At 48.2% G+C, this 72,089-nt stretch overlaps 1 long non-coding RNA gene across 1 annotated transcript; it reads right to left on the bottom strand.

The window, feature by feature from the left end:
* Nucleotides 1-1,113: 1,113 nt before the first annotated feature.
* Nucleotides 1,114-44,267, bottom strand: LOC140385976 (uncharacterized). Its single transcript, XR_011933497.1, has 3 exons — nucleotides 44,186-44,267; nucleotides 5,802-5,896; nucleotides 1,114-1,221 (listed from the first exon to the last, which is right to left on the bottom strand). It is a non-coding gene; the product is annotated as an uncharacterized lncRNA (long non-coding RNA).
* Nucleotides 44,268-72,089: the final 27,822 nt, after the last annotated feature.

A 72,089-nucleotide genomic window follows, 5' to 3' on the forward strand; every position in this document is an offset into this window, starting at 1 on the left:
AGGAAGGTGATCTGAGGCAGACCTTGGAGAAGTCAGCAAGTCTCTGCTCCCTTGGCAAAGCACGCCTTGCTACTTGAATGCCTACCACTTTGCGTCAAGCAAAGCCAGGAGCAAATGAGATCGGTTGCTGTGTGAGTGGGAACGGATCACGTGACGGCACATCTGCAGCTTCATAATTGTGTGATTTGCAATTGAAGAATGCGAGCTCAGAATGTCGTTTGCATTAAAGTCCACTGCCAGTGGAAATTGCCAGCAAAGCTAGACATCTGTCTTACGGTTGAGTCATATGTTTTCTGAATATCGTATTGTCACTAGCATCCCCAAAACATTTTTGTGTCATCTTGCACCTGAGGTACTGGTGACAGACAACCTAAAGATGAAAATAATGCAGGCCTTATTTAAGCTCCCTCCTTGAAGCAGCAATAATTCTCCTTTTAAACAGCTGCATAATTAAAGGTCTTTGGTCTATTGTAGGGTCTGTGATCCAAAAGCAAATGTCACGATTTGGCGCAAATAAGTATTGCTTCAGATTCGGTAAAAGGCATAATTGAGCCAATCGCTAATCAACTCTACACAGATATTACAGCTTCTAAACATTAACAATTAGGTGTGAAACTGCCAATTAGGTTACTCAAATAATTCCTTCACACGGCTATTAGTTGCTATTTTGGTACCTCAGAGACAAATTTTACAGGAGGAAGTGAGATCATTAGAGCCCCCATAGCAGGAAGTTACATTACAAGTTGCAGCCAGGCAGGAAGTGACATCATCATAGGCCCTAGCAAATGCCTACAGACTGCCACTATTAATAGTGATGAAAACAAAATCATAGAACATGCCTATAAAAGTGGACATGCATTGGCAGAGATACTTGCAAGAACTCTTTTCCCATATAGTTCTATCCCACTAGCCTGGACATGGGTTCTTCTTTGGTCCATCAATTGAATATTTCACCTGGGCATTGGACACAGAGAATGTTTAGTTTCTCTGTGAGGCACTTGAGCTGTAAATTCGACCTTGCTTCTGCACTATCAAGAAGGCTAGAATGCACCATGACAGTGCAAACCATATGAAAGGACCCATTGACCAATTCTCTGTGCAAGGTAGTTGGTTTTCAGGCACCATAGTTTTCGCCCTTTCCCAGTGGGGCGACAGTACTTGAAGCATCCCACCACATGAAAGCAAGAGAATGCAGAAATCCCAACTGTTCTGGTGGTTGAACTGTAAAATAAATCAACGTAAATCAAAGCAATCGTTGAGAGCCCACTGAGGAAAGCAGAGCAAAAAGACATTTTGAAAGTGAAGTTTTGAGGAGGAGAAACAAAGTTACTTGCATTGCAATCAAGTTCGGTAAATGAAAAGTTAGATAATAATCTTTATTGTCACAAATAGGCTTACATTAACACTGAAATTAAGTTACTGTTAAAAGCCCCTAGTCGCTACACTCCAGCACCTGTTTGGGTAGACAGAGGGAGAATTCAGAATGTCCAAATTACCTAACATCACGTCTTTTGGGACTTGGGGGAGGAAACCGGAGCACCCGGAGGAAACCCACGCAGACACGGGGAGAACGTGCAGACTCCGCACAGACATTGACCCGAGCCGGGAATTGAACCTGGGATCCTGCTGCTGTGAAGCAACAGTGCTAAACACTGTGCTACCGTGCTGCCCATGGCTTAATTGCTATCTCTCTTCCCTCTGAATCTGAAGGTTTTCTGCTCAAGTCCTACTCCAGCTATTCTGAGAGTTAAAAAACAAGGTGGACACTCCAGTGCGGTATGGAGGTATTGGCAGAGGTGCCATTCTTTGGATAAGACTTTAAACCGAGGGCATGTCTGTCTGGGTGTAAAAGATCCCATGGTATTATTTTGAAGAACAGCAGGGGCGTCCTCCCTGGTGCCCTGATCAATATTTATTCTTCAATAAACATCGTAAGATCTGGTCATTATCACACATCAGCTGTTTGTGGGAGCTTACTGTGCAGAGATTGGCTGCTGTGTTACACAACAGTGACTATACTTTTAAGAAGTGCTTTCTTGGCTGTAAAGTGCTTCAAGAAGTCCACAGTCTTACAAACGCATTCTCATTGTGATGACTATTTTTTTGTGAGGCTGTATCAGATTGTACCAGAAAAATGTGCAATAGTGCACTCACTCTGCCTCCAAATGTGATATCAATGAAGAAACCGGGTGTCTTGTAGCAGAATTATATCTAAAACCTATATCGAGCACTTGACACAATTCAATGCTCTTAGTGGGAACACTTCATTGTTAAATAATGTGTTCCCCTTAATTCCTTATTATGCTTTAAATTTCCATTTGAATTATCACATTTGCTGTTTTATGTCTTATAAAAGGGGCATTCCTAAACGTCTCCACAAAATCTTGCTGACAGTCTAACAGGTACCATTGCATAATCCTTGCCACATAATTTGAAAATAGGGAAGTCTTTATTTTTTTTTGCCGGGGTATCTATTTCGAGAGCGTCATTGATTTGTGTGCACAATTAAGCACTTAAAAAAAAGGTATTTTGAAGATTCACAGATTTTCACAGTAACTTCACTGCAGTGTTAATGTAAGCCTGCTTGTGACACTAATAAAGATTATCATTATCCCAATTTCCAAAGTAGAATGGATTAGAATAATTTTAGCTTGACATACGGATGAAATGTCCAAATTAGTTTAGGTGTCTTGAATTATTCGCAATTCTAATAATGTAACTGCTTGGGAGATAGTTTCATGCTTGCTAATTATATCACTAACTGATCCACTGATTGATATTAACACATCTGTACATTGGTCCCACTCAGCCCGATCAATGTTTTGATTGAATTCATAATTCCATAGAAATTATGAGCAAAAAAAAGCTACCAGACAGAAACAAAAGCACACGCAGAGACACGCACACACACACAAAAAAATCAACATGCAAAAGGTGAAATTCTATGTTGATGGCCCCATTGTGTATAAGAAAGAAAAGGAGATCGATAAGGCACTGAAGATGGTAACAGCTGTAAGCAGTCCTTGTACTCTGGCTGTAATCCTGATGAATAATGTTGCTGTCATAACAGCAGGGATAATTTAATGCTGACACTTAGCAGCATGATGAATAGCTTGTCAGACATCAGCAGTGACAGAGTCAAGGGAAACTGCCCATGACAAGTTCTGAAATATTAATCTTCTACTAGACTGTGACTGTGCTAAGGGGATAGGGAAGGAATACTAGGTAAATCAGTTTCTTTTCTGAGAGGTTAAAACTACAGCTTCCTTCGAAAAACAGAGCAAAGCAAGTGCCTTGCGTGAAATTGCATTGGGTGAATCAATGCACACCAAAAGTTCTCAATTCTAAGTGCCCGGGCGATGCATTTTATTTCATAACGCATAAGCTTGAAGGGAACTTCTCACAATCTAGGAAAGAATCACTTATTGAGAATGCACACTCAAAATCAAGCAGCAAATAGCACTTGTTTGGAAAGCACTTATGTGCTTAAGGAATGAGGGCCGGGATTTCCGGGACCCGCCAATGTGGGCGGGGCGGAAAATGTGGCGGCCCAGCCGTTGATTTTCGACGGGAATTTCTGGTCCCCTCCAAAAATTCCAGCCAAGGATGCAAATGAGCCCAACATTCATCCAAACATCACTGGTTCAATATATCCGGGAATCCCTTTGGAATACTGGCCTCTTGAATTAAAATCCATTGCACGTTAAAACACAATTTTGATTCTCTCCCTGGATTATGAATGGCTTGATTAGGGTTTGATTCATCACTTGTTGAATATTAAGTTACTGTCCAAGAAACATAGAGAGACTGGGCAAAATCTTGTTCAATGTCACGCTGGATGTTTTCAGCATAACATCTGAGACTTTTTTTATTGGTTCACAGGATGTTGCGAGCAAGGGTCAGTATTTATTGCCCATCCCTAATCACTCATGAGAAAGGGGTGGTGAGCCCCCTTCTTGAACCGATGGAATCCATGTGGTGCAGGTACACCCACAGTGCTGTTAGGGAGGAGTTCCAGGATTTTTACCCGGTGACAGTGAAGGAACGGCGATTGAGTTCCAAGTCAGGATGGCTTGTGGCTTGGAGGAGAATTTGCAGGTAGTGGTATTCCCATATGCCTGCTGCCTTGTCCTTCTAGGTAATAGAGGTTGTCGATTTAGAAGTTGCTGTCGAAAGAGCCTGGGAGAGCTGCTGCAGTGCGTCTTGTAGATGGTACACACTGCTGCCACTGTGCGTCACTGATGGAGGGACTGAATGTTTAATGCGGTGGATGTTGTGCCAATCAATGGGCTGCTTTGTCCTGGATGGTGTCAAGCTTCTTAGTGTTGTTGGAGCTGCCCTCATCCAGATGGGTGCAGAGCATTCCATCACACTCCTCACTTGTGCCCTGTGGATTGTGGGCAGGCTTTGGGGAGTCAGGAAATGAGTTACTCGCTGCAGAATTCCGAGCCTATTCTTGTTGCCTTGACTATCCAATGATTTTTTTAAATGAATTTAGAGGGCCCAATTCATTTTTTCCAATTAAGGGGCAATTTAGCGTAGCCAATCCACCTACCCTGAACATCTTTGGGTTGTGGGGGCGAAACCCACTCAAACATGGGGGGAATGTGCAAACACCACACGGACAGTGACCCAAAGCCGGGATCGAACCTGGGACTTTGGCGCCGTGAGACAGCAGTGCTAACCACTGCGCCGTCATGTTGCCCGGGTATCCAATGTACAAAGACTTAAGTTTGCAACTTGAAAGGACCCAGTGAGGGGGAAGTTTTTGTTGCTGATTTGGCTTTCTGAAGTGCACAATTGGACAGAGCCAGGACGTGGAGTTGGTAATCCTTGCAGCTGGAGAGGAAGTTGATCAGCAGATTGATCAAACGCATTGGCCTAAACTTTCCAGAACCACCCGCCGGGGGAATCGTTGCAGGCGAGGCAGATAATTTAACGGACCAGCCACAGGTTCGTTGACCTTGTGTGTGTATTTACAGTAGGGACGTGCTGGATGGGAAAACCCTGCCCAATTTTATTTGGAGGGTTGGTATCTAAATTGATTTGCTTCGGGTAGGATGCTGACACTTTGTAACACAGTTTTAGCTGGATTTGGATAGTGAGACCAGACTTTGGAGGAGCTGGATTGGATCTCCTCAACGTCCTGCTGGTTTACCCATTGCCCAAATAAACTTGACAATCTACGATTCAATGGTGCCAGCTGCATGTTTGTCACCCTGAGGGTGATCCGAACAACAGGGGCATAACCTTAAAATTGGAGCACCGCTTTCAAGGGTGATGTCAGGAAATATTTCTCTGCACGAAAGGTAGTGGAAATCTGCAATGCTTTCCCTCTTTCCAAAGCAAAATGGTTGTTGAGGTTGGGGTTGATTTAAAATTTCAAAATTGTGCTTTTCATTAGGTAAGGCTATTAACGGTTGTGGAACCAAGGACTGAAGTTAAGATACAGATCTGTTGTAATCTAATTGTATGGAAGAAATAGCCTCAAGGGGCTGAATGGCCTCCTCCTGTTCAGACATTCCCAACCAGAAGTGGTTTGAATAATGCAGACCTCTCACAAATTCAGTGCTTTGAACAAGATTGTGATCCAAAGACAACAGAAAAATTGCAATGGTTTCATCTGCCAAATTACTTGTCCACTCTTGTTATCAGTTCCTTGGTTCCTTTTCCTCTTAGACCTATTTTGCACATTTCTTTTCAGACTAAAGCGTAGTCACCATTTCATTTTCATCTTTTTCCAGCAAAATTTAGCAGCAGATGCCGTGGAAAATATGAACATTTAGTGAATAAATAATCACCTCAGGTTTACTCTCCAGTCCGAGTGACTCGAATCTGCATTCAGAATCTTCAAGTGATTTAGTTTCTCTCCTGTTTGACATTCAGTTTTTTTTACCTAAATGTTCAGAAATAGGAAAACTGTGTAATTATATACTTTGGAATTATGTCCCCTGTTGACAAAATTATCCTGGTTAATTATAGATCCTGTCCAACAGGATTATGCGCTTAGCAAAAAAAAATAATAGGCTACATAAACTCAGACAATGACATACCTGGGCTTGCATGACTCTGTTGGTGCTTATGATCAAAAGGTACAATTAACCCTATAAGTCCAGGGTCATTGGAAACATTTTGTGTTGTTTTCTTCCTCCACTGTGCTTCTGTGCCATTCAGCTGCTCCAATATTTCTGATGGGGCTGGAGATTGATTGATTTATTGTCACATGTACAGAAGTACAGTGAAAAGAATTTTTCTGCGGCCAAGTGAAGGTATACAGTACATACACAGTAGACAAAAAGAATAATTGACAAAGTACATTGACAAATAGTGATTGGTTACATTGCGGAACAAGGGCCAAATGAAGCAAATACATGAGTAAGGCAGCAAAGGGCTTCGTGAATAGTGTTCTTACAGGGAACAGATCAGTCCGAGGGAGAGTCGTTGAGGAGTCTAGTAGCTGTGGGGAAGAAGCTGTTTCCTATGTCTGGATATGCGGGTCTTCCGACTTCTGTATCTTCTGCCTGATGGAAGGGTCTGGAAGAGGACAAAGCCTGGATGTGAGGGGTCTCTGATAATGCTGTCTGCCTTCCTGAGGCAGCGGGAGGTGTAGACTGAATCAATGGGAGGGTGGCAAGCTTATGCGATGCGTTGGGCTTAGTTCACCAGACTCTGCAGTTTCTTGCGATCTTGCGCCGAGCAGTTGCCATACCAAGCTATGATGCAGCTGGATAGGATGCTCTCTATGGCACATCTGTAGAGGTTTGTGAGAGTCAATGCAGACATGTTCACGTTCCATAGTGCAATGCCTTGGAATCCAAGAATGACCTGGGACAACTTTTCTCTTCCTGTGGGAACATATCTGACTTTGCCTTGACGTGGCAGAATTACGTTCAGAGACTGGCTGCATGAGGAATTGTCAGCGCAGACGTACGCCTCACTCATTTGTGATGCCCAATTTGTTTTCACTCAAATGGAAGTTTCACAAAAATGTCTTAAATGAATAACAGAGTCGCATACTGGGAGTTATGGTTACACATTTCATTGATACATGCTTAAAATTCTGAGAGTATCACGTCTGCGTTAAAGTATACTCTCCAAATAAAAAACATTTGTTTCTTGTGGATACACTGGAATGCTTAATAATAAATGCTCTTGTGTATATATTAGATGTTAGAGAGTTAAAAGATTAAATGTCATGATTTACAGAGTGGGAAACCAAAGTCAAATAACTATCTGCTTACTATTGATCCAAAAGTACTTACTCAGGAGTATGGGGAGAACTTCATATTAACAAGAGTAATATGGAATAACAAAGGCAATGTAAAATCCATGTATCAAATCTTAGTTGTTGAAAGAGCAACTATGTGAATTAAATCATATTACATTATAAGATTGAATTATATTAATACATGGGGGTAAACTGAATTCACAACACACCATCACACGTTAAATTCTAATCTTCCTGAGCTAATACTTTGCTCAGGATATGGTGCACTAATTAGGTGGCATGGTAGCACAGTGATTAGCACTGTTGCTTCACAGTGCCAGGGTCCCAAGTTCGATTCCCGGCTTGGGTCACTGTCGGTGCGGAGTTCTCCCCATCTTTGCGTGGGATTTCTCCAGGTGCTCCGGTTTCTTCCCACAAGTCCCGAAAGACGTGCTTGTTCGGTGAATTGGACATTCTGAATTCTCCCTCCGTGTATCCGAACTGGCGTCGGAATGTGGCGACTAGGGGCTTTTCACAGTAACTTCATTGCAGTATTAATGTAAGCCCACTTGTGACAATAAAGATTATTCTTATTATTCATTGCTATGGCTGCAGCTGCCAAATTCTTCATGGACTTCATCTATTCTCCTCTCTCAGGACAAGACGAACAAGAGGAGATTTAGCTCCTTGAGCCTGTTGCACCATATTTTACTCCTTCGTGCGATGTGGGATTCGCTGGCTGGGTCAGCATGTATTGCCCATCCCTGATAGTATTTAAGAGTCAACCACATTGCCGTGGGTCTGGAGTCACATGTAGGCCAGACTAGGTAAGGAGGGCAGATTTCCTTCCCGAAAGGACATTAGTCTCAAATTGCTTTTGACAAGGTCCCTCATGGTAGACTGGTACAAAAGGTGAAGTCACACGGGATCAGGGGTGAGTTGGCAAGGTGGATACAGAACTGGCTGGGTCATAGAAGGTAGAGAGTAGCAATGGAAGGGTGCTTTTCTAATTGGAGGGCTGTGACTAGTGGTGTTCCGCAGGTATCAGTGCTGGGACCTTTGCTGTTTGTAGTATATATAAATGATTTGGAGGAAAATGTAACTGGTCTGATTAGTAAGTTTGCAGACGACACAAAGGTTGGTGGAATTGCGGATAGCGATGAGGACTGTCAGAGGATACAGCAGAATTTAGATCGTTTGGAGACTTGGGCGGCGAGATGGCAGATGGAGTTTAATCCGGACAAATGTGAGGTAATGCATTTTGGAAGGTCTAATGCAGGTAGGGAATATACAGTGAATGGTAGAACCCTCAAGAGTATTGAAAGTCAGAGAGATCTAGGTGTACAGGTCCACAGGTCACTGAAAGGGGCAAAACAGGTGGAGAAAGTAGTCAAGAAGGCATACGGCATGCTTGCCTTCATTGGCCGGGGCATTGAGTATAAAAATTGGCAAGTCATGTTGCAGCTGTATAGAACCTTAGTTAGGCCACACTTGGAGTATAGTGTTCAATTCTGGTCGCCACACTACCAGAAGGATGTGGAGGCTTTAGAGAGGGTGCAGAAGAGATTTACCAGGATGCAGCCTGGTATGGAGGGCATTAGCTATGAGGAGCGGTTGAATAAACTCGGTTTGTTCTCACTGGAACGACGGAGGTTGAGGGGCGACCTGATAGAGATCTACAAAATTATGGGGGGCATAGACAGAGTGGATAGTCAGAGGCTTTCCCCAGGGTAGAGGGGTCAACTAGGGTGCATAGGTTTACGTTGCGAGGGCCAAGGTTTAGAGTAGATGTACGAGGCAAGTTTTTTACACAGAGGGTAGTGGGTGCCTGGAACTCGCTACCGGAGGAGGTGGTGGAAACAGGGACGATCGTGACATTTAAGGGGCATCTTGACAAATATATGAATAGGATGTGAATAGAGGGATATGGACCCAGGAAGTGTAGAAGATTGTAGTTTAGTCGGGCAGCAAGGTCGGCACGGGCTTGGAGGGCCGAAGGGCCTGTTCCCGTGCTGTACTTTTCTTTGTTCTTTGTTCTTTGTGGTGAACCAGATGGGTTTTTATAACAATCAACAAGGTTAGACTTTGTCTCTATTCCCTTCGTCCTCCCAAAACGCACCACCTCACACTTTCCAGGGTTAAATTCCATTTGCCTCTGCTCTGCCCATCTAGCCAACCCATCTACATCGTCCTGTAATCCTCACTATTTACCACACCACCAATTTCTGATTTACCATTGGCATAAAATGAAATCTCACTTTTTCTTTTTTTTTTAAATTTGAAGTGCCCAATTCACTTTTTTTTCCAATTAAGAGAGCAATTTATCATGGCCATCGACCCTGCACATCTTTGGATTGTGGGGGTGAGACTCAAACAGACACGGGAATAATGTGCAAATTCCACACGGACCCACTCATCTTTTTCAGATACTTTGGATGCAAGACATCTCACAAGGAGGAAGAGGAGGAGAAAATTCGGCAAGTGAAAGAGATGAGAAATGTAAAGGGACAAAAAAAAAATCCAAAAGTGCAGGGATAGCCGTGTATGCGCACACATTGGCCTATGCTTATCAGAGCCCCTGTTTAATAGATCGAATAAAAAGCTGATGGAGAGGACTTTATGAGTGTAATCCAATATCAAGTTCAAATGACATTCATGAAGCGCTCAGCTTGGCTTTTATAGTTATAGCATCTTCTCAGTCTCCTCAATACGATCATTGACACATTTAACTCCTTTCATGCATGTATCACTGCATGTGTGGTCTTTCTATATTTCTTATTTATAAGTGTCAATGCATCTTAGTTTATGTATCTCATTATCTTTGATTAATATGTATAATGTTGACAGATAGGGAACATAATTCATTCCCTCATCTGGAAGACTTTTGTTGCAAGAAGCTTTAAGACTGGAAACTTGAAGGAGAATTTCATTTCAGGATTCAAAGTGTGCCACAACTAGCTTCTCCTGTTAAGGTAAGCTCAAAGTGTCGACAACTGTCTCGCGTCTCCGTTTTAAAGGCTGCACGCACTGGATTTGGCTGATTTGTGCCCAAGAAAACTAACCAATCTGTCAAAAGGATCCAGAAACAGACAATAGACTCATAATAATAATGATCTTTATTATTGTCACAAGTAGGCTTACATTAACACTGCAATGAAGTTACTGTGAAAAGCCCCTAGTCGTCACATTCCGGCGCCTGTTCGGGTACACGGAGGGAGAATTCAGAATGTCCAATTCACCTAACAGGCACGTTTTTCGGGACTTGTGGGAGGAAACCGGAGCACCCGGAGGAAACCCACGCAGACACGGGGAGAACGTGTAGTCTCCACGCAGTGACCCAAGCTGGAATTGAACCTGGGACCCTGGCGCGGTGAAGCAACAGTGCTACCCTACTGTCCATATAGAGGGCCTAAGATCCATTTCAGTCAGGCACCCAGGACCAGTACAATATAGGGGCAGCACGGTAGCATTGTGGATAGCACAATTGCTTCACAGCTCCAGGGTCCCAGGTTCGATTCTGGCTTGGGTCACTGTCTGTGCGGAGTCTGCACATCCTCCCCGTGTGTGCGTGGGTTTCCTCCGGGTGCTCCGGTTTCCTCCCACAGTCCAAAGATGTGCGGGTTAGGTGGATTGGCCATGATAAATTGCCCTTAGTGTCCAAAATTGCCCTTAGTGTTGGGTGGGGTTACTGGGTTATGGGGATAGGGTGGCGGTGTTGACCTTGGGTAGGGTGCTCTTTCCGGGAGCCGGTGCAGACTCGATGGGCCGAATGGCCTCCTTCTGCACTATAAATTCTATGATAATCTATGAATATGGCCCGTAGGGCACTTTAGCCACAGATTGGCTGATTAAATGGTGACGCTGAATCAAAATTCTAGCCCGTTCTCTCATCTCCATTGAGCCAGTTTTTACCGAAAGCAAACTGACGTGGCATATGCACCCAGGTGTGTACTCATGCTAATTGAGCATGTCTGCACATCGCACACTTATGCTTGTTGTGTACATCCCAGATGTGCAAATCATGCATTTGACACAAATGGACCACATGTATCCACAAATGCCTACACTGGACATAGCTATATACTGTGGATATGTCAGCTCTGCTCAGTTGGTAGCATCAATTGTGCCTCTGGGTCAGCTGGTTGTAAGTTCAAGTCCCACTCCGTGGGCCTTGAGCAGATAAATGCCCTAGGGCTGACACATCAGTGCAGTACTGAGGGAGTGGTGCCACACTGGTGCCGGTGCCATCATTCAGATCAGGCCTTTTCTTAAATATTTGGAATATGGGCATCACTGGCTTGGCCAGCATTTACTGCCCGCCCCTACATGCCCTTGAGAAGGTGGTGGTGAGCTGCCTTCTTGAAGCGCTGCAGTCCGTGTGGTGTAGGCGCACCCATACTGCTTTTAGGGAGGGAGTTCCAAGAGATTGGCCTCGCGCCAGTGAAGGACCAAGGGCTGTCTTCTCCCTTCAGGAGATGTAAACATTTCCACGGCATTATTTTGAGGAAGAAGAAGGGGAATTATTCCCAGTGCCCTGGACAAACTTAAACCTCTAATGATGCCACTTAAAAAAGACCAAGGGCTGAATTCTTCCTTTCGCAATGCCGGCAATGAGAATCATGACTGCGTGGAGAGCGTTCGAAATGGAAGAAAAGGTATTTTGGGCCTGGTATTGATTCCGACGCCATGCTCCAGTTTCCTTGCTGCCACCGCTGTTGCTGTTTGCACCCTGTTTGCTGGGTCCATACAAAATCATCATGATGCGTTTAAATATTATTTGCGGCGTGGACACAGTATGCTCCAACCCCCCCTCCGCCCACGATGCTCCGCCCTTCTCAGGCAGAGATCTGCGGGCATGAACTGCTGCAAATATTTACAAGCGAGGACTGGGCGCCATGGCTGCTGAGAGGGAACGGCAGGTTAAAAAAAACCTCCCCAAAAGCCAAAGTCATTGTAGGGCTTGCTGTGGGGATGGCTGCCCTGCCGGGGGCAATAGCGGGAAATGACTTGCTGCCAGGTCCGTGCACTCGGGGTGTCCCGCTCGGGATTGGGATGGCCAATCCCATTGCTGTCGTATGTGATTTAAACGCACCCCATTGGTGCTGCTTGCAGGCTCCTAGCTGTTCACTCTGCTGACTGCTCACTGAATGCTCAGACTGTCTCTGGTCACCTGGGAAACCACCTGGACTGCCCCTCTGGACACCCTCATACCTCAGCTATATCATCAAGGGCATAGGCGTGGCCAAGCTCAATCAGGGGCCCACTAGGTGTTGGCACTCCGCAGAAGCCCTGCCCCAGTGCTGAGGAAGCAGGGGATTAGCAGAGCTCATCCCAACCAGAGGACACCGGCACCGTGGCCTTTGGAACCCTCCCTGGTTCTCTGTCCCTCTCAGGGAAGCACCTCACCAGTGACCCCCAACCCATCAGGATCACAAGCTATCCCCTCCTGGTGAGGCTGGCAGTGCTGATTTCCTCTGCCACCCACCCAGGTGGTGTTCAGGAGCGTGGCCTTTAGCCTGTGGCCCACCCTGAGGAAGAGGGTGTCCCTCCTCTCCTTAATGGTGTTCTAAGAAGACTTACAACACAATGTTAAAGTCCAACAGGTTTATTTGGAATCACTAGCTTTCGGAGTGTAGCTCCTTCATCAGGTACATGAAGAGGCAGGTTACACAAACACAGCATATATAGACAAAGCCAATGATGCAAGATGATATTTTGAATGCGAGTCTTTGCAGGTAATTAAGTCTTTACAGGTCCAGACAGTGCGACTGGAGAGAGGGATAATCACAGGTTAAAGAGGTGTGAATTGTCTCAAGCCAGGACAGCTGGTAGGATTTCGCAAGCCCAGGCCAGATGGTGGGGAGTGAAATTAGTGAGACATGAATCCAAGATCCCGGTTGAGGCCGTACTCATGTGTGCGGAACTTGGCTATAAGTTTCTGCTCGGCAATTCTGCGTTGTCGCGGGTCCTGAAGGCCGCCTTGGAGAACGTTTACCCGGAGATCAGAGGCTGAATGCCCTTGACTGCTGAAGTGTTCCCCGACTGGACGGGATCATTCCTGCCTGCCGATTGTCGCGTGATGTCCGTTCATCCGTTGTCGCAGCGTCTGCATGGTCTCGCCAATGTACCACGCTTCGGGCCATCCTTTCCTGCAGCGTTTGAGGTAGACAACGTTGGTCGAGTCGCACGGGTATGTATCGCGTACCTGGTGGGTGGTGTTCTCAAGTGTAATGGTGCTACCCATATCGATGATCTGGCACGTCTTACAGAGGTTGCCATGGCAGGGCTGTGTGGTGTCACGGTCGCTGTTCTCCTGACAGCTGGGTAGTTTGCTGCAAACAATGGTTTGTTTGAGGGGAAGGGGGCAGGTCGTTGACCTTTTTCCGGCACTGGAGGCCAGTCCTCCTGGTCACCCCCCCCCCCCCCCCCCCCCCCCCGAGCTGACGGCTGCCGCCACCTCATCTCAGGCAGCAGTGGCAGCCTTGTGGCTCACCCTCCGGGACACCCGGAGGAACAGGACTTCCCGCCTGGCCTCCACCGCATCCAGGGGCCTCCCTAGGTCAGCGTCCTCGAATCTTGGGGTGGGTCTCCTCGGAGCCATTGTTGCGATCTGGCTAGGGTTGGCTGAGCAAGTGCAGTTTTAGTGCTGCCCGACCTTGTTAGTGGGGAGCTGGCGAGCGCGGTCCCGGAGAATCAGCTGGCGAGCCTTCATTTGCAGCGAGAAGCCCGTGAGGCCTCATTAAGTGGACCAATTAACGTTGAATTATGTTGCCGGCCTTGCCGGGCCTGGCGCCGTGAAGCTCACGGCAGTTCCCGCTCGCTACCATACTCAGAAATTTTTCCGGGGAATCGCGTACTTAGTCTCCCAAATGGAGAATCCTGCCCAGATTATCTGCTCATTTCTTCATTGCTGTTTGCGAGAGCTTGCTCTGTGCAAATTTGCTGCCACGTTTTCTGATTACAATGATGACCACTCTCCAAAAGTGTTTCTTTGGCTGTAGAGTGTTTTGGGACATGCTGATGTTGAGAAATGCGAGTCTTTCTTTTCTTATTTTAGCAGATGTCTTCTCCGGCAGTCCCTCAGGATCGAGGATGACTTGCTTCCACTCCGGGGGGTGGGTTCTGCTGTGGCTGAATAGTCCAATCCTGGGTCCGCAGAGTCTGCCGCAGGTTTGGCACGTGGTGTTTGGTGCGGTAGGGGGAATGTTCTGGATTCTGCGCTCTCCTTCCACTGTTTACGCTTGCCCTCCACGTGCTCCACCCTGTGACGCCCGAAGTGATAGGCGCCTTCGTGGATGCTCCTTCTCCAGTTTATGCATTCTAAGTCGAGCAATTCCCATGTGTTGATGGGGATGTTGCATTTAGTTAGGGAGGCTTTCAGAGTGTTCTTGTAATGTTTCCTCTGCCCTTGTGTCAGGCATGCGGGCAATGGGCATGCGGGCAATGGGCATGCGGGCAATGTCGCCCGCCCATCACAGCTGGTCGAGTGTGACCAGTGCCTCGTTACTGGGGCTATTGCCTAAGAGAGGACACTCACGTTGGTACACCTATCCTGCCAGTGGATTTGCAGGATTTTGCAGAGGCAATGTTGGCGATATCTCTCCAGGGATTTGAGGTGTTTGCTGTACATTGTCCATGTTTCTGATGCACACAGGAGGGCGGAGTCCCTGGCTGCTCTGTGGACCATGAGCTTGGTGCTGGGTTCGAGGTCTTGATCTTTGAACACTTTGATTCTCAGACAATTAAAAGACTGCACTGCCGCATTGGAGTCGATGCTGGATTTCATCGCCAATGTTTACTTGCACTGAGAGGAGGCTCCCGAGGTATGGAAAATTATCCTCATTGTCCAGGGGCTCACCTTGGATCTTGATGGCCGGGGGGGGGGGGGGGGGGGGGGGGGGGGGCGGGTGGAGGGGGGGGGGCAGTTTTGTGTGGCAGGAGCAGGCTGGTAGAGGACCTTTGCTTTCCGGATGTTTAGTCTGAAGCCCATTATCTCATATGCCTCTGTGAATACGGTGACAATGGTTTGGATATAGATTTAGAATTATTGTCACGTGTACCGAGGTACAGTGAAAAGTATTGTTCTGCGTACAGTCCAGGCAGATCGTTCCATACATGAGAAAACATAGCGCATACGATAAATACGCAATGTAAATACATAGACATAGATATCAGGTGAAGCACACGGAGTGTAGTACTACCACAGTAGAGAAGATGTGTGAAGAGATCAGTCCAGTCCATAAGAGAGCCTCTTGGGAGTCTGGATAACAGTGGGGAAGGAGCTTGTTTTGAACCTGATAGTGCATGTTCTCAGACTGTTTTACCTCCTGCCTGATGGAAGAGGTTGGAAGAGTGAATAAGTCGGATGGGAGGAGTCTTTGATTATGCTGCCCACTTTCCCAAGGCAGCGAGAGGTGTAGACAGAGCCAATGAATGGGAGGCGGGTTCGCGTGATGAACTGGGTGGTGTTCACGACTCTCTGCAGTTTCTTACGGTCTTGGGCTGAGCAGATGCCATACCAAGCTGTGATGCAGCCAGATAGAAGGCTTTCTATAAAAGTTGATAAGAGTCAAAGTGGACATTCCAAATTTCCTTTGTTTCCTGAGGAGGTAAAGGCGCTGTTGTGCTTTCTTGGTCGTAGCGTCCATTGTGGATGGACAAGGACAGATTGTTGGTGATGTGCACGCCTAGGAATTTGAAGCTGTCAACCATCGCCACCTCAGCCCCGTTGATGCAGACAGGGACGTGTATGACATATCGCTTCCTGAGGTCAATGACCAGCTCCTTAGTTTTGCTGACATTGAGGGAGAGATTATTGTCATTGCGCCAAGCCATATGTTCTGTATCTCCCTCCTGTACTCTGACTCATCGTTGTTTGTGCTCTGACCCACGACAGTCGAGTCATCAGCAAACTTGTAGATGGAGTTGGAGCCAAATTTTGGCACACAGTCGTGTATATATAAGGAATATAGTAGGGGGCTAAGTACGCAGGTTTATGGGGTCCCCGGTATTGAGGACTATTGTGGAGAAAGTGTCGTTGTTTATCCTTGCTGATTGTGGTCTATGGGTCAGGAAGTCGAGGATCCAGTTTAGAGGGAGGAGCCAAGTCCTAGGTTTTGGAGTTTGGATATGAGTTTGGCTGGGATTATGGTGTTGAAGGCAGAGCTGTAGTCAATGAATAAGGGTCTGACGTAGGAATCCTTTTGTTGAGATGCTCCAGAGAGGAGTGTAGTTTGTAGCTTGCCGTCTGAGTGTGTGCACAGACAGGTGGCGTCTGTGTACTGCAGCCAATGATAAAGTTTGGATGGTCTTGGTTCTGGCCTGGAGGTGTCGGAGGTTGAACAGTTTGCCGCTTGTCCGCTCCAGCAGGGACCTTCAGGGTGATGGGGTGGAGTGTTGCTGTGAGGAAGATGGAGAAAAGCTTTGATGCAATATTGCAGCCCTGTTTGACCCCAGTCTGCACACGTATTGGGTCTGTGGTGGTTCCGTTGGTGAGGATGACCGCTTACATGTCATCGTTAAGAAGGCGGAGAATGGTGATGAATTTCTGCAGGCAGCCAGATTTTAGGAGGATGTTCCACAATCCCTCACAGTTGACAGAGTCAAAGGCCTTTGTGAGATCGAAGAAGGCCGTGCACAGAGGTTGATGCTGCTCCCTGCACTTCTCCTGGATTGGTTGCATGCTGAGGATCATGTCCATTGAGCCTCTTGTTGGGCGGAAGGCGCACTGAGACTCAGGGAGGAGCTCTTCAGCCACTGGGAGGAGGTGGTTGAGGAGGATTCACGCGATGACCTTTCCTGTGGCGGAGAATACGGAAATCCCTCTGTAATTTCCGCAGTTGGACCTGACTCCTTCCTTGAAGATGGCCACAATTAAGGCGTCTCAGAGATCACCCAGCATGCTCTCTTCCTTCCAGACAAGGATAATGAGATTGTGGAGTGCCTCTCCGGTGCATTTTAATACTTCTGCAGGGATTCCGTCTGCCCCAGAGGCCTTGTTGCTTTTCAGCTGTCGGGTGGCTTTTTCAACCTCACAGCGAGCTGGGGTTACGCTGAGATGGTGGCAGGTAGAGTGTTGCCGAAGTGTCAAAATCTGTGTCTTGGTTGAGAAGGTCCTCGAAGTGCTCTATCCAGTGGGCAATAACTGCCTCTCTGACTTTGATGAGCACCTCTCCGTTTTTGGCTCCCAGTGGGGAGGGTCCCAGGGTATTCGGACCATAGACGGTTTTGATTGCACTGAAGAAACCACACACATCCCAGTTGTCACTGAGTCTCCTGTGCTCTTTCCACCCACCATCTGTTCTTTCGGTTGCAAGTTCTTTGTTGCATCTCAGTCTTACCAGGTGTGTACACCTAATTATACAGACACATTGTACAGTCGGCATTGGCAAAGAATTGGATTTAATTGTTATTGTTTGAGTAAATCTGTATGCTTGGTACAAATTAGAATAGGACTGGCAAGGTGACTGGCAGACAGAACTGGCAGGAGATTGGGTGATCAGCAGAGGGGGTTCAATTGTTGAAAATGTAGAAGAAAGATGGCTCAGCCTGGTGCCTTCTGCCAAGTTCTAGTGGCATTTCCCGGCGCTGGCACGCAATGGTTTTGCTGGCTGTAATTTGCGTCTCATTAATCAACCCAAATTTGTTGTGTTTTGAAAGTCAGATTTTGCATCCAACCTAACCTCCCTAATGCAGCCTAATATTGGGATTACAATGTACAGTATTCCAACACGAACAGAATTGCATACTAATTAAACATCTTGGCAAAATACAGTTGCACCTGGAGAATTGACCAGCTCTCAATATGATAACTCTGAAGTGGCATTGGGGGGGGGGGGGTCCTCAATGTAGAAACTGCCTTTTATTTTGATGCTGTTGATTGGTGTTTTAGTTCAAGGCATGTCATGCAGAGTTTCAGGATTGGGAGATGCAGGATTTGGACCTAAGAGACCCTCTCATGCTAAGGGACCCTCTCACGACGAGGTAAATATTTACAAGTGTCTCATTAGCCAGCAGAGTGGAACCAATACGAGATGCATTGAGATGAATGTGGCCAACATGTATCCCTCAACTGGTTATTTAACTCATTGCAATTTCCGCGACCTTGCAAAGTGCAGTTGATGTTTGCTTCCGTGCAGAGAATACGCTTAGGAGGTAATTAATTGACTATGAAGTATTTTCGGACATCCTGAGGGTGTGAGAAGTGCTGTATGAAAACAAATCTTGTCTTACTTTCATGTGTTAAAGAGAAATGATTGATTCTATCCCTGGTGTGAAGGGTGAATTTGTTTGTTTTTTTCCCAGCACCATAATCCCTCACCTTGACAAACACCAACAAGCGAAAGCACGACATACCCATAACTTACTTGTCAAGAACACCAAATAAAATTACATTTCATTTGATTTTTATTAATAAAACCTGGTTGGTGACGTGACGGTGGTTTGAGGTTGCTGTTTTCCCTAAGGGACCATCTTGCTGAATGTTGCCCATTTCACCTCATCGCTTTTGAGGTCCATGAAGAAGTCAATAAAATGCACCTTTGGTTTTCGGAAGCTTGTTGTTTATTTCCCCCTGCGATTTGGTGTAACTTCCGTGCCAGTCCAGCAGACCAGATACATTGGTGTTCTGCGATGATCTTTGCCCAAAGATGGCCACTGACAGGATTTTATTTTAATTTGGCAAATACTTGAGTCCCCTGCCTTTCATAACTTGAAGGATGCATAACGCGCAACATTGTTCGTTCCTTGGAACACATATCGGTCGCAATAAAACACGAAAAGCACAAATAAACGGACGAGTGTTGCATTAATTTCCAATGCGCATAATATAGCCATTGTCGGTTGTGGCTGTCAGCTGGAATAACCAACACCAGACTCTGGCATCAGAGCTCCAATCTGTTGATCCCACTGAGAATTGACCATCAGTGAGAATTCAAAATACCTGTAATATACCTGACAAGAGGCCAAATGAAGCAAGGAAGATTATCCCTTCAAGGAGTGTGGGAGTCGGTTGGCTATCCCTAATTACCCCTGAGAAGGTGGTGGTGAGCTGCCTTCTTGAACTGCTGCAGTCCATGTTTTGCAGGTACATCCCCAGTGCTGTAAGGAAGGGCGCTCCAGTGAAAGTGAAGGAACGCCGATATATTTCCAGGTCAGGAATGTGCATGGCTCGGTGGTGATCACGTGCATCTGCTGGCCTTGCACTTTTAGATGGTAGAGGTTCTGTCAGAAGAGCTTTGGTGAGTTTGTTGCAGCGCATCTTTTAGAGGGTGCACACTGTGCTCTGGTGGGGGGGGGGGGGGGGGCGGGGGGGGGGGGAGTGAATGTTTAAGGTGATCAGTGGGGTGCCAATCAAGCTGGCCTTCTTGAGTGTTGTTTGTGTCAAGCTTCTTGAGTGTTGTTGGAGCGACCTCCAGCGGCCACAACCATCTTCCTTTGTGATGGGAAGGATCCAAACATTAACGAGCATTTCACCTGATTCCTATTAACTCCATCTGGCCCCAATATATTTTTATTCTTTTGTTAGTCAAGAAGTGATCTACCTCTGCCTTAAAAATATTAAATGGCCCTCCCTCCGGTGCTCTCTGAGGAAGAGAGTTGCAAAAATTAATGACCCTCAGAGATTTTTTTCCCCCATTCCTCTCTTAAATGGGAGACCCCTTATTTTTAAACTGTCTCCTGTACGTCTAGTCTCTCCTACAACGGAAGACATCCTCTCAACGTCCATCCTGTCAAGTCCCCTCAATATTTTATGTGTCTCAATAAGGTCGCCTCTCATTCTTCGAAACTCTGGTGGGTACAGACGTAGCCTGTTCAACCTTTCCTCATAGGAAACCTTCCCGCACCGCCCATCACGGGTATTAGTTGAGTGAACCTTCTCTGAATTGCTTTCAACACATTTATATCCTTTCTGAAACAAGGAGACCCAAACTGTACACAGCACTCCAGATATGGTCTCACCAATGTACAACTGTAGCAAAACATCTTGGGCTGGATTCTCCGCACCCTTACACCGAAATCGCGGCCGGCGCTGGGGCGGAGAATCCAGTTTGGCGCCGTAATCGGGACCGGCGCCGGTTCGCCGCTTCTCCGGGCACTGAAAAGCGGCGTCACTGGGGAGTACGCGGCGCCGCCGGGGCCATTGCCAGAGGCCCGCTCCGACATCCTCCGCCCCGGACCAGCCGAGTTCCCGAGGGCGTGGAACTAGCCTGGTATTGCCGGTTGGGAGACTCGTGTGGCGGCTGCAGACCGCAGGAACATTATGAAGCACAATTAGACACTCAGCCACATAAATCCATATTAAGGCAGATGATCAAAGGTTTGGTTAAAGTGGTGAATTATAGGGCAGCACGGTGGCGCAGTGGTTAGCACTGCTGTCTCACGGCACCGAGGACCCGGGTTCAATCCCAGTCCATATGGAGTTTGCACATTCTCCCCGTGTCTGCGTGGGTCTCACCCCCACAACCCAAAGCGATGTGCAGGGTAGGTGGATTGGCCATGTTGAATTGCCCCTTCATTGGGAGAAAAAGAATTGGGTGCACTAAATTTATTTTTAAAAAGTGGTGAATTGGATGGAGAGTCTTAAAGGAGGAAAGAGAGATGGAGAAGTTTAGGGAGGGAATTCCAGAGTTCAGGCAGCTGAAGGTACGGCCATCAATGGAACGGAGGCGGGGGAAGAGGGGTTGGGAGTAACATCAGGGATGCTCAAGCGGACAGACTTGGATGAGTGCAGAGAACTCGGACACTTGTGATGCTGACGGACATTCCAGAAATCCGGAAGGATGAAGCTGAGGCGTACTTGGAAACAAGGATGAGCATTTTAAAATGGAGGCATTGTTTGACAGTGTCTGTCGGTGAGAACAGGGCTGATGGGTGAACAGGAATTTCCACAAATAAGGACAGGGACAGCAGAGTTTTAAATTGCCATATGTTTACAGAAGGTAGAACACGGGGGCCAGCTTGGGGTATGTTAGAATAATCAAGTCTAGAGGGAGCCAAGGCATGGATGAGGGCTTCAGTAGTGGATGAGCTGAGATGAAGTGGAATTGGGTGATGTTATGGTGGTAGAAATAGGTGGTCTTAGTGATGGCACTACCCTGCAGCTCTGTATCAGTAAGTTTATATGTGGATACTTTCCTGCAAAACGCACTGAATGAAAATTTTGGATGGGAAGGCAAGTTGACTTCAATCCCTTTCTGTCTAACTGAGACCGGTCGTGGCACTCCTACAGCTAACTTGAGCTGAGAGCACCAGATCAGCACAGTCAACAACAAAGAACAAAGAACAAAGAAATGTACCGCACAGGAACAGGCCCTTCGGCCCTCCAAGCCCGTGCTGACCATGCTGCCCGACTAAACGACAATCTTCTACACTTCCTGGGTCCGTATCCCTCTATTCCCATCCTATTCATGTATTTGTCAAGATGCCCCTTAAATGTCACGATCGTCCCTGCTTCCACCACCTCCTCCGGTAGCGAGTTCCAGGCACCCACTACCCTCTGCGTAAAAAACTTGCCTTGTACATCTACTCTAAACCTTGCCCCTCTCACCTTACGCCTATGCCCCCTAGTAATTGACCCCTCTACCCTGGGGAAAAACCTCTGACTATCCACTCTGTCTATGCCTCTCATAATTTTGTCGACCTCTATCAGGTCGCCCCTAACCTCCGTCGTTCCAGTGAGAACAAACCGAGTTTATTCAACCGCTCCTCATAGCTAATGCCCTCCATACCAGGCAACATTCTGGTAAATCTCTTCTGCACCCTCTCTAAAGCCTCCACATCCTTCTGGTAGTGTGGATACCGGAATTGAACACTATACTCCAAGTGTGGCCTAACTAAGGTTCTATACAGCTGCAACATGACTTGCCAATTCTTTTACTCAATGCCCCGGCCAATGAAGGCAAGCATGCCGTATGCCTTCTTGACTACCTTCTCCACCTGTGTTGCCCCTTTCAGTGACCTGTGGACCTGTACTCCTAGATCTCTCTGACTTTCAATACTCTTGAGGGTTCTACCATTCACTGTATATTCCCTACCTGCATTAGACCTTCCAAAATGCATTACCTCACATTTGTCCGGATTAATCTCCATCTGCCATCTCTCCGCCCAAGTCTCCAAACAATCTAAATCCTGCTGTATCCTCTGACAGTCCTCATCGCTATCCGCAATTCCACCAACCTTTGTGTCGTCTGCAAACTTACTAATCAGACCAGTTATATTTTCCTCCAAATCATTTATATGTCCTACAAACAGCAAAGGTCCCAGCACTGATCCCTGCGGAACACCACTGGTCACAGCTCTCCAATTAGAAAAGCATCCTTCCATTGCTACTCTCTGCCTTCTATGACCTAGCCAGTTCTGTATCCACCTTGCCAGCTCACCCCTGATCCCGTGTGACTTCACCTTTTGTACTAGTCTACCATGAGGGACCTTGTCAAAGGCCTTACTGAAGTCCTTATAGACAACATCCACTGCCCTACCTGCATCAATCATCCTTGTGACCTCCTCGAAAAACTCTATCAAGTTAGGGAGACACGACCTCCCCTTCACAAAACTATGCTGCCTCTCACTACTACGTCCATTTGCTTCCAAATGGGAGTAGATCCTGTCTCGAAGAATTCTCTCCAGTAATTTCCCTACCACTGATATAAGGCTCACCGGCCTGTAGTTCCCTGGATTATCCTTGCTACCCTTCTTAAACAGAGGAACAGCATTGGCTATTCTCCAGTCCTCCGGGCCATCACCTGAAGACAGTGAGGATCCAAAGAAGTCTGTCAAGGCCTCAGCAATTTCCTCTCCAGCCTCCTTCAGTATTCTGGGGTAGATCCCATCAGGCCCTGGGGACTTATCTACCTTAATATTTTTTAAGACACCCAACACCTCATCTTTTTGGATCTCAATGTGACCCACGCTATCTACACACCCTTCTCCAGACTCACCATCTACCAATTCCTTCTCTTTGGTGAATACTGATGCAAAGTATTCATTTAGTTCCTCGCCCATTTCCTCTGGCTCCACACATAGATTCCCTCGCCTATCCTTCAGTGGGCCAACCCTTTCCCTGGCTACCCTCTTGCTTTTTATGTACGTGTAAAAAGCCTTGGGATTTTCCTTAACCCTATTTGCCAATGACTTTTCATGACCCCTTCTAGCCCTCCTGACTCCTTGCTTAAGTTCCTTCCTACTTTCCTTATATTCCACACAGGCTTCGTCTGTTCCCAGCCTTTTAGCCCTGACAAATGCCTCCTTTTTCTATTTGACGAGGCCTACAATATCTCTCGTTATCCAAGGTTCCCGAAAATTGCCGTATTTATCCTTCTTCCTCACAGGAACATGCCGGTCCTGTATTCCTTTCAACTGACACTTGTAAGCCTCCCACATGTCAGATGTTCATTTGCCCTCAAACATCCGCCCCCAATCTAGGTTCTTCAGCTCCCGCCTAATATTGTTATAATTAGCCTTCCCCCAATTTAGCACATTCATCCTAGGACCACTCTTATCCATTAATGGAACCTGGCATCCCATTCACTAGGCCACAAGTGGATCAGTCTGGACATGATAGAACATTCCCTATGCACCATCGAGTTCAGTGGTGTCAAATGTGGTGAACTGAGAGATGGGGGAGTTTGAAGATTAGTTCACACTGGAATCTGGGCCGGGATTCTCCTCTACCCGGTGGGGCGGGGGGTCCCGGCGGGATGGAGTGGCGTGAACCACTCCGGCATCGGGCCGCCCCAAAGGTGCGGATTATTTAGGGGCCAAGCCCTCACCTTGAGGGGCTAGCCCCGCACCGGAGTGGTTGGCGGGCCACCGACCGGCGGGAAAGGCCTTTGGCGCCACGCCAGCCGGGGCAAAGGGACTCCGCCGGCCGGCGGAAGTCCGCGCATGCGCGGGAGCGTCAGCAGCTGCTGACGTCATCCCCGCGCATGCACAGGCGGGGGGTCACTTCCACATCGGCCATCGCGGAGGCTACGGCCGAGGCGGAAGGAAAAGAGTTCCCCCACGGCACAGACCCGACCCGCCCGCGGATCGGTGGGCCCCAATCGCGGGCCAGGCCACTGTGGGCGCACCCCCTGGGGCCAGATCACCCCGCCCCCCCCCCCCCCCCCCCCCCCCAGGACCCCGGAGCCCGCCCGCGCCGCCTGCTCCTGCCGGTAAGGGAGGTGGTTTGATTCACGGCGGCGGGACGGGCATGACAGCAGCGGGACTTCGGCCCATCGCGGACCGGGGAATCACAGGGGGGGGCGGCCGGCCGGCGGGCGGCCGCCGAACGGCGCGGCGCGATTCCCGCCGCCGCCAAATTTTCGGTGCCGAGCACTCGGCGGCCCCCGGGGGCGGGGTTCACGCCGCCCCCCCGCCGATTCTCCGACCCGGCAAGGGGTCGGAGAATCCCGCCCCTGATCTTACAAGGCTAAGAGTTAAAGGCTCTGCTCGTGTGGGGCTAGCTCAGATTTGGCACTGTCTTCGCTGAAACTTGCGGTAGTGCTTTACCTGCCTGCTACAGGGTTACACATCTCAAGGCAGATGAGCATACCACGCAGAAGAACAAGGACAGCAGACGCGTGAGAACATTGCTGTCTGCAAATCCCCCTTATATTCGCACACACCGTCTTGATTTGGAAATTTATCACTGTTCCCTCATACATTGCTGTGTCATAGTCCTGGAAATCCATCCCGAGCAGCACTGTGGGTGCACCTACACCGGATGCAGCAGGTCAAGACGGCAGCCCACCATCATCATCTCAAGGGCAATTAGGGATGGGCAATAAATGCTGGCCTTGTTAGTGACTCCCACATCCCATGAACAAATAAGGAAAATATACCGTGCTAAAGATGTTTTTTTTAAAAAAGAGAGACTAATATTTCAAATGCACAAGTTCGATCTACTCTCTAAGTTCCCTGAGCCACTAAACTTTAAATTGACACTTGGCACGACTTATCATACTTCACTCATACGGTTGTTTGAATAAATATTTGTATTTTCTCTTGTGTAGCTTTATCATGCCTCAAAGGAAATTGACCTGTGTATTTCTTTCTCTCTGTTTGCTTGTCAGTAAGTAATAAGCCAGGTCTTGTGAAGTGAGGCTGCTGCTACTCTCAAAGCTGAGAGGCACAATTGTGTATTAATACATTGCATTTATTGATAGCAGGGCTCAATATTTAACTAGACAGATAACACAAACACACAATCACTTTAACGCAGCATCTGCTAAATATAATAAGGTTCCATAATGCATTTTTAACTTTCGTTAATTGCCTGAGTCATTTCATTATTATAAATATTAGGCATTTGAAACAAGGAACAGTAATTCTTTACACTCGGCGAGAGTCTTGCAGCATGGGTGCAGGCATGCTAATCTAATTATAAAAGTGGTGAAGCGTAGCGGCTGCATTTTCTCATACTTAGCATTCACAAGTCAAGTCCCAACAGATGTGCTGTGAAATTAATTTCCTCTGGTGTAACCAGAAACTCTCTGTTATGCAATTTCCATTTCACAGATGATAACCTATTATCACTTTATTCAAGGCAAATGTGTTAATAGCCACAAGGAAGATTGAATTATTCATAAATGCTCATTTCTATTCCGCACCTTACCCCGCTCTTTTCATGCATTGGGAGAGGGCTAATGTAAACATGACCAGATCCTTGTAAATTAGCTTGTAGAGGAGGCAGTTAGCATACTGCCTGGGGACTGATCCTGGATTGTACTAATGGTTGATAGCTGTAAAATACACAGAGACACATACAAACACACATGTACATACACACACACATATATATTTATATATATACACACACCTATGCACAGACACAAATCCACAAGCACATATGGACAAGCAGATGTCCACACACACACACACACACACATAGACATATTCATACACCCGCACAGACCCAGGCATGCACATATATACAGACTCCCACCCGCACCCCAAATACAGACGCACAGCAGGTCGATATGAGCCAGCACTGTGATCTTACGAAAACCCGATTAAGAATCATCGCTGTTTATACAAGTTTTCTGTGGCAGAACAACATGAACTGCACAGGCAGCTGATGACAGTTATATGATGTGTGGGAATTTGGGACCAATTTCACCCCAATTGAAATTTAAAGTTTGTATTTCCACGACTGACATAAGGAGTGTCGCCACTGTCAGGAACTGTTAATTTATGGCACACTGCACAGGCGGAACAAAAATAAATCCAGGATTATTTCAAAGGGGCTGGTGTTTTTTCAGTGCTGTTGTGAATAGAAGGTAATCCAAGTGGATTTACATGGTCCTTCCCTCTGTACGTAGGTAAATCTTAATTAATACGTGTAAAACTGCAGGGCGGAGAAGTGTGCAGATTGTCATTGACACCGCACGCAGACATTTGTAAACATTACCTGAGTTACAAACTCTGAAACTAATGAGTGAACTGAAATGGAAAAGATGAATCTTGCAGATTGACACAAAAAGCGATGGACAAATGGTTTTACGATTCGAGGCCTTGCAGGCTTCAGGTTCAGTTCTACTCTCCTCCAATTGGATTGGTTTGTTTTATTGTCACAAGTAGTGAGGTACAGTTATTATCATAGATGTTATTATCATAGAATTTACAGTATTATTCTGCGAGCAGCTCAGACAGATCATTCCGTACATGAAAAGAAAAGAGAATACACAATAGGGCAACACAAGGTACACAATGTAAATACCGAGACACCAGCATCGGGTGAAGCATACAGGCTTATAGTATTAATCAGGTCAGTCCGTAAGAGGGTCATTTAGCAGTCTGGTAACAGCGGGGAAGAAGCTTTTTTTGAACCAGTTTATGCGTGTTCTCAGACTTTTGTATCTCCTGCCCGATGGAAGAAGTTGGAAGAGTGAGTAAGCCGGGTGGGAGGGGTCTTTCATTATGCTGCCCGCTTTCTCAAGGCAGCGGAAGGTGTAGATGGAGTCAATGGATGGGAGGTGGATTTGTGTGATGGACTGGGCTGTGTTCATGACTCTCTGTAGTTTCTTATGGTCTTGGGCTGAGCAGTTGTCATACCAGGCTGTGATGCAGCCCGATAGGATGCTTTCTATGGTGCATCTGTAAAAGTTTGTAAGAGTTTGTGTGGATATGCCAAATTTCCTTAGTTTCCTGAGTAAGTATAGGTGCTGTTGTGCTTTCTTGGTGGTAGCGTCGACATGGGTGGACCAGGACAGATTTTTGGTGAAGTGCACACCTAAGAATTTGAAGCTGTCAACCATCTCCAACTCGGCCCCGTTGATGCAGACAGGAAGTAAGTAAGCCGGGTGGGAGGGGTCTTTGATTATGCTGCCCGCCTTCCCAGGGCAGCGGGAGGTGTAGACAGAGTCAATGGATGGGAGGCGGTTTCATGCAATGGACTGGGCTGTGTTCACGACTCTCTGTAATTTCTTCCGGTCTTGGGTTGTAAATGAGTTGCAAATAGAACAAGCTTCTTGCATTGTTGTCCCAATAATAACTTTGTAAGGGAAGTTATGGAGGTCAAATAATATCAATCTACAGGAACATAGCCATTTGAAGCGGAGATTGCTTTCAACTCCTAACTAAACTATTGAATGCGTTGACATCCCACCATTTACTGTGACGGTTTAGCTTGATCAGCCTCAAGTTGATACAGAACTATGTGATATGACACTAACTCTTGTCGCTGACTGGAAGGGTGTCAGGAATAGCTGCGCATGCACACTCGACGCACCCTGCAGGCGCTGACACATGCGCAACTGCTCCTGATGCCTTTCTGGCCCGTGGCGGGAGTATGCATCTTGTTTAAAATACTCAGAGTGATTCTACAATAGGATCAATCTACGGGCGCAATCTAACAAAATAAAACAGAGTCTGTTCTGGGCGGAATAAGCGGACCCGTTCCGGCGCTTGGCGTCACGATTTCTCGACCCCCCGACGCAACCTCCTGACCCCCCAATGCCCCGTCTCCAATCTCCTGACAGTCGCCTCCAGGTACCATTCTGCCTAGTCCCCGTTTGTGGGGACCAGTACTCCCCGGCGCCCGGCTGGAGTCTCCTCAGAAAGGCCGGTAGATGCCGGGTGACCATTAGATCCGGTGCGGGCACAGCTAGGTGGGTTCTGAAACTCACTAAGCTGTACAAGACTGGATTCTGCTCATCTGATTAGATCTTGCGAGGCAAGACCGCAATCGGGAATCCCGGACGAAGCCTCTCCCGGGATCTACCGGCTGCATCACGCCCCGGTTCGCACCGTACATCTCTAATTTGTGCGTCGCTGCTTTTAACACCTTGCTATAGCCCCACTATTTGACCGAGGTGGACATTGAAATGCAGGTTAAAGCCCGTCTTAGGCTACATCCACTGCATCAAGGCTTTTTGCAGACGGCATCTATGCAGCTCGTTTAGCTCAGTTGACACATCATTGCCGACTTTAGTGCCCTCATTTGGCTAGACAGCTGGTCCGTGATGCACAGCGAGGCGCGCAGCATGGGTTCAATACCCATACTGGCTGAAGTCTTCTCAGCCTTGCCCCTCGCCTGAGGTGTGGTGACCCTCAGGTTAAATCACCACCAGTCAGCTCTCCCCCTCAAAGGGGGGAAAGCAGCCTATGGTCATCTGGGACTATGGTGACTTACCTTTATCTTTGGTGTTGGGACAGATTGCAGTCCAAACATGTCTCAGGCCAGAGCGTGAAATTTCTATTAATTGCACCTCTTTCCAGCACAATCTGTGGATATACCCGGAGTCACTCCAGCAACTGAGGCCCATCCACGCCATATAAGAACACTGGTTTTGCAAAGGCCTGTTAATCGGATACCTGGCTGCTTGTGCAGATGAGATTTAGTTAGGGCACGTCATAGAACATAGAACATAGAACAATACAGCGCAGTACAGGCCCTTCGGCCCACGATGTTGCACCGAAACAAAAGCCATCTAACCTACACTATACCATTATCATCCATATGTTTATCCAATAAACTTTTAAATGCCCTCAATGTTGGCGAGTTCACTACTGTAGCAGGTAGGGCATTCCACGGCCTCACTACTCTTTGCGTAAAGAACCTACCTCTGACCTCTGTCCTATATCTATTACCCCTCAGTTTAAAGCTATGTCCCCTCGTGCCAGCCATTTCCATCCGCGGGAGAAGGCTCTCACTGTCCACCCTATCCAACCCCCTGTTCATTTTGTATGCCTCTATTATGTCTCCTCTTAACCTTCTTCTCTCCAATGAAAACAACCTCAAGTCCATCAGCCTTTCCTCATAAGATTTTCCCTCCATACCAGGCAACATCCTGGTAAATCTCCTCTGCACCCGCTCCAAAGCCTCCACGTCCTTCCTATAATGCGGTGACCAGAACTGTACGCAATACTCCAAATGCGGCCGTACCAGAGTTCTGTACAGCTGCAACATGACCTCCTGACTCCGGAACTCAATCCCTCTACCAATAAAGGCCAACACTCCATAGGCCTTCTTCACCACCCTATCAACCTGGGTGGCAACTTTCAGGGATCTATGTACATGGACACCTAGGTCCCTCTGCTCATCCACACTTTCAAGTACTTTACCATTAGCCAAATATTCCACATTCCTGTTATTCCTTCCAAAGTGAATCACCTCACACTTCTCTACATTAAACTCCATTTGCCACCTCTCAGCCCAGCTCTGCAGCTTATCTATATCCCTCTGTAACCTGCTACATCCTTCCACACTATCGACAACACCACCGACTTTAGTATCGTCTGCAAATTTACTCATCCACCCTTCTGCGCCTTCCTCTAGGTCATTGATAAAAATGACAAACAGCAACGGCCCCAGAACAGATCCTTGTGCTACTCCACTTGTGACTGAACTCCATTCTGAACATTTCCCATCAACCACCACCCTCTGTCTTCTTTCAGCTAGCCAATTTCTGATCCACATCTCTAAATCACCCTCAATCCCCAGCCTCCGTATTTTCTGCAATAGCCTACCTTGGGGAACCTTATCAAACGCTTTGCTGAAATCCATATACACCACATCAACTGCTGTACCCTCGTCTACCTGTTCAGTCACCTTCTCAAAGAACTCGATAAGGTTTGTGAGGCATGACCTACCCTTCACAAAGCCATGCTGACTATCCCTGATCATATTATTCCTATCTAGATGATTATAAATCTTGTCTCTTATAATCCCCTCCAAGACTTTACCCACTACAGACGTGAGGCTCACCGGTCTATAGTTGCCAGGGTTGTCTCTGCTCCCCTTTTTGAACAAAGGGACCACAATGGGACGTCATTCGTTATCACTCAAAAACCCGACACTCCCGACCCGTTGACACCTGGATTGATGTGCGGAAGAATGTCAAGTGCAGAAATGTGCGAGATTTGTCATGGGACTTTGTGCAGCGTGAAATCCTGTAACACACGGTGCATTGTGTAGTGTGTGCAATTGTGAGACCTGAAATTAAAAGGACCAGGAGAAATAGATAAGCAGCAGAAACATTCATTCTGATTGCGTTTGACTTGCTTGATCTGTTTCTGATTGTACCCAACAGGATACAGCTATGATGAATTGGTCTGCTGCAGCACATCGCTTCAGATACAAAGTCGATATTCTTCCAATGACAAAGGTGTCATGGTTTTGGGGCAGATGATCTAACTTACCATCTGAACTTGAGAAACTGTTTATTTACTGACTGATTGGTGCAGTGCTGCACAATTAGATATATATTTCATTGCGCGCAGTATTTATTTGCTGTCTGCAATCAGGGATTGATGTCCTCTGCACACTCTTTGTTAGAAAATCATAAATTGCTTTATAAATGCTTTGATTTTGTTATACACATAGTAGTAAAGTATTCATTCCCCCATTGTTCTCTACACGCAGCCCATGAGAATGTAGTACTTCTGTGTCTTTTATCTGCAGCTAGAACTGTGACCTAGAACTGTGGTAAACTTCAATGTCCTACTTGATGTCAAAATCGTGAAAGGTTTGACGGGTTCGACATGAGGAAGGTGCTTCCACTTCTGTTAGGGTGGGATGTGTCATGATATTCAGGTAAACATCATGGTGAAAACAGACATACATACTGATGGACAGATCAATGGACCAATCAACGCACACACAACACCACAGCCAATCACAGGCAAGAGCATACACACTACAAAACAGGGAACACAACACTTCCCGTTGATTCCAGCAGGAGACAGCTCAGGGCACAGAGCTCACAGCAAGCCACTCAGACATTCACCATGTGCTGAGTGCCACTCCAAGATAGTGTTAGGAATAGGTCCACAGATTCAAGGGTTATGATCGAACCTCAGTAACCAGTTTACCATTGTAAATATTGTTAGTAATAAAACTGAGTTGTACCATTCGCAACCGTGTTGGTTCGTCTGTGTAGCAGAGCACCCAACACATCAGGATGGACGGGGTAGGGGGGTAGGGGGGGAGGAAAGACCAAAACCAAGGGTCAGAAATATAGGATTGTCGCTAAAAATTCCAATGGGGAATTGAAGGGAAACCTCTTTACCCAGATCGTGTCAAGAATGCGGAACTCTCCATCAGAAGAAGGTGGGAGATTTGCCAATGAGGGAGGAACGACATGAGGGTTACCTTGACAAGGTGAGATGAAGAGGGATGGGCGACGGTCCAAGTGGAACGGAAACCAATTGGTCAGGTCTGTTTCTGTGCTGTGTACTTTATGCAAATGTCAGAATGGAAAATGTAGTGCCGGCTCCACCAGAAATGTTAACCTGAAACTTATAAAAGTCTAATCGTTGACTTGCACTGCAGTTCAGCCATGAGGAGAAAGCAATAGGTTCTCATTCAGTAAACAAGGGGCCTCATTATAAATTGGCACTGGATTGTTCACTGCTTGTCCACTCATTGCCGATCACTTATTGGATGCGATTTAATGGCCTCGTCTCGCCCGACTTGATGAATCTCGTGAGGTTCGAGATGCTCAAAACGCCTCGAGTGATTTAACGAGATCTCACGAAACGTTGCAATCTGGATCTCGCCCTCGTTGGGTGAGATCCAAATGAACATATTTAAATGACCTATTCGGCTCATTTAAATATGTCTGCGCCCTATTCTCCTGGGGTTCGGGAAATAATGGCCTCGCCTGGGAGACTTTGCCATGGTGCCATTTAGCACTGGTTTCCACGAACGTGGACCAGCCGTAATGACACGTGGGGGCGGGAGGCAAACAGGCCAGTACAGACCCCTGGGTGGTCAGGCTCTGGGCAGAGTGGTACACTAGCATGCCCGCTGTTACCTGGGCAGCTTGGCACTGCCAAGGTGCTCATGTGGCACTGCCAGGTGTACAGGGGCACTTCCATGGTGCCAGGATGGCACTATCATGGTACACAGGTGGCACTGCCAGGATGGCAGGGATACTGCCAGGGTGCCAGGCTGGCAGTGCCAAGGTGTCAAGTTGCCCATGCCAGGGATTGGGCCTGATGGAGGCCTTGCCTTTAAGAGATGAGGTTAAGGGGGCTTGAGGACTCCTGAGAGGTACGTTGGGTGCAGTGGGAGAGGGGGTCCGCAAGCCACGGTGGGGTGGCTGAGGGGGGGGATCAAAAGATTGGGGCAGCATTTAAAAATGGCGCCCGATTCGCAAATACACTTCTTCCACTGGCGAGCTGAGCTCGTCAATGAACAAAATAAGGTAAATGTGGCAAGACATTCCTTGCCGATACCAAAAAACCGACAAAGACCCATTAAATAGTGGTGCCATTCTCAGCACAGCGGGCATCAAGAAACACACTGCTAAACGTGCCCAAAACGGTACTCTGTTTTTGTCCCCTTTAATCGCGTCCTCTTAGTTTTTGTCACACCCTCCAGCTTCCGTGAAAGCATTGCCTCTGGTTGGGATGTGTTTCCATAGGCGCTGGTAGCTCACCCAAGCGAACATCCGTATTGTGTGAGAGTTAGCCCTGATTTCTCTCTGACCACAGTTCCTGATTCCAGTGGGTTTAAACTTCATGCCAGAGACCTGAGCACAAATTTGAGCTGACTCTGCGGTGCAGTATGGAGAGAGTACTACACTGTCAAAGGTGTCTTTATGTGGATGAGGTACCAAGACCTCATCTGCCCTTTCAGGTAATCACAAAATATCCCCGTAGCATGACTTTGAAGAAGAGGAGGGAAGTTATATCTTGTTTCCTCGATGATATTTACCCCTCAGCCAAAAACAAACAGATGATCTGGTCATTAATATATTGCTATTTGCGCTGCACAAATTGGTTGTTGTATTCCCTTCAAATGTTATGGTAACGTGGCCCCTTTAAGGGAGCTAGCTCCACTGACTATGTGACCCAACTCGGAGTCCCGGCCAATGGGGAGTTTGCGTGGGGACCTCGGTGCAGGACCTCGGGCAGTGTGCACCAGGGAGCTGAAGAGTAAAGACCTGTTATACAGTGTTCTGTGCATGTTATCTAACCTTCTTTGCCTTTCGTCAATGAACCCCCTTGTTTATTACTGGAAGCCTGCCCGGGCCTACACATTGGTGATGAGTAAATGTTTTCGATCACAACCGACCGTTGTGAATTGAGGGCAGGAATGAAGAATGGTTAAGAACATTTGAGAAAACAGAGAAGCTCCTATAAGAGTCGGAATCAATTAAATCACGAGTGGAAATGTCTATTGTTGGGAAACTAGACCCCTTTGACCAAAGGGTTGAATCATGGAGTCAGTACATCGAACGATCCGTTTATTCTTTGCCTGCGATCTCATTCGCTGTAACGACGAGCAGAAGGTGATATTTCTGACAGTTTGCCTGTCCCAGACCTATAATTTGACGGAAAACCTCACGTTCCCAGAGGCACCCAATTCAAAAATCTTTGACCAGATAGTGAAATTGGTTAATGAGCATTTCAACCCAAGGCCCTCGATTATCCTCCAACATTGTAAGTTTAACTGCAGTGAAGGACCATGAAGAGTCTGCCTCCGCCTTCGGAGCCAGGCTTTGCTAGCTTGCTGAGCTCTGGGTTTGGGACTGCGCTCAGCATGCGGCCTGTTGTGGGACCGGTTGCTTTGTGGGATCCATAACCTTAATGTCCAGAACGAGCTTCTGATGGAGACCACAATTACATTGGAAAAAGCGATCGAGATAGCTCAGGTGACGGAGCGCGCCAATAAAGATGCCACTGTCCGTCAAAGCGTGGCCGAAGGGGAGTTTAACCATGTATGGGGGCAATACGGTCACGAGGTCAGCGGCGGGATCAACAGGCACAGCTCAGTGCCAAGGTCCTCAGGACAGGACCCGAGCCCAAGGAGCGGGAAGGAATCGAGGCGACAAACCAAATCCGAGGTGGACTGTTATCATTGTAGGGGGTTGGGGTGGGGGTGGGTGGATGGGGACCATCCCCAGCAGGCAGCACGGTAGCACAGTGGTTAACACTGTTGCTTCACAGTGCTAGGGTCCCAGATTCGATTCCCGGCTTGGGTCACTGTCTGTGCGGAGCCTGCACGTTCTCCCTGTGTCCGCGTGGGTTTGCTCCGGGTGCTCCGGTTTCCTCCCACAAGTCCCGAAAGACGTGCTTGTTCGGTGAATTGGACATTCTGAATTCTCCTTCTGTGTACCCGAACAGGCGCCGGAGTGTGGCGACTAGGGGCGTTTCACAGTAACGTCATTGCAGTGTTAATGTAAGCCTACTTGTGACAATAAAGATTATTGTTGTAAGGTTTTGGGGAGTTTGTGTGCTTCCATTGAAACTGAAGGGAGCTCATTCAAGCACATTGCATATGAGGCAATGCAGCCATTGCAAAATAGCAGCAGCAGCAGTCCACAGCGCCACTGAATATAATGGAGACAAGGTCTGTAGAAGAGAATTTGATGGATGGTTGAATGCAGTCCAACTGAGTAAAACGGCTCCGATTGAAAATGTCTTCAGGATAAATGTTAGACTCCTTAAAATGGCTTCAGTGACCACAGTGGGTGAGCAGACCTTCCAATATCTGCGTGCAGGAACACAGGGCGAGTTTCTCTGACCCGCCACATCCGTTTTCTGGTGCGGTGCACCCCCGCCGGCAGCAGGATCCTCCGTCCCGCCAGACGGCCAATGGCGTTTCCCATTGTGGGCACCCCCACACCGTCGGGAAATCTGCGGGTGTGAATGCCCCGCCGACGGAGAATCCTGCCCACAGCCTTTAAGCTTAAAAAGCACCATAGCCAAACGTTCGACAAACACCGGGGAGATTTTGAAGATCCTCGGAACAGCCAATACCCCAGTGGCCTACAAAGGACAGGAGACCAATCTGCCTTTGGTCATCGTGCAAGGACGTAGACCCTGTCTGTTGGGAAGAGACTGGTTGCTGAAGATTAGGCTCAACCGGCTGGAGATCATCAAAATATCTGACGGTGCCCTCCATGATGTCTTGAAGATGTATGAAGATGTCTTCCATGAAGAATTGGACTTAATTATGGGTGTAAAAGCCAAGACATACCTCAGTCCGGATTCGACACCCAAGTTCTTTCGAGCCAGGCCAGTTCTATATGCATTGCATCAGAAGATTGAAGCAGAGCTAAAGAGATTGGAAGAGCTGGGCATAATCAGGCCTTCAGAGTGGTCTGCATCAATAGTCCCTACCCTTAAACCTGATCGGTCGATAAGAATTTTTGGGGACTGTAAGATGATCATAAACCAGACTGCCCAGCTCGATCAGTACCCCAGGCGATCATTCTAGTCTTAAAAGTCCTAGGGGCACATCCACAGCTATCAAAGAGACTATATTCTTTCAAAAATCAAATGAGTGATGCAGTCTGGCATTACGGGAAGTCAGAACTGCTTAGGCCCTACTGCACTCATCAAGAGAGGCAATGGCATAGTGGTGTTATCGCTGGACTAGTAGCCTAGAGACCCAGAGTCATGCTCTGGGGATCTGGGCTTGAATCCCACCATGGCAGATGGTGAAATTTGAATTCAATAAAAATCTGGAATTAAAGATGACCATGAAACCATTGCCAATTGTCCTGAAAACCCATTTGGTTCACGAATGCCCTTTAGGGAAGGAAATCTGTTGTATTTACCTGGTCTGGCCTACATGTGACTCCAGACCAACAGCAATGTGGTTGACTCTTAAACTGTCCCCTGAAAGTCATTTAGGGATGGGCAATAAATGCTGGCACAGCCTGCGATGCCCACATCCCATGAACGAATAAACAAAAGACAAGTGAAGACGACGTGATTGTCTGGGGATCATGGTTTTTATCCCCCTTCAGGCTAGGGGGACCTCCTTCAAGATCTCCATAGTGCCCACCCAGGGCAGGCAAAGATGAACATGTTGGCACACAGTTACGTCTGTTTGCCAGGAATAGACAAAGCCATTGAAGAACTGGTGCCACAAGTGCTGCCCTTGCCAAATGTAACAATCCATGCCACCATCTGCCACACTTCATCCTTGGGAGTGGCCAATTCGCCTGTGGAACAGGATCCACGTGGATTGTGCGGGCCCGCTTTTGGGAAAGATGTTTCTGGTGCTGGTAGATCCACTTGAAGTCGCTATCGGTCCAGGAGATGAGGACCAGTCCCTTGCAGCCACACTAGAGGGTTTATGTGTGTGTTGCTATTCATGGGTTACCCACGGCAATCGTTTCAGACAATGACACCCCTTCACCGGCAATGATTTCCCACGTTTTGTGAGAACAAATGGTATACGACACACGGGAACAACCCACTGTCACCCAGCATCGAACAGTCTGGCTGAGCGGGCTGTTCAAACTTTCAACAACGTCATGAAAAAGCAGTCGGATGAACCACTTCGCCAGATGAACTCTCACTGGCTGAGCTGCCCATGGGCCGTCGGTTGAGAACCCGATTGGATCTTGTATTTCCAAATTTGGCGGGGAGGGTGGAGGCACGTCAGGACTCCCCAATGAGTCAGCGGTCAGAGCAGCGCGAGGACAGGCCGTTCCGGGTGGGAGACCTGGTTTTGGTCTGAAATTTCGCAGCAGGCTTGTTTTTCGTTGGAAGGACGGGTTGTGGCCTGGTCCGGGCCGATGTTAAGAAGCGCGGTGGCCACCTGAGGGGTCGAGGGGTGGTGACCCCAGCGTAGAGTCGATGAGTCCGGCGAACACGTGAATACTCCCGTAACTCAGTCCAGCCAAGGGGAGCCAGGGCCTGCCACTTACGTTCAAGCAACTGCACCTGTCAATACCAGTGAGGCTAGTTCGCCCATTGTTGAAGTGATCCTGACTGAGATGCTGTTGAATGTGGGCCACTCGATCGCCCAAAGGAGCGGTGAGCCTGTGGCTGGGCTTCGGAGTTCAGTGTTGACTGGGAGGGCTCGGGATCTTTTGATGGACTCTCTTTCCTTGTTAATCCCTGTCAACAATTGTGATTTTTGTACCTAGTTATGGGTTGTGCATTAAGGGACTTAAGGGGGAGGAATGCGGTAGAAAAGCCCCTTTAAGTGGCGAGTTCCAATTACCACGCGACCGGCTCAGGCCAATTGCACAGGAGCGCTCGAACCCCGGCCAATGGGCAGTTTGCACAGCGCCCTGGGAACAGGACCCAGGCAGTATGGAGCAGGGAGCTGAAGTGTACAGACTGGTTGTATAGTGCTCTGTGCCTGTTATCTAACTGCCTTTCATAGAATCATCATAGAATCATAGAATTTACAGTGCAAAAGGAGGCCATTTGACCCATCGAGTCTGCACCGACCCTTGGAAAGACCACGCTACTTAAGCCCACGCCTCCACCCTATCCCCGTAACCCAGTAACCCCACCTAACCTTTTGGACTCTAAGGGGCAATTTACCATGGCCAATCCACCTAACCTGCACATCTTTGGACTTTCCATCAATAAACATCTTTGTTTACCACTGGAAGTCTGTGTTGTATTCCTTGAGCCAGCACAAATGTACTTCAGGCTCTAAAGCACGGTGAGGTTTCCTGGAATTGTGAAAGGCACAGAGATGCTTTATTGTCTGTTAATGTCTTTCTTTTATCACATATAATACCTATCAGTTGACATCAGTGGAATAGCAATCAGAGGTGGGAGCTCTGTTGATTGTCTCATACGTAGAAACATACATAGGAAATAGAAGCAGTGGGAGGCCCTTCCAGCCTGCTCCGCCATTCATTATGATCACGGCGGATCATCAAATTCAATATCCCAATCCTGCCTTTCCCCCACATATCCCTTGATCCCTTTAACCCCAAGAGCTAAATCTAATTCCTTCTTGAAATCACGCAACGTCTAGCACACAACGTAAAGCTTCCACAGCCCCAGCACTCCGAGGTTGCCCAGACTCAGCAGTAGTGCTGTTCTCCTCCAGCTTTGGCCTCTTGGACATCTCTTTCACCATTTAGTGGCCGCCCATTCAGCTGCCGAGACTGCAAGTTCTGGAATTCTGACCCTAAACGCCTCTCCCTACCTGCTTCCTCCACAGTTTTAAGGGCTAAGAGGTGGCAGATTTAGAACAAAAATTAGGAAGAATTATTTCACCCAAAGGGTCATGAATCTGTGGAATCCTCTACCCCAGAGTGCAGGGGATGCTGGAATGCTCCGCAGATTTGAGGAGGAGGTAGATAGGCTTTTAATTAGTAGCAGGATGAAGGGTTATGGGGAGCGGGAAGGATGGCGGAGGTAAGGCCCAGAGGAGATCAGCCAGGATCGTGTTGAATAGCGGAGCAGGCTCGAGGGGCTGAATTGCCGAATCCTGCTCCTAGATCTTAGAATCATGGAATTTACAGTGCAGAAGGAGGCCATTCGGCCCATCGAGTCTGCACCTGCACTTGGAAAGAGCACCCGACCCAAGCCTATACCTCCACCCTATCCCCGTAACCCAGTGACCCCACCTAACCTTTTTTGGACAATTTATCACGGCCAATTCACCTAACTGCGGTGATGTGAATCAATGTAAATACATGTAGGCTAGCTGGACACTAGAGGGAGCACAAGAGACATCACACACACACACTCAACCAATAGATCAAGTAGATAGGACACAACCAATAGGCATTCACAATACACACGGAGGTGACACGACCGCATGGGGGCATTACACCAACCCATATATTTTTAAAAAATATATATTTATTAAAGTTTTTTAACACAATTTTTCTCCCTTACAAACAATAACCCCCCCACCTCATAACAAAAAAAAAAAACGAGCAATCGCGCAGAGCAAGATATATACATGGCACAATGATATATTTACACAGCTTTGTACACTGGCCCTCACCCGTATGGGCCAGTTTCCCCAACCCTTCATGTTATCTCTTGCTCATCCACCCTCCCAGGCAGTCCCCCCTTTCCCCCCCCCCTCCCAGGACGTCCCCTCCACCCCCCCACCCCCCCCAAGGTTGCTGCTGCTGCTGACCGACCTTCCTCTAACGCTCCGCGAGATAGTCTAGGAACGGTTGCCACCACCTGTAGAACCCCTGCGCAGACCCTCTCAAGGTGAACTTAATCCTCTCCAACTTTATGAACCCAGCCATATCATTTATCCAGGCCTCCAGGCTGGGGGGCTTCGCCACCTTCCACATTAGCAAGATCCTTCGCCGGGCTACTAGGGACGCAAAGGCCAGAATGCCGGCCTCTTTCGCCTCCTGCACTCCCAGTTCGTCCACTACTCCAAATATTGCTAGCCCCCAGCTTGGCTTGACCCGGACTTTCACCACCTGAGATATTGCTCCCGCCACTCCTCTCCAGAACCCCTCCAGTGCTGGGCATGACCAAAACATATGGACATGGTTCGCCGGGCTCCCTGAGCACCTTCCACATCTGTCCTCTACCCCAAAGAACCTACTCAACCTCGCCCCCGTCAAGTGCGCTCTGTGGACCACCTTAAATTGTATCAGGCTGAGCCTGGCAGACGAGGAGGAGGAATTAACCCTACCTAGGGCATCAGCCCACAGCCCTTCCTCGATCTCCTCCCTGAGCTCCTCCTCCCATTTACCCTTCAACTCTTCTACCAGCGCTTCCCCCTCTTCTTTCAACTCCTGGTGTATTTCCGACACCTTGCCCTCCCCGACCCATACACCCGAGATCACCCTATCTTGAACTTCTTGTGCCGGGAGCAACGGGAATTCCCTCACCTGTCGCCTCACAAAAGCCCTCACCTGCATATATCTAAAGGCATTTCCCAGGGGTACCAACCTATATATAAAGGACACCACAGACATAATCTGCCTCTTTCCAGTGGAGACAGTCAGTGAGTACAGACACAGGGTTGATTCAATATTACACCCACCACGTGGATTGCAGCAACTGGTTAGTCAGTCTGGGTAGCTATAGTAGGATTAGCAGTAGTGTCGAACCTGAGTAATAGAAGTGTAAATAGTTTAATAAACGTGTTGAAGTTATCTCCATGTCTGAACCTTCCTTTGTCAAGTGCACCACAAGGAAGCCGCTTATGTTACACCTACAACATAACAAATCATGGTACCAGGACTGAACTGTTTCAATCCAGATAGCCATACCCCAGCGTACAGTGACAACCAGCAACAAAACCCAGGCAAGATGTTTGAGATCCGGGTTCCGCAGCAGCTCCAGTGCCACGGCGATCTCCGCGAAAACTGGCAGGTATTCCGTCAAATGTTTGAAATCTTCCTGGTTGCAGCCGAACTAGAAGAAGTGGTCGAAGCTGAAAAGATAGAGCTTCTCCGCACCATCGCCAGAGCAGAAGAAATCTTTTAAAAATTCAAGTTCTCCAAGGGGCAAGACAGGAGCAACTTACACGCAGTCCTGGACAAATTCGGCAAATACTGTGAGGAAAACACACTCCAACCAACAAGGAAAGGTAAGAGAAGCGCCAGTACTCACCACGAGGCCGAGATCCCGGAGCAGAGAACAGTTTTGATCGGCGGCCATCTTTCTAAAGGTACTGCACTTGCGCAGTTGCGCGAAGCCGCGTATGCGCAAATGAGAACAAGGCCCAAAGTAAAGAAACAGCGATCTGCGCATGTGCAATCGCTTCCTACACGCTACGTCACATGCGTCATGACATCAGAGGCCACGGACCACGCTCATTTAAAGGGGAAATGTCTCAAATCAAAGAAAAAAATCTCTTAAAGCCATAAAACAACCTTCCTTCACCTGGAATGACAGTACAATGCCTCAAATTGAACCAGGAAATGAAATTAACCTCCGAAGAACCCTGCAGCAAGTAGTTACCTACGCCCAAACCGATGATTCCGACTTTGAATACTTCGATACCGGCCTTTACATTTTCTCTGGACCTCGCGAGCCCAATGCCAACTCCGACGCAAACAGTGATGATATGGTCCTAGAAGACTACGACTCGGACGAACCTTTCACCTTGGGAGGCTACCCCAGTACCAAATCCGAACCGCAACTAGACGTATTGCACATTAGCGACCCCCGGATTGAATCCGACGCAGACGCGGATTCGTTCTTTGGATTTGAGGGTCTTCAGCCCAGCATCAACGACATCCCGACTCGTGAGTGCAGGATGATGCTGCAGCCTGAAACCAAGAGACAGAGAGCGGTACAAGCCCAGAGTGAGCGGCCTGCTGTCACACAGAGTGTGGTCCATGCACCGCTCAGGGTTCCCGACTCTAAGAAAGAAGACACGCAAGACTCCACACTGCAGTCCTTGCACGAACAAGAAGTGACTCCAGTGTCACAAGCCTCCACAGCGAGCTCATGGACAGACTCCACGAAAAAAGAAACGCAAGACTCCAGAGGGCAATCCTTGCACACACAAGACATGACTCCAGTGTCACAAGCCTCCGCAGCGAGCTCGTGGACAGCCTCCACGATATAAGCAATGCAAGACTCTGACGCGCAGTCCTTGCAGGAACAAAACCATGAGGGTCTCACAACCTCCTCTGACCAACTAATGGCAGACGATGCAAGTCTGCCATGCTCAAGTAAATAGCAAGAAGACTATGACAGTCTACCACGCCCCAGTGCACAGCAAGTTGACCATGACAGTCTATCATGCTACAGTGAAGAACAAAGCGACGATGACAGTCCAAGCCCAAATGAAGGACAACAGCAAGACAATGACAGTCCACCCATATTGCTTGCGCCACCAGATGAAGACTCTGACAATTTACCCAACCCAAGTGAACAACAAGCAGCTACTGAGGCTCTACCCACGGTATGTGAGACGAGTGACGACAGCATCCCACTTCCCATGCAAGATGTGCAACGTGACAGACCTCAGCTAGTGTGTACAGAGGCACTCGACGATCACGGTGAGACCACTGGTGACTCCGGTGACACCATGATACTTCCACCCTCATTCGCTCGAACCTCTCCACTAGTCAATGCATTCCTGCATGTTCCGACTCCAGACGTGCAGCTTCAAGGAATCTCAGCTGACTCCAGTGAACCTGCTAAGACTCCGGACGGGGAGCATCAACAAACCAGCACTGACTCAGTTAAAACAGACCAGACTCCAGATGGGGAGCAACGAAATGCCGACTCTGATTCATGTAAGCCGGACTTTACTCCAGAGAGGGAGTGCCGCAACCTCAGTGATGGCACGCTCAGGGTGACAGCAGATGCCACAACGACAGGAGATGGATCACTTCACAATTACACTGGGTCAGTAATAACAAGCAGCGGCTACAGTCCAAGAGGAATACACCAATATTCACCACAGCTATATCCACACATGTTTTCCACACCAGCAGTGCAGCCAATGACAGCTCATGCTGGACAAACCCAGTATTCAGGCATGCAGCAGCTAGCAGTCTATGCAGCATATTCTCAAACAGGCCAGCACTACGGATTGCCCACTAATGGAATCAAGACCGAAGGAGGACTACCACCAGCGCAATCTGCACTACAGACTGGATGCCTTAGTTACTGCCCAGGATTTGCTGCACCCCAGCCTGGCCAGGCGGCATATTCCTATCAGATGCAAGGTTCTAGCTTCACACCATCACCAGGTATTTATGCGAGCAGCAATTCGGTTTCCAATTTGACAAGCTTCAATGGTTCTCAGCAGGATCACCCTTCCAGCACAGCATGTGGCCAGAACCAGTATGTACAGTCTTATCCAACTTCAACATATAGCACATCCATGACCTCGAATGATACTGTTGATGGTACCTCTTCAACGTCAACCCTTATCAGCTACAAGATGCCATCCGACAGCACCATCACAAACATCGAAAAAGAAAGGGACTCCAAATCAGACAGCGAAGTGATTTGACCACTTCTTGGTTCCTGTGGCCATAGGGACGTTGATGGCGTTCATAACCAAGCGAGCCATTTGACCATGAAGATTGATGGTTTTTGGACTCACACGAATGATTTGGACTTATTGTTTAATCACTGTTCCCATGACTTGTATACACGTATCTACCTGTTTTTTGTTCAATTTTCTTAAAGTGTACAGAAAATATGTAACATATAAAAAAGGGGGGATGTGGTGATGGGCATCAATGTAAATGCATGTAGGCTAGCTAGACACTAGAGGGAGCACCAGTGACATCACACACACACACTCAACCAATAGATCAAGTAGATAGAACAAGACCAATAGACATTCACGATACACAAGGAGGTGACACGACCACAGGGGGGGCATGACACCAACCCATATATAAAGGACACCACACACATGATCTGCCTCTTTCCAGTGGAGACTGTCAGTGAGTACAAACACAGGGTTGATTCAATATTACACCCACCACGTGGATTGCAGCAACTGGTTAGTCAGTCTGGATAGCTATAGTAGGATTAGCAGTAGTGTTGAATCCGAGTAATAGAAGTGTAAATAGTTTAATAAACGTGTTGAAGTTATCTCCACGTCTGAACCTTCCTTTGTCAAGTGCACCACAAGGAAGCCACTTATGTTACACCTACAACATAACAAATCACTAACCTGCACATCTTTGGACTTGTGGGAGGAAACCGGAGCAGCCGGAGGAAACCCACGCAGACACGGGGAGAACGTGCAGACTCCGCACAGACAGTGATCCAAGCCAGGAATCGAACCTGGAGCTGTGAAGCAACTGTGCTAACCACTGTGCTACCCCATGTATTATGTCCTTAAAATGCTCCTGAAAAGAAACCTCTTGGTTATACCTGTCCTAATATTCCCTTATGTGGCTTGGTGTCAACTCCTGTCTTACAATGGTCTCGTGAAGAACCTTGAGGCTGTTTGCTCACTTCAATTTGCTCCATAAATGCAAGTTGTTGCAGCCGCATTCAGTTTGCTGGGAGAGGGGGGGTGGTTTGGGGGTGGGGGGGGGGGGGGGGGGAACTGCTATTTTTGCGGCTGTGGGATATGTTTTGAAATTAAATGGGAGCCGTCTACCTTGGAGAATGGGATTTGTGGTTAGTTCCGCTCAATGAGGCATCAGAATCAGTCTAAAGCTACAGCACTGCACCAGCACATTCGGTTAATCATTAAAGATAAACTATTGTGCGGGCAAGGTGTTAATACACTGCTCCATAGATCAGAGCTTTTGTGGGAAAATGCTTATATACTCAAAGTCCCAGCAATTGGTTAGGACGCACAATCGTGCCCATTCCAATCAACATTTTTAATAGTATGTTTTTCATGAGAAGCGAAGGAAGAGCTTGCACTTCCATAGCACCTTTCACGACTTCTGGATGTCCCAGAACAGTCTACAGACAATAAAGGAACTCTGATGATTAGTGACTGTTGCAATGCGAGATAGGTAGCAGCCAATCTGGGCGCACCAAGTTCCCATGAAAAGCAATGTGCTAGTGACGACATCATCTGTTTTTTTAACACATGATTGCGGGATGGAATATTGCCCTGGACATTCTAATGCCAATGATAGTTTCTGGGCAGCCATGTTACCGAAAAATCCATCTGTGCCCTTTGTGACTCCAGGATGTAGTTACGTTAATCATTACTGTGTTAAGATTTTGTTGTCTTCAGCCTTTGATATGGATGACCAAACGCCCCCTATTCCAAAGTATCTTGGCTGCTCTCTCCCAGTTCTGTTCCTAACTATCTAACTGTGACTAGAGTATCACTTGCAATGGCTTCTCTTTCTGCTCGCATACCATTATGTCAGGTGTCACTCAAGGATTTATCCCCGGCCCCTCCCTGTTTCTCATTTACATTCTGACTCTCGGTGACATCAGCTAGGATTTTCCAATCCCGTCTGTGCATCAGCCAAAAGTCGGGATGGGAAAATCCTCGCCATCATCTGGACACACAGCATTAACTCGCTCATGTACGCTGACAGCGCCCAGCTCTACCTCACCGACACCTCTCTTGACTCCTCCACTGTTGCTAAGTGATCAGACTGCTTGTCCAGTACTGGATGAGCAAATCATTTCCTTCAATTCAGTATTGGGAAAATCGATTGTTTCTGGTCCCCACTCCAAACGCCATTCCCTGACTGCCGACTCCATCCGTCTCCCTGGCAACAGCCAGAGACTAAACCTGTCAGTCTGTAACCTTGGTGTCATAATTTGACTCTGAGGTGAGTTTCCAACCACATGTTCGTGCCAGCAGTAATGCTGCCTTTTCCCACATCTGCAATGTCAACTGAGTTCCCCTCTGACTAAACTTACCTGTTGCTGAAGCCCTCATTCATGTGTTTGCCGCGTGCAGACTCGACTATCCCAATGCACACCTGGTCGGTCTCCGACATTCTACCCTCTCCAGCCCGAAAATCTGCATAATAATAATCTTTATTAGTGTCACAAGTAGGCTTACATTAACACTGCAATGAAGTTACTGTGAAAATCCCCTAGTCGCCACACTCCGGCGCCTGTTTGGGCACACAGAGTGAGAATTCAGAATGACCAATTCACCTAACAAGCACGTCTTTCAGGACTTATGGGAGGGAACCGGAGCACCCGGAGGAAACCCCCGCAGGCTCAGGGAGACTCCACACAGACAGTGATCCAAGCCGGGAATCAAACTTGCGCTGTGAAGCAACAGTGCTAACCACTGTGCTATCATGCCGCTCCGCTAATCTTGACTTCTCGAGAATCACCGATTTTAATTGCTCCATGAGTGGGGGCCATGCCTGGACCCCAGGTTCTGTAATTCCCCCCACTCCACCTCACTACCTCACTTACCTCCTTTATGTACTCCTGAATATGTACCTCTTTGACCAAGGTCACCTGACTTAATATCTCCCTGACTCTATCGGTCTCTGCCTATTCTGTTTTAAAAGGCTCGTGTAAAGCCCCTTGATATGGTTTATTAACTTAACACAAACATTAGCTGTTGTGTGTTCACATGCCATGTTTGTGACTTCGGCACAGTTTTGTTTGCTAAGTTCCGAGGATCTCGTTAAACATTTTACACGTGAAATACAAATGAACCAAAGAAAGAATCTGAATTTTTCTACACCCATTATCTGTTACCAAGGTTGTGTGACTACTGCTGCATAGTCCGTCTGCACCCATCCATCCAGTTATTATCTATCCACTGCCGAGTTTAATTCCTGCCGCGCACAGTGAACACATTGCGGGTGAAATTGGTCCACGACAGCAGTGATTTGACAACCTCTTTTACACCACGCCTGATTTCCTTTTCTATTGAAGTCAGTGTCAACCTATAGCCAGAGGCAGGCTTATGTTTCACTTTTGGGCAGCACGCTAGCACAGTGGTTAGCACTGTGGCTTCATAGTGCCAGGGTCCCAGGTTCGATTCCCCGCTGGGTCACTATCTGTGCGGAGTCTGCCAATTTAACCAGGCTTTCTTGAGTTAGGATAAAGTAAGTTTATTAACTACTATAAAGGTAAGGAGAAATGGTAAAATACATGCATCTACATTCATACAGATTAGAAGTAACAATTTAACCAATAGTAAGTATAAATTAAAAGTTATACGGAACAGTCCTTGATTTCCGAGAAGTAAATGACGACATGTTGCAGCTCTTACAATTTGATTCCAGTATAGTTGACTAATTCAATTCATGTGTTCTATGGTTGGGTAGAGAAATTTCAGCTGTGATCCTTTTATTGGTTGATTGACTTCCACAGTCAGAGAGAGAGTTTTTAGATATTCCTATGTCACAACACCTTCAGTGTGGAAAACTTCCGGCAGCTTTTCCTCACAGCACACACACACACAGACTGACAGACAGACACCGGCAGGTAGGCAGGTCTGGGGGTTGCTCTCAGCTCACTTTTAGTCCCCTTCTTCGCATATTTCAAGAGGAGGCTAGAACACACTAGTCACTCTCGGCAATTATACCCAAGGTCTTTGAGATGAGATAGTCGTTATGTTCCTTTAACCTGTCTGGAAACACAGGGAGGGGCTGCAATGCCCCACAGAGAAACACCCTGTAGCCATTCCTGCCAATGGCTAACTGTACTTTCTCAGCCACCTTTGGGGTTTGTGTCCATTTGGAAAGCTAAAACTCAGGAGCTGGATTCTCCGGTCGCCGACGCCGAAATCACGTTCGACAACCGGCAAGAGAATCCGAGTTCCCGACCAACTTGGGGGCGCCGCCGCTTTCGTGCTGCTCTGCCCCCTCGAATGTGGCTTAATCTAAGAGTATGCCGTGCCACGCATCAACAGCCTCAGGACATTGCTTGAGGCCCGCCCGCGATGCTCCGCCCCCCCCCCCCCCCCCCACCCACCGGCCGAGTTCCTGACGCCGTCGGACACGTGTGGTCTCACCAGTGGAGAACTCGGCGCGGCGGTCGCGGACTCAGTCCAGTGCCACCACAGTCGGGGGAGGGCCGGTCCGCGGGCAGGGGGGGGGGGGGAGACATTATTCGGGTCTGGGGGCACTGTGGGAGGGTGGTCCGGGGAGTGCGAGACGGCCGAAGAGGGGGGTCTAGTTTGCGGGCCGTGTCCGCGAGCGGCCGCCGCCATGTTGCACGGCGCGGCCGCTGCAGACCCCCGCCGTGCTCCTGCATGGCCACGGACCTGGCAATTCTCCGGGGCGTATCGGCAGCTAGAGCCAGGTGCTCTACACTGTCGTCCTGCTAGCCCCCAGCAAAACGGGGAATCGGTGGCCGTTTTGCGCCATTTGTTCTGGCGTTAAACGCCTCCGTTCCCACCCCGGCGTGGGGACACAACCCCAGAATCGGAGAACCCAGCCCGGAGTCTTTTTAAAATCCAATATTTACCTGTATAGTTCTCCGTTTTTTTTCTCCATCATCGTGACAGAGGAAACACACCCTTTAAACGCAAGTTCCTCTTTCTTCAGGAACTTCTTTGAGGTTTTTCAGACTTCTGACACTAAAGGCCCTTCCTGCTTAACCAACCTAAATGCAAGTTTCACCTTTTCATAGCAGTGTTGACTATTTCTCCACTCTGATTTAAATAGAAGCTTTCTGAATAAACACATGAAACAGCTTTTAGATTTGTTGCTGTTCCCGAAGATGATAATGTCTTAATTCTCATGCACCTTCTGACACCTGCTTTGATTAAAGAAAGCAAGTTTGGTCCTTGTGAAATGACTTCAATTCCATTAATTAATTCAATTACCAATGCTCGGTCCCCGAAATGAATGACCAAGATTTGGGTGCACAGGGCTCAGTATTGTGAACTGTGAGGCGAAAAGTGTCAAACTTCCAAAGGAACATAGGCAGGCTGGTGGAATGGGCGGACAACTGACAGATGTAATTTAGTGCAGAGAAGTATGAAGAGATGTATTTGGATAGGTAGATCAAGGAGAAACGGCGTTAAAAAAAAGGTGCAATTCTAAAGGGGGGGTGTAGGAGCAGATGTACTGAGGATATATGTGGACAAATCATTGAAGATGGCAGGGCAGGCTGAGAAAGTTGTTAATAAAGCATACGGGATGCTTGCATTTATAAATTGGGTCATAGAATACAAACTCTGTAAAAAAAACCTCTCGGCCTCAGCCTGATTGTTGTGTCCATTTCTGGGCACCACACTTTCAGAAGGATGTGAAGTCATTGGAGGGGGCGCAGAAAAGATTTGTGGGAATGGATTCAGGGATGAGAAACTTCAGTTATGTGGGTAGATTGGAGAACCTGGGTCTGTCCATCTGGGAGAAGAGAAGGTTACGATGAGATTTGGTAGGGGTGTTCAAATTCATGAGGAGTCTAGACAGACTGAATGGGGAGAAACTGTTTCAATCGGCGGAAAGAGCGAGAACCACGTGAGGTGATTGCCAAAAGAAGTAACAGCGACATGAAGAATAACCTTTTTACACAGCGAGCCGTTAGGATTTGGATGCACTGCCTGAGAGTGTGGTGGAAGCAGATTCAATCGACGTTTTCAACAGAGGCTGAGTCAAAAGCCTTGGTCAGCTCGATGAAGGCCACGTAGGGTGGTTTCTGTTGCTCCTGGCCTTCGTCCTGAAGTTGCTGACTAGTGAAAACCATGCCCGCTGTTACATGGTTTGGTCGGAAGTCACACTGGCTATCAGGAAGGATTTCTTCAGAGACTGGGAGAAGATGGCTAGTGAGACAACTGTTGCTCTTATTAACAAGAAGTCCTGTGCTCCATTTACAGTGCAGAATTGCTCCTAAGGGAGGAGAGTGCTGCTGAACTCCCTTATTGAGTTGCCTGGCAGAATCAGTGCACTGTTGCCACGTTGGAATGGAAACACAAGACTTGAGCTTGGAATCAGAGAGTTGGATTCACATTCTGCAAAGGTGGTGAGTTCCGAGGAGCAGCTTTGACAATTTTGTGCTATTGATTGGTTTGCTGGTCTGCCAGCATGATCCCCCCCCCCCCTGGCAGATAGCCATTAAGGCCAATTAATGTGCCCATTGTTGGCATTTATCACACAAATCCCGCAGATGGATGGAGTTGGCCACCTCCTTCAACCCTTATGTCCCGGATCTGCTAGTGACAGAAGGTCCCAGAAGCCTCCCTCTGGAGGGGGTTCCTAACCGCAATGAAGGCCTGAAGGTGACTTTTATTTTTAAACTTCCTACAAGTCTTCAGGTGATCCTCCTCGAGGCTTCCACTCACTCTCTGACTTACATGGAAACACAGAAAATAAGAGCAGCTGTAAGTAGGCCATTCGGCCCTTCGAGCCTGCATCGCTATTCATTATGATCATGGCTGATCATCCAACTCGATAGCCTAATCCCACATTACCTCATATTCTTTGATCCCCTTCGCCCTAAGTGCTATATCTAACTGCTTCTTTTGTTTTGCCCTCAATTACTTCCTGTAATAATGAATTCCACAGACCAACCACTCTCTGAGTGAAGAAATTTCTCCTAATCTCTGTGCTAAATGGTCTACCTCGTATCCTCGGACTGTAACCCCTGGTTCTGGACATACCCACCGTCAGGAACATCCTTCCTGCATCTACCCTGTCTAGTCCTGTTACAATTGTATAGGTTTCTGAGAGACCCCTCCTCATTCTTCTGAATTCCAGCGAATACAACCTTAATTGATTCAATTTCTCCTCATAATCAGTCCCAATATTCCAGGAATCAGTCTTGTAAACCTTCGCTGCTCTCCCTCTAGAGGAAGATCATCCGTCCTCAGATAAGAAGACCAAAACTGCACACAATATTCCAGATGAGGCCTCACCAAGGCCCCGTATAATTGCAGCAACACATCCCTGCTCCTGTACTCGAATCCTCTCTCAATGAAGTGGAAATGCCGGCGTCATGGCTACCAACGACACCGCAAACTGTCAGCTCAAAGTGGAGAGGATCTCCAGGAAGATCGCGCATATAGACACTGACATTAAATTTCTACAAAGATGCAAGAAAGCAGACAAGATCCCGAAAGGGCTACAGATCACAAACCCACTCAAGTCGACCTACAACACAGACTTCGCTGAGAGACTCTGCCGTCGCACCTCTCTCACACTCCTCAACCACCTCGTACACCAGCTCTACAGCAGACGACGCAATCCTGGAAACCAAGATAGAGGCCATATTCTCAACTTGCGCTCAGGATGCAGCAGACCAGCTGCGGAACACCGCCAAACAGATGAGACAACAATACTATGCCACCTATATGCATACAAAGAACAGAAAGCTTGAGAAACTTGGCATCACCACCAGCAGCAACCAAGCCACCCCCGGTGTCACAGTAGAAAACAATACAGGGAAATCTATTGTCAACTTGTCAGACTACACCCTTCAACCAGATGAAATCGAAGTCCTCAGCAGAGGGCTCAATTTCTGCACCACCACCAAAATGGACCCCATCAGTCTCGCGGCAGACACGGAGGAATTCATCAGGCGAATGAGGCTCCGGGAATTCTTCCACAGACCCCAAGAGGCCAACAGCGAACCCAAGCAGACTACCAATGAACCGGAACAGCAGACCGAGAGATCTGCGGTGCGGCAACCGAAGAGGAAAGAGTCGAATTGGACCCCTCCGGAAGGCCGCTGCCTTAGACTCGACATGTATGCTCAAGCCGTCAGGAGTCGCGTCAATGCCAGATTCATCAGTCGCATTCACAAGACAGCCCCGAACGTCACCCAAGCACAACGCAATGCCATCCGCGCTCTCAAGACCAACCACAGCATCGTCATCAAACCAGCAGACAAAGGGGGGGCCACTGTCGTACTGAACAGAATAGACTACTGCAAAGAAGTATACCGACAACTGAACAACCAAGAACACTACAGACAGTTACCCGCAGATCCGACCAAGGAACACATCCGTCAACTTAACAGACTGATCAAGACCTTGGATCCAGATCTTCAGAGCACCCTACGTGCTCTCATCCCACGTACTCCCCGCATTGGAGATCTCTACTGCCTCCCGAAAATACATAAGGCCAACACACCAGGCCGCCCTATCGTTTCAGGCAATGGGACCCTGTGTGAGAACCTCTCTGGCTACATCGAGGGCATCTTGAAACCCATCGTACAAGGTACACCCAGCTTCTGTTGCGATACGACGGACTTCCTACAGAAACTCAGCACCATGGACCAGTTGAACCAGGAACATTCCTCATCACAATGGACGTCTCGGCACTCTACAACAGCATCCCCCATGACGACGGCATTGCTGCAACAGCCTCAGTACTCAACACCGACAACTGCCAATCTCCAGACGCAATTCTGCAACTCATCCGCTTCATTCTGGATCACAACGTCTTCACCTTCGACAACAAGTTCTTCATCCAGACGCACGGAACAGCCATGGGGACCAAATCCGCACCCCAATACGCCAACATCTTCATGCACAAGTTTGAACAGGACCTACTCACCGCACAGGACCTTCAACCGATGTTATACACCAGATACATCGATGACATTTTTTTCCTTTGGACCCACGGCGAAGAATCACTGAAACGACTACACGATGACATTAATAAGTTCCATCCAACCATCAGACTCACCATGGACTACTCTCCAAAATCAGTTGCATTCTTGGACACACTCGTCTCCATCAAGGACGGTCACCTCAGCACTTCGCTTTACCGCAAACCTACGGATAACCTCATGATGCTCCACTTCTCCAGCTTCCACCCTAAACACATTAAAGAAGCCATCCCCTATGGACAAGCGCTCCGTATACACAGGATCTGCTCAGACGAGGAGGAGCGTAACAGACATCTACAGACGTTGACAGATGCCCTCGTACGAACGGGATATGGCACTCGACTCATCGATCGACAGTTCCAACGCGCCACAGCGAAAAACCGGACCGACCTCCTCAGAAGACAAACATGGGACACAACCGACAGAATACCCTTCGTCGTCCAGTACTTCCCCGGATCGGAGAAACTACGTCATCTTCTTCACAGCCTTCAACACGTCATTGATGACGATGAACATCTTGCCAAGGTCATCCCTACACCCCCACTACTTGCCTTCAAACAACCGCGCAACCTCAAACGAACCATTGTTTGCAGCAAACTACCCAGTCTTCAGAACAGTGATCACGACACCACACAACCCTGTCATGGCAACCTCTGCAAGACGTGCCAGAGCATCGACATGGATACCACTATTACACGTGAGAACACCACCCACCAGGTACGCGGTACATACTCGTGCGACTCGGCCAACGTTGTCTACCTCATACGCTGCAGGAAAGGATGTCCCGAAGCGTGGTACATTGGCGAGACCATGCAGACGCTGCGACAACGAATGAACGGACATCGCGCAACAATCACCAGGCAGGAATGTTCCCTTCCAGTCGGGGAACACTTCAGCAGTCAAGGGCATTCAGTGTTCTCCAAGGCAGCCTTCAGGACCCACGACAACGCAGAATCGCCGAGCAGAAACTTATAGCCAAGTTCCGCACTCATGTGGGCTGAATGGCCCACTCCTGCTCCCATTTCTTATGTTCTCAATACGAAGCCTAGTTCACCCATTTTGTACACAACTTTCTCAGCTCTTTTTTTTCCTCAATGTCCTGCATACCGGGAAGATGGGAATAACAGGATTGGCACATCCCCCAAATTCCCATTTACATGAAACGTCTGCTTGTTTGAAGCAGGTGCTTTCGGCATCATGAATGCAATAAAAACACATTGGCCTGCGATGTCTGCAGGTTTTCCTGGCAGAGCAGGACTTATGCCACTTTCCACTTCCAGCTGCACAAATACCATCCAAAACTTGGCAGCAAGTTGAGGAAAATTCAGGCTTTAAGTTTTTGCAGGTTGCTTTGACCCCATGTTGCTCTCCTCTGAATTGACTCCAGTGCTTGAGAGTTGTCTTTCTGACCAGCACTGCACACACTATTCAAGATAGGCTTCAAATACAAGTCTGAGGCCGTCAGACTGCACAGTGCTCCAGTCTAGTCTGGCTGCGTATTATGAGCTATGAACTGCTCGGTCTCCACAGCAGCAAGGGTACATCCAATCCCCGGAAGTGGCTCAAGGAAGGACCTTAGGTTTTGAAGAAAGCTCAGAAAAACAGATTATTCACGGGTGCAGACTCGTTGAAGGTTAGGTATTAAGATGAAGTTTGTCACATGGAAATAATTAGCAGAATTAAAAACTCTAGAATCATTCAAGAGGCCGCAATATGGTGAGAATAACATAAACCAGACCCACCATGCGACATTCCCTTGCTTTTGTAATTTTGACTTATGATACTGTGGCAAAAGTTTAGCAAAACACCTTTTTTTTGATTCATTTGTCAAATCTTTTTATGTTAAATCAAATGAAAGTTGATCGGAGTATTCAATCGCTTGACCATTACTAACAAAGAGGTAGGTTTAACTCAGTGTCCAGCAACACTTTATAATTTTACTTAAGGAAATGTTCCTCTTTCATCAGATTTAAAACTTACTTTGCGCACTATTTAATTTAATACTCTCTTCTGAATGTCACGTCATTCTCCCATTGCAAGAGTAATAAGTGACAAATTTCAATTTTTCCATCCAATGATTGGACAATAAGAAGTGGTGTAGACCAGAGTTCCTGTTTTTCATTGGGCCATATAGTTTGATTATTCAGCCTGTGAAAGAAAAACTTATCTAGAGTAAAGACCCTACAAATGACTTCACCATAGGACTGCCAAATCAGATCGTTGTGACTTTAATTGTAATCCCTTTCCAGCTGGTCTACCCATCTATGTCATGCCTTCAAATACAGAGGGTAGTCGTCACAAGGAACACTGAAGTACCACATGTGCAGAGGACGATGCATTGAGGCATTGACCATGTGCTGGTCTTTATGTTGTTAATTTTAGGATCATAGTTTTCACAAAGACCACAAATAGCTTTAAATTGAACATAGCTATAAATTTATTAACACTATTATTTGGATTCGATACTTCCTCCTATACAACACACAGTTGATAAAAGACAGATAATCTACATTTATCTACTACTAATCTCTACACTATTAGATTAACTATGATCTGCTCTGGGGCAGCTTGGTGGCGCAGTGGTTAGCATTGCTGCCTCACGGCGCCGAGGTCCCAGGTTCGATCCTGGTTCTGGGTCACTGCCCGTGTGGAGTTTGCACATTCTACCCGTGTTTGCGTGGGTTTCGCCCCCACAACCCAAAGATGTGCAGGGTAGGTGGATTGGCCTTAATTGGAAAAAATGAATTGGGCACTCTAAATTTTTTTTAAAAACTATGATCTGCTCTCACTCACACTATCTTTCCTTCAGCCTGTTCTCTAGCTTTCTCCTCAGCCTCTCCCCACAAGGCTTAGCATCAATGTCTTATATAGTTGTAGATCCAGCTCCCTCTAGTGGTTGATTTAGACATTACATTAACCCTTGCAGTTCCTACATTTATGATAATGTCACGGAACAGTGGAACCAGATGTTGCGCCAAGCCCAAAGTGAGTATACTTTCATCCCATCTGGTAGCCCAGGTTAAATGAGTTTGGGTGGTCAGAAATAAGTAGGAAGGAGTCCACAACACTAAGTTGGCTTTGATTTGGCAGTCTCGATCGAAATCTGTGTCCACCTAGCTTTCCTACTGAACTGAGGCAAAACACTGGCATTGGGAACCTCAGGGAAATAGGAGATTATCTTTAAAAAAAAGGGAGAGAAAATGCACTTGTCGGTCCAATAATGAGAGGTGGGAATCTTGGACCAGCCGTACCAGATAGAAATGATCCCCTCCAATGTTTTCCAAGGATCACGATAATGGGCAGCAGAATTGACATGTTGGTAAAAGCAGGCTGATGTTGAGATTGAAAGAACATTGTTGCCCCGATGTGGGGCAGTTCCTCGTCGAGAGAGTCTCAAGTTCCATTAGATTGCACAACACAGTATTGCGTTCAGTGCTGAGGAAATCTATTTATCGGAACAATTTCTGGCAATTCCCTGTGCTCTGGGAGGCATAAAGTAACCGGAGTATGTGAGTAAATGGAAACCTTCTAAATTTAAGGCGATCAAATGTTCGTGCCCGGGACACTCTGAAACCTCTGAGGTTCAGGAAGTAAACTGACTGGGACTTGGAAATGGAACCTTGTCGAGCCGTTTGCCCTGCAGCGCAACAACATCAGTAGATGGCTGTGTGCAGTCGGCGCTTCAGATTGGTTAGCTGCTAGTCATTCATTCCTGGAAGCCTTTGGCATCTTTTCAGATCAAATGGGAAATTCCTGTCAGCGCTCTCATCAAGCTACACCGAAATTGTAACAGAAAACTCGACATTCCTCACTCACAGCAGGGGAAAGAAAACAATATTTTTCAGATCTGGCACCAAGGTGAAAATGGTCCACTTGTGTGCCGTTCGCACTCGCCTGACCGAGTGAGCTGCGCTCGGTGACAGGAAGCACGGCCAAATGCTTCAATCACTTCAGTCTTCTCGTGCTCTCCTCAGCTCTCATTATGCCGAGAGGAAAAAAAATAACCCCGCTCAGTCGCACCCTGTAGCCTCGGCAAGGTTCCGTGACTTTAAGCAGTAGACTGGCCTCTTCACGTTTCCCAATACGATTTTTATTTATTTTTTTGCTTGCCTTTTCTCAGCAAGCATTACCCGCCTGAATTTGGAAGGGATTTTTTTTATCAGAGCTTTTTGACGATAAGTAGAATAGGAGAGTATGAAATATATAATTACTGCCTTCATTGTGAACCATCATATGAATGGGAAATAATTATTCACTAGTCAAACGGAATCTTATGAATATTCAACAACACAAATGCGACATTGTTTAAATCCAGACACAACAATTAGCAGATTAAAGATGAAGACTTTTGAATTGGTGGGAAAGTAAAAAATTGTCCAATATATCACAGACTTTGATGTCATTATGCTGGTCACTTGGTAACACATCAATGAGAACTTCAACAACAACTTGCATTTCTAAAGCACCTTTAGTATTGTCAAACCTCCCAACAGATTTCTTTAATCAGAAAAGGAATCACGGTGTCATGATATGCAGACATGCAGATAATGATATATAGATAGGCACAGACAGGCAGCTAATGTACAAATGACCAATGAGCAGGCAGGACACTCAGGGGTGGTATCTCACTATAAAAGGCCCGAGGCACTCACACTCCGCCTCTTCCCACTGATGATCATCTACTGAGTGAGTCAGGGTGTATGTACAGTATCACACCTCCAGCATGTGGCTAAGAGCTAGTCTGGTTCAGTCAGAGTAACCACACTTAGGTTAGCAGTGAGTTGAACTCATAGAGAACTGTGCTACTGGTTCAATAAATCAGATTGAACTAACTTCAAAGTCTGGAGTATCTTTTGGTTAAAGCTGCATCCAGTTGCAGCCTGTGTTATCCCAGAGTACATAACACAACATGCTACCAGGAGACTGCTGAATCTAGGTGGTTTAGCTCAGTCCGTTCCGTGACGACCAGCGAATGTATCCCGGCACCATGGAGAAGATTCAGGCTCCTCACCAGCTCAGGACATCCGGCAATCTCAGTGCCAACTGGCGGCTTGGGCCTCCTTTTCAACTGAGGAGTGCCGAATTTCGGAGGCATGAAGGGTGCGGGAAAGAAAGCCACGGGCCTGCCCGCCTGGTTGAGGGTGGCGGCCAGAGCCACGCCCGATGCATCGCTCTCCACCTGGAAGGGGAGGGACTTGTCGACCGCGCACATCGTGGCTTTAGTGATGTCCGCCGTGATGTGGTTGAAGGCCCGGCAGGCCTCAGCAGTCAGGGGAAAAACTGTGGACTTGATGAGTCGGCGGGCCTTGTCCGCATAATTGGGGCCCCACTGGGCGTAATATGAGAAAAACCCCAGGCATAGTTTCAGGGCCTTTGGGCAGTGGGGGAGGGGGAGTTCCAGGAGGGGGCACATGCGGTCGGGGTCGGGCCCTAGGACTCCATTTTCCACAATGTAGCCAAGGATGGCTAAGCGGTTGGTGCGGAAAACACATTTCTCCTTATTGTAGGTGAGGTTAAGGAGTTTGGCGGTATGGAGGAATTTTTGGAGGTTTGCATCGTGGTCCTACTAATCGTGGCCACAGATGGTGACATTATTTAGGTACAGGAACGTGGCCCACAGCCCGTACTGATCAACCATTGGGTCCATCTCTCGCTGGAAGACTGAGACTCCATCAGGGGCTGGTTTAGCACACTGGGCTAAATCGCTGGTTTTGAAAGCAGACCAAAGCAGGCCAGCAGCACGGTTCAATTCCCGTACCAGCCTCCCCGAACAGGTGCCGGAATGTGGCGACTAGGGGCTTTTCACAGTAACTTCATTTGAAGTCTACTTGTGACAAGAAGCGATTTTCATTTTCATTTCATTTCATTGGTGACGCCGAAGGGAACTCTAAGGAAGTGATAGAGGCGGCCATCTGCTTCGAACGCGGTGTATTGGCGGTCCTCCGGGCGGATGGAGTGTTGGTGGTCGGCGGACTTCAAGTTAACTGTGGACGGCCAGGCGAGCAGGGGTCCTGAGGCATGGTCCAAGATGGCGGCGCCCATGCGGTACATATGGCGGGCGACATCAAAGATGGCGGCCCCCACGGGCCGCACGTGGCTTGTGGTGGAGAAGATGGCTGCGCCCCTGGATCACACATGGGGGGGTGTAGTGATGCTGGGCCTGGAAACAGCGGCGACCGTAAGGGCCTGGCAAACGGAAACGAAGTGGCCCTTCTTCCCACACCCGTTGCAGGTCGCACTCCGCGCCGGGTAGCGCTGCCTGGGATGTTTGCTCTGGCCTCAAAAGTAACATTTGGGCTCTCCGGAGTTGGTCGGCTGCCGCGCGGCGCAGCCTTGCGGTGTACTCGAGTCGGCCGCTGGTGGGGCCCATGATGCACACGACGCTGCCACGCGGTCGGAGGTGTAGGCCTCCAGATTACGGGAGGCCACTTCTAGGGAGTTAGTAAGATGCACAGTCCCTGCAAGATCGAGCCTACCCCCTTCCAATAGCCACTGGCGAACGTAAGTAGACTTAATGCCCGTGACATAAGCGTCTCTGATTAATAGTTCGGTGTGTTGGACTGCCGAAACTGCCTGGCAGTTACAGTTCCTACCGAGTATCCATAGAGCCCGCACAAAATCGTCCTGAGACACCCCGGGAGTTGCCGTCTAGTGGCCAGGAGGTGCCTGGCGTACACTTGATTCACTGACTTGATGTACTGTCCCTTTAGTAGCGTCATCGCTTCTGAGTAGGTGGGTGCGTCCCGGATCAGGGGAAAAACTTGTGGGCTCACCCTTGAGTAGAGGATCTGGAGCTTCTGCAGGCCTGAGAGTTCTTCAGTGGCTGCTCCGAGGTATCCTTTGAAGCAGGCTAGCCAGTGCTCGAAGGTGGCTGTGGCATCGGCTGCGTGAGGGCTCAGCTCCAGGCAATCAGGCTTGATTAAGACGTTGATCTCGTAAAATCTTGTGCAATAAATTGATGTACCATCAATGGCCACGAGACGAGAATGGTGAAACAATCGAGGCTTTATTGCACAAGATGTTGCGCCTCCTGCAGCTGGAACCAGAATGGGAGCAGCGCAGGAGAGCGCACACTTATATGCTCCGCCTACTGGGAGGAGCCAGCAGGCTGGGATTACTGTGTTACCTGTAATACAGTGGCAGTACCGTAATACGCGTAGTGTGTTACCAGTGGTGTTTACCACACATTCCACTCAGTCCCCAGAGCTTGGTGTCCGCCAAATCCATGAGGGACACCTGGGCGTCGAGAAGTGCAGACGCAGAGCCAGGCAGGCTGTCTATTGGCCCAGTATTAGCCAGGACATCTCGAACATGGTCCTCAACTGTGCGACCTGTCAACGCTTCCAGCCAGCGCAGAGCAAGGAGACGCTCCAGCAGCATGAAATCGAGACCTCCCCGTGGTCCAAGGATGGCATCGACCTCTTTTGTGTGAATGGTCATGACTACGGGTTGATTATTGACTATTTCTCCAATGACCCTGAAGTACTGAAGCTCTCAGACCTCACATCTCGGACCGTCATCAAGGCCTGTAAGGAGACGTTCTCCAGGCATGGTATCCCACTCACTGTCATGAGTGACAATGGCCCGTGCTTCAACAGCCACGAGTGGTCGATGTTTGCCAAGTCATACCATTTCATACTTGTCACTTCCAGCCCACACTATCCGCAGTCCAATGGGAAGGTTGAAAAAGGGAAAGTTGTGAAACAGCTCATCTGCAAGGCCGCGGATTCTGCTTCTGACATCTACCTCACGCTGCTTGCGTACAGGGCGGCCCCATTGTCCACTGGCATGTCGCCGGCTCAACTCCTGATGAACAGGGACCTGTGGACGACACTTCCAGCCATACACTTGCCCAACCTGGATCACCTCCCGGTGCTGCAGAAGATGCAGCAGCTCCGAAACCAGCAAAAGCAGGGCTATGATGCTCATGCCACCGATTTGCCCATGTTATCCCCGGCAGACACTGTCAGGATCAAGATACCGGATGGTGGCTGGTCTGCTCCAGCTGTCGTTGTTCGACAGGCTGTGCCCCGCTCGTATGTTGTACGTATGGCTGATGGTTCTGTTGTGCGACGAAACAGATGGGCACTGGGCAAAGTTGCCTGCCCGCAACTGCTTTCTTCTCCGTTTCAGTTCGTTGTTTTGCCACCTCCTGATACCTCGAACTACGAGGCCACCAGTCAGGCTTCCATCCTGCCTGTCAAGGCGCCGTCGTCCCCACCGCCACCTCTCCGGCGGCCGACAAGGATCAGACACAAGCCCCAGAGACTGGACTTATGAACATTTGTTTTGTTTGCTATGTTCTGTTTTCTCACATTAGACAGCTGTCTTCACATGTAAACACATTCACATATGCCACCACTTGTAAATATGTTAATATATGCCACCACATGTAAGTACGTTCCCATGTGCCAACAAAACATTAAAAAAAGGGGAGATGTCATGATATGCAGACATGCAGATAATGATATACAGACAGGAAAGACAGGCAGCTAATGAACACAGAGAACAGGACATGACCAATGAGCAGGCAGGACACTCAGGGGTGGTATCTCACTGAAAAAGGCACGAGGCACTCACATTCCGCCTCTTTCCACTGATGAACATCCACAGAGTGAGTCAGGGTGTATGTACAGTATCACACCTCCAGCATGTGGCTAAGAGCTAGTCTGGTTCAGTCAGACAGAGTAACCACACTTAGGTTAGCAGAGTCGAACTCACAGAGAACTGTGCTAACTGCTACTGGTTCAATAAATCAGATTGAACTAACTTCAAGGTCTGGAGTATCTTTTGGTTAAAGCTGCATCCAGTTGCAGCCTGTGTTATCCCAGAGTACATAACACAACACAAGGGTAATGGGGATAAGGACGGAAAGTGGAGTTGAGGATTATCAGATCAGATCAGCCATGATCTCATTGAATTGCGGAGCAGACTCGACGGGCCGAATGGCCTACTTCTGCTCCTGCATCTTATGGTCCAAGTTGTTTCATAGGAGTGATTATCAAAGAACACCAAACCCCATGATCGAATAGAACAGATGCTCAAAAGCCCGGTCCAAGAGACAGGTTATTTAAATGTAAATGTCGCCCCAGTCCCACAGGGCCATAGGCTGCACTCCCTTTTTGAGAGATGACTGGTGGTGATTTAACCTGAGGGTCACCACACCTCAGGCGAGGGGCAAGGTTGAGAAGACAAGAGATAAAGGCTCTTCTAACTCCTGGGTAACGACAATATGGAAGCCCCCTGACTCCCCACGGGACATCCCCGTTACCCCCTTCACCACCCAACTACCCCTTCCACCCTGACTGCCCTTTCCACTCGCCGCCAGACAACATGTTGCGATGGAGGGGGGGGGGGTCCGGAAAATCCTGCCCTGTGTCCTTAGTTCCTGGCGCTTAAAAGAATGAAATGCAATCTAATTGAAATGTGCAAATTTATTAAGGGGCAAGTGTTCAGAAAATATTTTCCATTTTTAAAAATAAATTTAGAGTACCCAATTCATTTTTTCCAATTAAGGGGCAATTTAGCGTGGCCAATCCACCTAACCTGCACATCTTTGGGTTGTGGGGGCGAGACCCACGCAGACACGGGGAGAATGTGCAAACTCCATACGGGCAGTGACCCAGAGCTGGGATCGAAGCCAACCCGGGTCCTCGGCGGCGTGAGGTAGGAGTGCTAACCACTGCGCCGCCGTGCTGCCTTCGAGAAAATATTTTCCTCGCGAGGAAATCTAGAACACAAGGTTACAGTCTCAGAATGAGAAGTTGGCCACTTGGGATTGAAATGAGTTGACATTTATTCACTCCCAGGATTTTGAATCTTTGAGTTTCTCCAACTCGGGCGGCTGTGAATTCTCCGGCATCGAATTTATTCAAGATGGATGTCAATAGCTTTTTTGAGTACGAAGGGAATTGAGAGATATGGGGTGGGATTCCCCCGTCTCCGACACCAAAATCGTGTCCGGCAATCAGCTGGAGAATCCCTGTTGGCGCTGAAATCGGGGGGCGGCGCCACCTTTGCATCGCTCCGCCCCCTCGCAAAGCGGCATGCCGTCGGGACGGCCTTAGGACGTCACCTGAGGCCCTCCCCCGATGCTCCGTCCCCGATGGGTCAAGTTCCCGACGGAGTGGAACTCTTATCCTAGTGATTTTCGTGAACCCGGCATGGCGACTGCGGAATGATGCCAGCGGCGACAGAGTCAGGTGGGAGCCGTTCCCTGGGCAGTGGGTGTGGGGGGGGAGGGGGGGGGGGGGCTTTGGCGGGGGCTGGGGGCACCGGTGGGGGTGGCCGGGGGGTGGCGAGCCTGGTCGAAGGGGGGCAGTATTTGGCAGCCCGGGTCCGCGCGCGACCGCCGCCATGTTGCACGGCACAGCCGCTGCAGACCGCCACCGTGCGCATTCGCGGCCACGGACCCGGCAATTCTCCGGCCGTGGCGGCCTCCTGCTGATTCTCTCATCCTGGGATCACTTACTCTCTGCAATCACTGAGGTGCTCATTTAAACACCTCCTCAGCACTTGTCCCAGATTCAATCGAGGAGTTGGCAGCTGAGGAGCCTGCTGCTAGATTCTCGGAGGGAGCCGTCCCCAGACTCCTGGATGGAGAGCAGCAGAGGCGGGACCTCCTGTACCCACGTTCCAGGTGGCGTCCATCCAGCCAGGTGACCACCCCCAACTTGGAGGCAGTGGCTGGGTTAGCCAGAGCCAGCTCCCTGCAGAACAGAAAGGGCCAGCAGTGCCCCCAAAAAATGAATGACCCTCTTCGCCTGGCTAGGGTAGGTCTACCACCTCCAGTCTCTCGCTGCACGCTCTCACCCACCCCTCACACCTCCAAGGTAGTATCTCACCCAGCTACCTGGTGGATTGCCAACACCTGTCACGCGGCACCCTTTCCCCCCTGCCAACCCCGACAATGTCCCCCAGTATCTACTCTGCTCTTTACATCCTTGTTCCCACTCAAGTCCACGCATGCTACTCCTCAACTATCGGAACTGGCAGGATGCCCACCGATAATCTCCCCATCTATCCCTCCACAGGACAAACTCGTGCACAATAGGGGGGAGCGGGCACAGCCACGTGGTGTAATGCGTGAGCTCCAATGGCTCACCTCAATTGAGGAAAGAACCATTGAGCTGGCGAGGGAGGAGGAAGATCACGCCTGTTCAGAGTGGGGGTTGCCAACAAAAGTGAGAACCCTCAGGACACACGGTCTTTCCTCAAACCTGATGTGAGTAAATATCTCACATCATTTATCCCTTGTGATGTACCAATGCCATCTCCTTTCCATTACAGGGCAATCAGACAAACAGGCCAGACCATCCTCATGCCCTTGGAAACCACTGACCTGAGCAGCTCCAAGGGAGAATTCTCAGAAATCAGCATCAAAGGTTACCTGTGCCCTCCAACCGCACAGATACTCACACCTCAGTGGGGTTAACTAGTGGGCAGTGGAAAATTAATGGTTTTTTTACGCAGAGGGTAGTGGGTGCCTGGAACTCGCTACCGGAGGAGGTAGTGGAAGCAGGGACGATAGTGACTTTTAAGGGGCATCTTGACAAATACATGAATAGGATGGGAATAGAGGGATACGGACCCAGGAAGTGTAGAAGATTGTAGTTTAGTCGGGCAGCATGGTCGGCACGGACTTGGAGGGCCGAAGGGCCTGTTCCTGTGCTGTACATTTCTTTGTTCTTTGTTCTTTGTTCTTTGAGATTTACAGTGACTTTGATATGATAATAAAATAGCAGAAAAGTAACAACACTAGCAGGCACCCAGACGAATAATGAGATGCGCTTTGCCCAGTAGCAAGATTAGCAGGCATCCAGAGACAGTGAGGTGCAAATAGCCATATCAGAAACATTGAGCTGGATTCTCTGCCCCCGGAGAATCCGTTTTGGTACACAAAATCGAGATCGGCGCAGGTTTCTCAATTCTCCGCCCCCCCCACGAAAATCACCAAGTATCGGCCGTCTCAGGCCATTGTCTGAGGCCCGCCCTGCGATGCTCCGTCCCTGACCCTCCAAATTCCTGAGGGCGTGGAACTCATATGGTTCCACCATCCGTGATCCTCGCGTGGCGGCTGCAGACTCAGTCTGGGGCTTCATTCGGGGCTGGGGGCAATGTGTGCGGGCGGTCCCGGACGCGCGAGCGGCCAATACAGGACACTATTTTGCCGGTCCAGATCCGCGGGCTGAGTCTGTTGAATCCAGCCCATTGTTTACCAGAGATCAGTGGGGCTATACGAACGGTGGGCGGGATTCTCCCCTCCCCGGCGGGACGGAGTGGCGTGAACCACTCCGGCGTCGGGCCGCCAAAGGTGCGGAATCCTCCGCACCTTCAGGGGCTAGGCCCGCCCCGGAGTGGTTTGCGCCCCACCGGCCGACGGGAAAGGGGCCTGGCGCCACGCCAACCGGCGCCGACGGGCTTCCGCCAGCTGGCGCGAGTTGGCACATGCGTGGGAGTGCCAGCGCGTGCTGACGTCATCCCCACGCATGTGCAGAGGGCTTCGATTCCGCACCGGGATTGGCGGATCGGTACAGCCTCCGGTGCGGAAGGATAGAGTGCCCCCACGGCACAAGCCCACCCGTGGATCGGTGGGCCCCGATCGTGGACCAGGCCACCATGGAGGCACCTCCTGGGGCCAGATCCCCCCGTGCACCCCCAAGATCCCTGGAGCTCGCCCGCGCCACCAGGTCCCGCCAGTAAGGGACCTACTCCAATTTACGCCGGCGGGACTGGCTAAAGACGGACGGGACTTCGTTCCATCGCGGGCCAGAGAATTCGGGCAGCCCTGGCGCCCATTGAGTCGCGCCGGACTCCGCCATTCTCTGAGGCGGGCGGCGCGACTCAAGTCGCACCGATTGTTGGGGGGCGGGAGAATTAGGAGGACGGCGGGGGTGGGATTCACGCCGACCCCCGGCGATTCTCTGACCCGGCGGGGTGTCGGAGAATCCCGCCTGGTATTTTCTAACGGGAAGGAAATTGGGAGAGGTCGACACAAGATCGATAGAGGGGAATGTTAAACAGATTTAAACAGCCTAATTCTCAGCACCATCATTGAGAAAGCAGGGTAATTCTCCATCCAACAGCCAGACAGGCCAATTCCACCTGCGATCCAAGCCACGGAGACCTGTTCCAGCTAACATTTAGAGCCATGGCAGATTGCAGACATTCCCCTGTGAAAGACGCAGTTTTATGCCTTCGCTGAACCAGGAAGAGACATTTCCCCAGGCTTGGTCACCTAAGCGGTATTGTGTGGTAACTATTAACTGGATTTGACCTATAGAGTTACTAAGAATGGATGTTGTTTGAGAAAAGGAGTGTCTCAGTGAGTTCAGGCAATGCGGGTATGTTTTGGGAACAAGAGGTAACTTCAGATAAAATGATGTGTTTAGTTATTCATATACTTCAGTGTCGTAGTGTATATTAGTTTTTTGTCGTGTGTTTTTCCTTTTCTTTTACTTTAATAAATATTCTTTATTAATTGTTTACACAATGACTGGACTGGTTCCTCACTGGGTTGTACACTGTTCCTCACATTATTCCAAACAAATATACACCAATGAGAACCAGTCTTTAAAGTTATCCTTCGGGACTTTGAGACTCTCTCGCAGATAACATCAGCGGAGTTCTTACCAGCAGGTGAAGCATCTCGCAGCTGATGATCCACAGGCAGTGGGTGTCCTCTCAATCCATGTGGTGCCAACTATTGCAGGACAAGGTGGCCCACTGTCGAGCTTGGAGCAACGCAGTCTTCTCCGACACTGAAGCTCTGCCCGACGTTGGAAGACCCTTTGCTGGATGTGTCTCCTACGAGGCTCCACCATCTATGGTGCTGCTCCCAGAACAGCTATGGGCCCAGCCTCTCCGTCCCCTGCAGGGTACTGGTTGTTTGGGATAAGAGGTGTCTCAGTTCATTAAACAGGTGATTGCCATTTCAATTGACTATTCTCTAGAAAGGCTGCAGGGTGTTTTGGTAGATGGTGCTTGACCCCCCATCCGAACAGTGGTCAGCTGATTGGGAGTACACTATTTCCTGTTTAAGGATTTTGAGTGCTTCTTCAAGCTATATAATTGTTTGCTGTTCGCTCGATGCTGGAGGTTTGAAGAAGGCTTATCAAACATAATGGGAGGCTTCCTGGGACACTTAGTCAAGACTCCACCAACACACTCGATCAACATCTATTCTGGAAACTCTCTGAGGGCACCAGCTAAAAAGGGTGAAGGCTGTGGGTTCTCCACTTTATTGGAGTCATCAGGTGAAAGGACACACTTCATCATCAGCATCTTGCTATAGGGCACCTTGGGCTACTGGAGGAATAGGAGGAGGACATGTGGCTACGTGGCACAGGTGAGAAGGATGGGTGAGAGGACAGTTTAGCTCAGTTGGTTGGGCAGCTGGCTCGCGATGCGGAACGAGACCAACAACGTGGGTTCAATTGCTGTACCGGCTGAGGTTATTCATGAAGGCCCCGCCTTCTCAACCCTTGCCTGAAGTGTGGTGACCCTCAGGTTAAATCACCACCAGTCAGCTCTGCCCCACAATGGGACTATGGCGACTTTACTTACTTGTTTATTCTTAATTTTAATGTCAAAATGTTCAACTCTAATTTTTAGTTCATGTTCTTTAGTCCTAGACTTCCCAACTAGAGGAAATAGTTTCTCACCATCAATTCCCTTTAACACCTTGAAAACTTTGGTCAAGTCACCACGCTACCTATAGGGACAGGACAAATCTCCTTCCTGGACCTCCTCTTTCAAGACCTCCACTCTCATGTCTGAGAAGCTGTGACCCCTTCACACTTGGTTCCTGAACTATCCCAAAATTGTCAACCAGTGCACTCAACACCATCATCATGTGGATGAGCGGAGTCCACAAATGCTGCCCACATAAAAGTTGTGTCCATTCAACATCATGTGCTAACCCTGCAGATGTCTCTGTGGCAGGACAGACAGGAACATTCAGCAATTGGAATCCAAATTGTTGGCTCAAACCAGGTTTGTAAACATTATGGGCACGATTCAACGGACTCAAGATAATGTCCACTGAACAGCTCGACCAGCACTTTGTTGTTTTCTTTTGGTCTCGGCAAGGAACTTCCCATTGAGGCCGCTCTTCAAGTCATTTCTACTACTCCTGGATCAGGGCATCATTTTTAAAGGCAGCCCGATCTTTTGACACCTCTTTGTGGCTTCCGGGACCCTCCCACTTCACCCACCTTACCTCTTCTGAGGCCGTTGAGACCCACACTCTTAAGGGCAAGATCACCCCGGGCCCAACACCTGGTACGGGCAACCTGGCACTTTGGCACTACCAACCTGGCACCCTTGCAGTGCCCCCTGCAGGCCTGGCAGTGCCACCTGGGCACCCTGGGTGGAAGGCTGGCAATGCAAAAGTGCCCAGGTGCCAGGGAGTGCCAGGGTGCCACCCTACCCTGTCCCCGACCACCCAGGGGCCTCAACTCCCCAGTGAGACCCTCCCAAAGGTGCCATCATGACTGGCCCACGGCTTTGTGAACCAGTGCCAAATGGCACCGAGTTGTGGCCTCGCTGGAGAGGCCGGTGAATCCCAGGCCTCAGGTGAATTGGGCGAGTGCATATTACACGCCTGGATCTCACCCAGCGAAGGCGAGATCCAGATCGAGACACGCCGCGGGATTCCGTTGAATCTCGCGAAACGTTTCGAGCGTCACAAACCCGATGCAGGCCTTTTGAGAGATTAAACGGTCTTGTCCCGACACCAAGTCGGGTGCGACGAGGCTGCTGGCATGTGCCCTATAGCTTACTATCAGAGTGCTCAATTTTCACCCCATTTTCACTCTTTCACCAAAATAACCCCTTAGAGTTTGCACATGGCAGATTTCCTTCCCTAAAGGACATCAGTGAACTCAAATGGGGTTCAAATCTGGCATTCACCAACTTGGGTCACCATTACTCGTGCAATCTTTTTTCATTTCAGATATATTTAATTCACTGAATTTAAATTTCCCATCTGTCTCTAAATAATTAGTCAGGCCTCAGAATTACTATTTCAGCAACGCAACCACTGTATTACCACCAATGATTATGGCCTAAATTCTGTGTGGGCAAGTAAACCCTCTAAAGGTGAACCCAAAGTAATTTGTTCAGAGCAAGTGGGGAAAGTGCCTTCGTTTTAATTACTTATTCCGAGGAGTATTAGACAATCGGAGAAACATGTCAGACTTTTCATGCTGTGGATATTTGAAAAGTGTACCACATATAAGACGTCCAATTGTATAGTACAATTGAATTTAATGCCCACTTCAGGTTGGTTCTGTGAGGAATGTCCCACTGTTTATTAATAAAAATATGTTCAACGTGTCAACAATCTCCACCTTTTGGTTAACATTTGTAAAATGAAGCTTTACGAGCAAATGGCTTGGAAATATGGTATGCCGAGATCAACACTGAATCCAACTTTCCAAAATTATCGGAATTTAGAATTTACACAACATTTCGCAGCAAGTCTGAATCCCTTTACAAAATCGGCACGCCTGAGCTATTTGCACAGAAACGGGTGCACATCTGGAATGATTCATTTTGCAAAAATAACTGTATCTTTCAGTTCAAGGGGGAATTTGGAAAGGAAAGCAAAGGGAATGTAATATTTGACGTGTACTATGCATCTGCCACAGTTGATCTCCGGCCTGTAGAGGGCTTGTGTTGAAAGCTGTTAACAAACATCTGTATTGGTTTGTTAATGTTTTTGTCTTATTCCCATTTAAAACGATCTTTTCTCGCCATCTGGACATTTCCGATTAATTTCAAAATTAATGTTCCTTATCTAACCCTGAGCGAATTGCTTTTAATGTGAAATGAGTGCATGCCCACTCTGAGTGAGTACCTGAATATTGAAGCTGCAGCTGCCATTCTTTCCAATATTTACTCAAGGTGGATTGTAAGCCTATCCTGTAATGTATGATGCCAGAGAATATTCACCCTAGGGTGTGTAACGATCAGCTACATCAGGCATTGTCAAACTCAGGGGCTGGACCCGTGTCGGGAGGGTCGCGGAGCCGTCTGTCGCGGCGCTCCCGATCGCGCAAATAATGCCGGCTGCGAGCGGCCTTCGAAATGGCCAGGAACAGATTTTTAAAATGTGGCCACACTGCGCATGCGCACCAATGATCGGGCACGCCTGCGCAGTGCGGCCAAATTTTTTATTTATATGGTCGCAGCCTTTTTTTTCAAGTTCGGGGGGGGCCAAAGGGACAAAGGCACCATTGGGACCAAAGGGACCCAAAACCATTTCCTACATTTTTGTCAGCAACAAACAAGGTAAGAGAAAATGGTGGGTCGTGCAGGTCGGCCAGCGTGGGCCGCGAAGGTTGGCCGGGTTGGGTCCCGAAGGTACCCGAAGGTCCCCGGATAAAATGTTTGAAAAACACTGAGCTACGTATACGCTGTGGTATTGATGCATTGCTACCTATCATTAAACAGCATCCTCCAACTGCAACAAGAAGGTCGGAGGTGAAGTGTCTTGCGTGACACAGCCCGTCAAATGCAGAATCTGCTCGTGCCCACTATGTGGATATGAATGAAATGAAATGAAAAACACTTATTGTCACAAGTAGGCTTCAATTAAGTTACTGCGAAAAGCCCCTAGTCGCCACATTCCGGCACCTGTTCGGGGAGGCTGGTACGGGAATTGAACCGTGCTGCTGGCCTGCCTTGAAAGCCAGCGATTTAGCCCAGTGTGCTCAACCAGCCCCTATGCTGATATGAACTTCTGGATAAATAGGAAAGACGGGGAAATATTGCACAACACCCCTCCGTGTGACATACCGTTACTAATCCCAGTGCAAACTGCTGACAGTCCTCGCCGAGTGTGTTTGTTGGAATCTGCAACAGTCAAATGTGTAATTGTTAATTTCTGACATGCGAGGCAGCTATTTGTGACTGAGGCGAAGATTGTATGGGGCTCTGAACCTTGTTAGATTAATTAGGGTTTTCTTCATTTGTTGTGAACAATTAAAAGGTGGTGGGGGATGACGACAAAATAAAACTTATTCATTCCACAGCTGGATTAATGAAAGTATGTCAGTAACATAGTAATAGGACTAGACCATTCAGCCCTCAAATCTGTTCCAAAGTTCAGTGAGATCATCTGCAACATAGCTCCATATCTCACCTTTCCATAGAATCCATACAATCCCTACTGTGCAGAAGAAGGCTATTTGGCCCATCAAATCTGCACCGACTTTCTGAAAGAGCACCCTAGCTAGACTCATTCCCTCACCCTATGCCTGTAACCCCATGAAGGCCCGGCCTTCTCGATCTTGCCCTTCCCTTGAAGTGTGGTAACCTTCAGGTTAAATCACCTCAAAGGAAAAAGCAGCCTATGGTCATCAGGGACTACAGTGACTTTACTTACTTAATCTTAATTTTAATGTCAAAATGTTCAACTCTAATTTTTAGTCTATGTCCCCTAGTCCTAGACCCCTTACCAGTGGAAATAGTTTCTCACTATCAGTTCCCTTTAACACCATGAAAACTTTGATCAAATCACCACATTACCGTCAAACATCTAAGGGGGAAATGCTGGGAAAGAGTTACGTTCCCCAGCATTTGTGTTCGAATTGGTGTTTTAATTGTTTTATTGTTTAATAGATTTCACTTAATGTTTAAAAAGACTGCACCATATAAATAAAAGGGGTGCAGGTGGCACTGGGTAAGTTGATGGAGAAATGATCAGAATAAACCGGGATTTGACAAAGTCAAGATTTGCTTTCTAGTCTAATTGGCAGAATTACCTTTGGAACTTAATGCCCTAGTCTGTACAGTCTTTCTTCATAATTTAACTCTTGCAGTCAAGGCAACATTCTGGTAAATGTGTGCTGCACCCTGATATACTCGCCAGACAAGTTTAGGTGGAGGTAAAGAAATATAGAAAGAACATTATTACAGCTTATTCATGAATGGACGGCTTCCTGCTCCATTGACTAATCCTTTTTTTCTATGAGGAAACACCATCTTTGGATTGGCAACTGAAAAAATAATTAAAAACTCGGATTTCCCACAAATGGGGAAAATGTGCATTCTGTTTTCTAATATCGTAGGCTGCTTAATTTTATTTGAGCTTTTAGTACAAATGACTTATTGGATATCACCTCCAGTACAGATTCCCTCAAATGATATCACTAACCTTTTTTGCGGCCAAAAGCCTTATTTAATTTGAGCTGTACTTAGCTGGACTGCAAAGAGTGAAACATGTTCAATTTCAACTGATGTGAGTTGCCCGAGGCCGTGATTTATTACTCTTACAGTGCGCTTTTGTCTGAAGGGTCACACAATATGATGCAAATTAAATCAAAGTACGTAGTCATGCCACTTGTGAGAGACATAATCACGATAAGGACGGCAGCCGAATCTAATGGGTTTTTATCACTTCATCAACAATAAAACATATCCAAATAATATTTTATGCAGCTCGGCTCCTTTTGAAAGATTCACTTTCTGGCGAGCTTTCTCTGTTCTAATGGTCACCAAGTCCCGCCACGCCCGAATGGCACGGGTCTCCCGTTGCCGAGCAACACGCGGAGGGGAGGCCTGGGAGTCCCGCCCATAAAGTTTGCCTGAACTCAACAAATAGTTTTACACAAAAGAGTTTAGAAGCCTTGGAGGCTGTTGGTTAACATGAAGGAGCACGTGGTGAAATTCAATTGGAATAATAGATAATCTTACAATATTTACAGCTCACATTGAGGCCATTTGTTTTTATTCATTCAATGGATGTGGGCGTTGCTGGCTGAGGCAGCATTCATTGCCCATCCCTGAGGGCATTTAAGAGTCAACCACATTG

The sequence above is a fragment of the Scyliorhinus torazame genome, chromosome 11, assembly GCF_047496885.1.
Source record: "Scyliorhinus torazame isolate Kashiwa2021f chromosome 11, sScyTor2.1, whole genome shotgun sequence".
Lineage (NCBI taxonomy): Eukaryota > Metazoa > Chordata > Chondrichthyes > Carcharhiniformes > Scyliorhinidae > Scyliorhinus > Scyliorhinus torazame.